At 46.8% G+C, this 71,569-nt stretch overlaps 2 protein-coding genes across 3 annotated transcripts; both read left to right on the plus strand.

Annotated features, from left to right (window-relative positions):
- Positions 1-19,946: 19,946 nt before the first annotated feature.
- Positions 19,947-29,749, plus strand: LOC144139729 (uncharacterized). Its single transcript, XM_077672012.1, has 7 exons — positions 19,947-20,031; positions 21,977-22,023; positions 22,107-22,145; positions 22,232-22,267; positions 22,899-22,995; positions 24,767-24,912; positions 29,741-29,749. The coding sequence occupies exons 1-7, from the start codon at positions 19,986-19,988 to the stop codon at positions 29,747-29,749; spliced, it is 420 nt and encodes a 139-aa protein (XP_077528138.1). The 5' UTR covers positions 19,947-19,985.
- On the plus strand, positions 27,322-49,265 carry LOC144138403 (uncharacterized). 2 transcript variants are annotated; one of them, XM_077670669.1, is made up of 12 exons: positions 27,322-27,365; positions 28,615-28,650; positions 29,946-30,144; positions 33,168-35,509; positions 38,315-38,353; positions 38,489-38,521; positions 39,735-39,834; positions 43,313-43,425; positions 44,273-44,320; positions 46,012-46,047; positions 47,101-47,269; positions 49,133-49,265. In XM_077670669.1, exons 3-12 carry the CDS (start codon positions 29,991-29,993, stop codon positions 49,138-49,140), a joined length of 3,042 nt encoding a protein of 1,013 aa, XP_077526795.1. In that variant the 5' UTR covers positions 27,322-27,365; positions 28,615-28,650; positions 29,946-29,990; the 3' UTR covers positions 49,141-49,265. The 2 variants fall into 2 exon arrangements, 1 of the variants encoding a protein (XP_077526795.1); XR_013315875.1 differs by lacking the exons at positions 44,273-44,320; positions 46,012-46,047; positions 47,101-47,269; positions 49,133-49,265 and having other exon boundaries at positions 38,315-38,363.
- Positions 49,266-71,569: the final 22,304 nt, after the last annotated feature.

The following is a 71,569-nucleotide window of genomic DNA, read 5'->3' on the forward strand; positions in this document are numbered from 1 at the left end:
CAATTTTTCATATTTGCTGAAAAAAAAAACGCCGAAAGATAAGCTGTTTTTTTTTCACGCATGCTCAAAATTTCATAAAAACTTGCATCTCTAGCATACACTACTCTGAAAAGAGGCGGCGGCAGTGTTGAGGATTATAAAGTTTCGGTGTAACCATATTCCGTCAGTAGACCTATGCTTTACTGTCCAACACACAATCTGGGAAAGCCAGCTTGCAAAAACAAAGCTTACACCCATCTCCCTAAAGTCGGCTTCACCTTGATACACCAATGAGTTGCTGGGAACACATTTTTCTGTGGCCAATATAAGGCATATCAAAATATGAAGGCCCGAAGACATCTATTTTTTATCATTTTTTTCACACATATTTTTTCACAATTTTTCACAATTTTCGCAATTTTTTTTCACGAGCCGCTAAGTTACACTGAGGGGCGCATGAAACGAAGCCGCCACCTACCTACGAGCAGTGTAGATCACCTGCAAGAATAAATCGAAATGCCCACCAGATGGTGAACCGGGTCCCAAAGTTTTCTTTCCACACGGGCGCGAGTGCTTGGGGGATTGGTGATATACAGCTTGGATGTACAATCTAAACCTATATTTCGCACAGTGAAATGCAGTTTGCCCACAACTATTTTTTAGTGGTGTCCAAACAACGAACTAACTTTCTATCCTCTATTTTTGTTGCAGTGCCTCGGTACGGATCTGGACATGTGCGTGGAAGGGGAGGTAATAGCTTGTTGAGTTGTGTCGGCCTAATGACAAGGGAAGTGACCAAAAACTGCAGCCAAATAGGGACATTCTTAATTCAATCACTTACCCAGCAACACACCGAAGCTGCATGCTCTTACTCTTAATCTACACAAGCGTAGATCTCCTCTTCATTTTTTGTGAACCGCTTGGGAGCGCTGGAATACCTGCGGAAGCATCTTCGTAAAATTACTAGTTTTAAAAGGGTGATTACTGATTATGAATTGTAATGACTGGGAAGAAGCTTGGTACCATTAGATTTCGTCATAGAGCGTCGAAGTTGACATAATCTGTTCGAAGAGTAAATGATCAACGTGACTGGTCGCTCTTCAGTTAGAGGAACCGTTGTTGGATGTGGAGACCGCCAAAGGTGGTGTTGCTGCATTTATACATTAAATGACTGAGGCTTTAGCTCAGCGACCGAAAGGAATTAACGGCGCTAATTCTGTACAACTGCTTTTTTACATGTGCTTCAAACAAGACTGTTCTGCCGGGGCTAGTACATCTGCTAGTGGTAAGTATCATTGGTTATATTACCCCTATAGTTGCAGCGATTTGGGACGGTATGATAACTTGCAAATTACTCATCACAAGCGGATTTTCTTTATTTATTGGTAATTTTTGAAGGATCAAATGCCGTGTTGGTTTGGTTGGCCCGAAGCAACAAGGCATTACTCCCCCCCCCCCTTCCTCACCATTGAAATAGAACCGTGAAAGTGAGCTAAAACCTGTGACTTGGTTTCATTTGCATCAGAGACGCCTGAATCTCAGAACAGAACAAAGACAGCGTTTGACGACTTACTCATCCACCCCATTTTTCCACATATGCAGTGATATGGTTACCCTATCGGGGAGTAACACTGTCAACGACTGCCTTTGGCGCGGAAATTTATAGAAATTTTAGAAAAGCTTAAAAGTTTACGCAAATATTTTGTACATAAAAAACGACCTTTGGTGCGGAAGCACTGCACGAGACATGTGGGGGAGCCTGAAGCTTGCCTTGGGGTTGACAGGAACGACAATCATGCCCCATTTTTTCTACAGATCCCCATGAATTTGTCCCTGAAAGCATAGACTTTATTTATGCGCACCGTGAGAAAAAATTTGGAACTTGTCGAAATTCACAGTTTTCCGGGCCTCCTACTGGACTTGGATATTTTTTTCTGGAATTCGCCATCTTGACCAGACGTGTTTTCTGATTGGTTGTAACGTTTTTTGCCTGCTTCCGGTCGATCAGTGTGGTAAGCTCAATACCAGACGTGTCTTTCAATAGAGTAGCCAATTAGAAACAGCTTCTTGTTCTAATGGCGAATTCGGAGAAAATTTCACAAGTCGAGAACAAACAGTATACCCTGCCTTCATTTTGAAGACGGGCGCAATCGGCACAATCATACAGCATCCCAACCCAGCTATGTTGACGGCAGTCACTTGCTACATAAGTGCCACCGTGTCCCCGTGATTTATAGGCATGGATGGTTATGGGTGTGAGGTAAGTACAGCCATATATAAAAATCTGGCTCTCTTGTCTTGACGAGCCACACTTCAACAAACCTAGTTTCGTGTGCGGCTGGGGAAAGCTGTTCCTTCTTGACATGACTGGCGGACAAGTTAAAAAGTCGCCCGTGGCTGCCAAAACTACAGTTATGTCTGAAAAACAGAATTTAAATTTGTTTTATTAGGGTAAAAGTAGTGTTTATCAAAGACTTCCCGGTTCAGAATTTTTTTTAAGTTTCGTGCAACGCGACCAAGAAAATTTGTTGCCCCGGTGGTGGGTTTGTTTCTTCGAGCCACAAGAAACCGTGTTGCAAAACAGATCAAGCGAAAATGTAGCTGTCTGCTGCAATCGCTGCTCCAATGGCGGAACGCGACTGCAGCGACAGATTTCTCTCTTGGATCCCGAGGCTTTGTCCCTATACAAAAAATTGTGGTTTATTCCTCTGTCATAGGAATAGGTAAAACACGAAAGTGAAATGGGCAGCGAAATCTGCAGCTGAGCATGATTTGATGGTCGGCTGTCTTGTGGGTGTGCTTGGTGAGCGACGTAATGCTGGCGTGTCGCTTCGGCAAAGGTGTACTGGCGTCATTTCCATGACGGATATGACGTCAGTGAAATCTTGGTGTATACAGCATAAAACACTTTCGTGTAAAAAAATAAAACCCGAAAGCGAACAACCCTGAGTAGAACGTACTCTTTAGTACTTAAGGTTGCTTCCCCGCAAGAACACCCTGTGTGCGGGGTGCACCCTTTACAGGGCGCTTGCTTCGTTGTACTGGCGTCATTTCCATGGGATATGACGCCAGTGAAATCTTGGTGTACCCCGGAATAAAACACTTTCGTGTTCAAACATCGCCTTTTTAAGTTTGTTCTTTGCAAACATTTTAACATCCCCTCTGCTGTGCACCTCTATTTTACACTCCTGCATCCTCTATTTGTGTCTCCTTGTACCCATATTGTTTCACGTATTTTCATGCAATTGGATGCGATGCTCGGCAATCGCGAATCACTTTTTGCTCCTCTTACACGCAGTGCTTTGTGAACGGCGTGCTCACTCGATGGAGTCTTCGGGAGGGATTGGAAATCATAGAGACCATTTTCGTCTCCTTGCTCAACAAGGTGACGGGGAACAGTAAGTTGATTCTTCCGTGTAGGAACTCTCATTAGAGTCACCCGTTGCAGCGTTCAGACTGGCTTTAGCTGCACCCCTGAGATACTCGCAAGAAAAGTTCACCCAGGTGTTCATCGTATCGTATACGGATACCCGAAATTTGCTCGCGCAAACGTTTGTTGTTTTCGCGATGCGTTTAGGGAATCAACCTCCGCATCCGCTGTGCCCGTTTACAAACTTGGAGTCGGCAGGTGAACCTTCAGCGCAAGGGGGCTTGAAGAAAATGAGTTTTCATAACAGGTAGTGTTACGGTACAAGTCGGAAAGTCCCTATTTTACTCCTCAGAGAATGCAATCGACAAAGCACGCACGAGATTAGCTTAGCGGAATCGTAGGCCGGCCAGATTGTCCAACGATTCAGGTTGCGAACAATGGCGAACGATTCAACTAAGCTGCTAGGAGATGCGGTATTCGGGAACTTTAGCTTCGAGGTAATGTTTAATGTAGCAGTTGGGATTCCCAGTGTACTTGTGTTTTCTACTAAGCGTGCGTAGCCATGTTGGTGCATTGGTGCGAAGGGTGGTCTCGGTTCCCTAAGACGTCGTCTTGAAGGGACACTAAAACGAGTTTTAAATATTGTCTAATTACGTTTCCAGACTTAATTCTAGCGTACGTAGGCCACGGTCTGAGTTCTCGCGGTCGATTTGAGGGCGTGTTTTTAGACAGTAAAGGTGCCCTTGGAAAGTGCACCTCCTCGCTACCCCCCCCCCCCCCCCTCGATTTGCTGATGTGGGCTTTGACGACCCACTGCCGAGTGTACAGTGCTAAAGTTAGCGGATTGATAGCGCATTTGCCCGTGCAACCTATGAGTGAACCAAGAAAGCGTCGCTACAAACCGTACAACTGTTGAAAAGTAAAGTTTAGAAGGCTTAGACTACATGCAAACACATTGCAAATCACTGTTACGTCATTAGGCAGTTGGCGCTGCTGCCGGAGCGGCGCACGATGCTTTTTCTTCTGTTGTCAGCTGTATATTAAGAGAGCCTGCGTACTTTTAATAAGCAGTTAAAGTAAACACTCACTACGGAGTCATCGGGACACGACTTTGGCTTAGTTATAACAGCGCCGCCTTCATAAAACTGCCTGTGAGATCACTCGCGTTGCAATGGGACAGCAGAGACGACTAAGGCATGTTCGCCGACGCTCGCCACAGCGCGGATGATCGGCAAAATTAGGCGTCCCAGGGGCCCTAAACATAAACGTGTATAGCAAAAGAAGGGAAAGAAGGAGGAACACTAAAGGGGCTGTTTTTCCATTTTCGTCTTACACAGCAGGCAACTTAATACAGACGTTCTTGCTTATTAAAGCGAAGCTTCATTGCCCTCACTGATGCCGTTATAGGCCAATACGCCCTACAGGAAAGCCAACTTTCCCTGAACGGGATGATGGATGATCGTGGTGGCTGTTTTGCCATTTTCAGCTCACACTGCACACTCGTAACAAAAAATGCTACTAGAAAGGTAGTGACGGGCTGTGCTTACTAACTCCTCACAAACCTTAGCACCTTCAGAACGGTACGCAGGTCCTGCCACTATGTATGGAATAATGAGGCTATCGTTACTAGTCTAGACCGTGATCCTTGTAACGGCTGCGTGTTGGATACTAACATTCACTGATAGTAACAGAATTCTATGAATTATTGAGCATAATAACTACAGCAGTTTTCCCACTCCAAATCACAGTTAAAAAGCTTTTGCCAATCCATGTGCTTACTTGTAAATGCTCACATTAAAATGCTTAATTCTAATATTATTGCTGAAATATTTGATTTTTGCGAGAAGCCCACTGACTCTATCAGTGGACTTTCCGCTGCTGGCTGTAAAAGCAAAAAAAAACCTCATGGATTTCTAAAGTATTTAAGTTATACTCGCTCTCCTTGTGCATCCCGTTGGTTGTCTTGCTGAATTTACTTGTTGTGTAAGTGTGATATGTGCGTGTTGAATGTGTCTTTTTGGAACTGCGCGCCCAGCCGATCCACGTTGCCACGTGTAGTTTTTTACTAGGTTATGCATGACCAGTTAGTGAAAGCACTAAGTACCTAGTGTGTACTGTCTGTGACAAGTAACTGGTTAGTGTTCTGCCAGAAAGTGCCACGACCTTTTTAGATGCGACGGCATCTCATTCACTCGCCTTGTCCCTCCATACGGCGTTGTCGTTGTCCGTTCACACCCCTCCCCCATTCTCCTCACCGCGCGAGCAGCGCTCTCCGCCGCTCACCCCCTCTCCTCTCCGATAGCGAACACTCTTTCGCGAGGGGCATTGGATTGGATTCGGTTGGATTGGCTTGGCTTGGCTTGGCTTGGATTGGATTGAATTTGGATTTGGATTGAATTGGATTGGATTGGATTGGATTGTGTTGCGTCATAGCCGCGCCACGTTGCGTCATAGCCGCGGCAGGGTGTTCACGGCACGTTTCACGCGATGGGAGAATCAACCTAACGGAAACAACAACGGAACCCCCTATGCGTCGCATCTGCACACGGGTTCCCGCAAGGGGAGGTGGGAGTAATTTTTTAAAGAGTGCTGCCAACGGTCTACAGACGGTGTTGCTTATTAAAGCGAAGCTTTAGTGTCCCCACTGATGCTGTTGTTATCCAGTACGTACTGCAGGAAAGCAAACGTTGGGACTATGATGATGAATGATTGTGGGTGAAGTGGAAAAAAGGCGTTCCCCGTAGCCGGAATCGAACCTGAGTCCCTCGGGTTACGAGTCCGGCGTCTATCCGTTTGCTCCATTTCGAAATGGTCGAAGCGAACGCCAAGCAGCAGGTACCAATCCTCGCCGTACATTCGAAACCCCATGGTTGGGCCTACGTAGTGCATCCCCGAGAGTCGCCGTGGGTATTCTAGAAAAGTGGTACACACCTGCAGTAGAACATACTCCCAGTGTCGGATTGGCCAATCAAAGAATCCACCACAAGAAAGCTTCGTGTCCAACAATTGTCGTCGTTAGACGGAAGGGTGCATGATTTTTAGCAACACTTCTTTAAAACGCATTACTTGTCCTCTTTGCATTCCAGTTGGTACCGCAAAAAGCTTCGAATAAAGCGATTATGTTACAAGGAGAGAGAGGAGGGAGGGAGGGAGGGAAGGAGGGAGGGAGGGAGGGAGGGAGGGAGAGAGAGAGAGAGGAGGGACTGAGATAGATAGATAGATAGATAGAGAGAGAGAGAGAGAGAGAGAGAGAGAGAGAGAGAGAGAGAGAGAGAGAGAGAGAGAGAGAGAGAGAGAGAGAGAGAGAGAGAGAGAGAGACTATTTTTTATTCGTCGAGCAGAGGCTCATGTATGCGCCTTGCCTCGTGGAAGGCATCCCTAGTCCCGGATGCCTTGACTTCGACTGGCTGTCCCTGCTCAGGTCACCAGTTTCAGCTGGGTATCCGGGTCTGGGCTGGCCGGGGAAGCCATCCCCTGCTCGAAGGTGCGGTTGCGGAGCGAGGGCAAATCTGAAATGCGTTGGCATGCCCATGCTACGTGGTACATGGTGCCAACCTGGGGACCGCAAGCTCAGAGGGAAGGTTGTTGGGTGTGGAAGATGAGGGCTTAGTTTATTGTACAGCGTGGGTTAAAGCCCACGATGCAGACACTAACGAGGTTTCGAGAAATCGCTCGTGTCCTTTTAAATGGCCAGATGCGGCGCCGCGGGTGTTCCTTCGTACGCAATCATGACACTTGCCTCCCCTGTGCAGGGTTGTTCGACCTGTCCAAGTTGGGATTGGATTTGCCTGCACTCGGCCGCAAAAGAGAAGTCTGCAACGGCACCATCAGGCTCGGCTTCCCGAACTCGTTTGGCCGGGTAAGGCTGGCACTGCTTGTGCGTCTTGGAACTACTGTCAACGTGGATACCGCAATGATTAATTTTGAAGCTTGGGTACTCCCGGCGTGGAATACCACAGATTTGTTAATTCTGGCGCTGCGGGTTTAATTTTTGAAATAACGCGTCATTTTTTTATCACTCACTGTGGCTACATATTTTCCCGAACTTTCTGAGAATTGTCATCGTAAAAGAACTGTGGTTGAAGAAGAAGAGCAGTGCGTGAAAAAAAAAAACAGTATAAATTGAATTGTTGTGATGAAGAGATCTGCAAACCTTTTCTCTGAGTGAAACGGGTTCGCGTTCGTCTACAGTAAGGATAAGTTGATATCGTCTCATCTGCCTGGAAACGCATAGAAGTGTTAACACACAATTAGGTACAGAGTTGTCACCGCTGAATCTCGGTTCGGAGGCATCAGCGTCGGATTTCTTAAAGTTTAAAGAGCGAGAAAGCTGTCATTATTGTCACGTCTTTAATCTTCCAGACCAATGCGGCTGTCTTGTACGAATCACGAATGGTGTTTTTGGAGTAAGCACAACCTCGTAAGGCTTAGATGGGCATTTTTGACAGCTTCTGTTATCGCTAAAGTGAAGAAAAGAACCCGACACTGAGATCATTTTTTTGGCAGGTTGTGTTCTTAAAGCAAGATACCCAGCGACGTAGTAAGCTTAAACCTCCTCATTGACTGATGATTGTGGGCTTTAGCGCGTCCACGCTTGACAGGTGATGAGGCGCGCCGTAGTGGTGGGCTCCGGATTAATTTTGACCACCTGGGGATCTTTAACGTGCGCCGAAATCTCGATCACACGGGCATTTCTGCTTTTCGCGTCCATCAGAAAAGCGGCCGCCGCGGCCGGGAATTGAAACCGCGTCCTTGTGCTCAGTAGCACAACGCCTTAGCCACTGAGACACCGTGGCGGGTACACCTCCGTATTAAAGCAGTTCAATGGTTTGTTTCGAAATAAATTACGCTATTTACCCAACTTACATCTCTTTTGCGCTTGTTAAAAGGACACCTTTTTTGTTTTTTAGGTTCCAGTTACATTTGACTGGAAATGGGACGCACAGGAGTAGGTAATGGGAACGACCAGCTACAAAAGGAGTGGGAGTAGAGAAGCCTTGTGGTGAAATTGTAAAGTGTCCCATTGTTCAAAAAGCCGGCTTTGTTGTTGTTGGTGTTGCTGTTGGAGTTATTGTTGCCCTGTACAAGAATTACCGTCGCAGTAAAGGGTAAAAGCGCATTTAAGTTTGTATGAGAGCCAAGTACCTTACTGCCACGCGTTTCCAGCGGTAGAGCAAAGTGAGCTTAGCGTTGCTGACCTCACAACGCGTCACAGGTGAACGTGACGTCACGTGAGTAGCCCAGGTGCTTGCCAGCCATGTAGAACTATGATTCCAAGGAAGATGTGGCGTATAAAGTGGGGCCAGCCTACCTGTCGATGTAATTCGCGCCAAAAGACAAAGAACGAAAGTGAAGAAAGAGACGCAAACAAGAGGCATGCAAGTAGAGAAGTCTTTTATAACTATCGGCAGGGTAAGCCAGACTGCTTTTGCCTTCAAAGCACGTAAGCACACTTATGTGCTCCGAGGAATGTTTACATTATCAAAGGTCAAAACAGTGCAAGTACCGGAAATTATATTTCCTTTTAATGTAACTGGGATAGAATATACGTCGGCATTCCCAAAATGTGCCTAGGACGTCGCTTATAGTGCAATGAAACGTGCTGTTTGAACGAAAACAGCCGTATGTCAGAAGCTACCACCCAACTTTACTACCACTAACCTTTACCACTAAACTTTACCACTACCACTAACTTTAACACCACTACCAAAGTAGCTACCACTAACTACCACCCAAACTTTCTTTGCCGGCGTGAAAACCGTTAGGACACCTTGCAGTAACATGATTGCATGGTTACGTAGAGCAGCACAAGGAATTCACACGTGGACGTGAGTTAACTCAAAACTGCAGCAGTCTTATGCTATGTTCAGACTACCGACCTAACAGCGATATCGTTGGCTATGGACGTAAAAAACGGCGTTTCACGCAGTTGGGTTGGCTGAGATGACAAATGACGTTATTATTTAAAAATATTACGACAGTTGCGACGACAGTCTGAACCCCGCCTTAGTGATACGGAACCCTTTGGACGGGCTGAAATACCGTTGCTAACGAAGAGTGTAGCGGATGGGTCGTACCTAAACATGGTTACGCTTAACTTGGCGCATGCGCATATGGATAGAGCAAAAGGTGCCGAGACGCCAGTGATCGACATTCCATCATTATAAGAAAAAAATAGTGTATCCTCTCACTTCGTGCAAATGTCTTCGGCAGACGACAATCCTGTGCCACCCTTGCCGCGTGAATGCCTCTCTTCTTTACTCCGTCCACCTTTCACGTTCTTCCCCTCCGCTATAGCTCCGCCCACGATAAGCACAGTGGTGGTTTTCTCAACTAAATCCAATTTTCCCGCGTTCGTGCTGCTCGCGCGCCACCTATGGGAACCTTTCTACTGTCGTTGCTGTTGGACTTGACACCCCGAGGTACAGGATCGGGCACGAGCTTTTTGTATTTTGGGGTCGAAATGTTGTTTTCAACGCGTATTTTTTAGGCCATGTCTAGAGTGCCGTCCGACGGTATTATAAGCACTCCACTATATCGACGTCCACCGGCGTTTTGTGGTAAAATTGCCGCGTCTGGCAGTACATCGCTCTAGATAACGTAAAGCTAGGCAACCTAACCTAAACATAACATAAGATAACCTAACGCACACAAAGAAATCATTTAAAACACCAAAACTAACCTAAGGCATAAAAATTACACTTCAATTAAATGAAAAAAAAAACACGGTAAATGCCGGTCTCGAATCACCGACTTTGGGATCAAGAAGCTAAGACGGATCCTCTCCACTACAACGACAGACTCTCTGGCTGGTGCTAGCCCAGCGTTAAATATTCGAATGTCGTCGGACGGCACACTAGCCATGCCTGCAACGATCAGCTAGAGTGCCGTCGGACGGCACTCTAGACACTGCGTATTTTTTATTAGCTATCCCTAATATCACGCGCACATTAATTCGCAAATAAAATAACACTGCCGAGTACTAGTTATGTATTGATTGTCTGCTTCAAATATACCTACCGTTTTCTTTTTTGCTCAACAATGTTGACAGGTATGAAATTTGGTAGCGGATTTGGTTGTCTGGAAAAGTTTTGCCCATATCAACTTTTCATTTCAGGAATCTGTATCCTTGGCCGCGTGGCTGAATGTAGGGACAGAAAGACACAGACAGACAAAAATTTTCGGGTTTAAGCAGCCCAAGAACGACTATAGTCCTTCAAAAGCGGACGAGGCTTTTTCAAGGCCTTGTAGCGCACTGTCTTGTCCGTTGTGTCATGGACTTGGCGCAACGTGACTGCCACGCACAAATAACATAACGCGACCTGCAGTCGAGACATCATATATTACATCACAGATTGATAGAAACCTATAGTTTAGGAATACAAACAAATGTACAGCAAAGTACGCCGATGTGTTCAATGGATAGCGGGCATTTCATGGGAGGTTCCACATTTTTGCCGAGTTGCCCTGTGAATGGGACTGGCCATAAAACTAACTTACCCGTGAAGTTTGTATTTGCCTAGAAATCTAGCACAGCTTCAGCGTAAATGACGTTTACAGGCATGCTTCTTTTCCATTTCTGCCATCTTTAAAGACACCGTTATTTGCAAATACACGGGCCGTACGTAGGACTGTTTCCTGTTAGGTATCTTGCTTGCATTGCGGCAGCTCACTTGCTTAAACAAAACCCCCAACCTAAGATTCCTGCAAACTAACAACCGCTGGAAACTCTTTATCTGTGCAGTGCTTCGACAACACCGGAGAGCTGTGCGAAAAGGGAAAGCTAATACAGGTAAGCTTCTAAGAACGAGCGAGGTGTAACCATTTTTAATACCCTGTTAATTCATATTGGCAGCGATGGAGCTTGGCTCTTGGGGCAACGCGTGCAGAACAATCTGTATGATTTGCCCGCTTTCCCTTTACGGCGCTACAGAAGTCGTCGAAAGACATTAGAGTACCTGCCGCTCCTGCCGCGGAACGCTTCCTCGCCTACCCTCTTACCTGTTACACTGAGTTTTAACTCCGCTCTCCCCTTTTTTCATTTACATCTTTTCTGTCCCTTACGTGGCTCCGGAGAGACGGGACTAAACGAAAGGGCAGAAAACTCTATGGAGAGATGAATTATTAAGGACACACGGAGTCAAAGAAAGGAGTCTGGCAGCGCAGGGCAGTGGTGGTCGGAGATCTGTGGGAAGGTCTTCGTCCTGCGGAAGACTTGGATAGGCTGATAATAAGGATGATTTGGCTCTGTTTATTAAAATTCTCTCAAGTGACATCATGAGCAAAGGGTGATTTTTATTTTGCCTGGGATATTATTGCGACTGAAAATCCGAACCATGCTACCCCCAGGACACCTCCTTCGACAGTATTTTTCTACAGTTGGTCGAGTGCAAGAGAAGGCTAAAGAGTGCAAGAGAAGAGTAGGCTAAAAGTAGTGACTAGGGAGGCCAAAGATGAGATTGAGAAGAACCGAGGGCTTGACGCTAATTTACATGAAACACCTGTCTTGTGTGATTTACTTTTGCAAGAATGCAACTTTCTGTATATTTACCTGCACATGCCGTGTTGTAGCTGGTCGTTTAACTTATCTATGCTAGTTTATACACAACCTTCCTGTTTTGGTGTACATAAATACATCAGCATTGAAGAAATTTTAAATAATTTGAACAAAAATAAATGTAGAACATTACTATCTTTTCAGGAGTCCCTCGTGTCTTCCGTCGTGGATTTAATACTGGTAAGAAGAATGTTCGTCTCTCACTTAAGCCAACTCCTTCAAAAAGGCTTGCTTTGTGGACTGTGCCGAGGCAAATTTCATGGCCTCCATTTTGGTAACTGTACAACAGCAGAATTCAAGGGCATGCATCTCTCGCGATTTTCTTTAGGTCTAGGGCAACAGGGATAACAGCACTGATGCCAGTGTTTTTTACTGTTATCACAAGGTTCATCCCGACTTCGCGCTGAAAGAACGTTTTTCACCTTGCATGTTGCATGTAGTTTCTCACAGTATACTTACTCAAGAAGACTGGATTTATTGTTTGGTTCCCGGCAATGGGTCCTGGCGACCACACTGTACTGATTAGAGTTAAACCGTAAGCTACACCTCAACGGCTTTTCAATCTTCGCACCGTAACATAGGATACAAATGTTTGGATGTAAGTTTGCCATTCCTGTGCCTGCCCACCAATTCGTCCTTGATGCCTCGCGGGAAGGAGCAAGATACTTTTCGGCGCTATTCTTCCGGGGAATCTCCTTCGTTTGTCTCCCTTTTTAATAGAATAGGGACGCGACGTCCAACACCTTGAAATGTGAGCTTGGACACAGCGGTAATTTGCGGTCTCCTGACTGGTACCTGGTGGACTTTACCCGCGCGTGTGCAGTGCATCCTGGACTACGCGTTGAGTTCGAGCCCAGCGGAAGTCCTTCACGACCTGGTTTGCGACGCCTTTCGGGCTATGTTCGCCACGCTGCCGGGTATCATCGCGTCCACCGTGGCCGGTATCTTGAACGTGATGCCATGTGAGTATTGTATAAGGGCAGCTGAGCTCGCTAAGGCATTGGGAGTTTGGTGAGTTGGTTGGTGTTTACCTTCAGAAGGAAGGCTTGTGCAAACAATTTCTAGGGACACTTCAGCCTGCTTTCGTGCTGGGAAGGCGAAAACCTTCAGGTAATACTTACCAACGAATTCATTACGGCTTCATTGAATTTGCGTCTTTACTGCTACAACATGTGTGCGTCTCTCCGCTTTCGGTTCTTCGTCTTACGGCACGAATTGCTTCACCGGGCAGACTGTCAGTTGCCACAGCTTCCCTAGAATCACACTTCTGCGTGACTGGTGTGGACATTTTCTAATCACGGGCCATCCCGCTCAGGTGTCGCGCGACAGTTAAGGTTAAATCAAGAAGCATCTAAAGCAGTTTTGCGAGGGGCGTCTTCGTTTATCATCCTATCTTATTTTGTTCAGATTTGACCATGATGACGTTACTATTCTATGACTTTTCTATTTGCAATTTAAAGTTTTGTGAAGCGGGCACATTAGCCCTGAAAGTTCCTTATCCCTGGCCAGTCCTCCAGTCGTTATACACCACGCAAAAACGAACCGATGAACATGTTCAGTGGGGAGACGGGACTAGTCAAATTCATTTAGACGGACTAGTAGGGTGTAATTGCGCGGTAAAAAAGTTATCGTTTTCCTATCACCATCGTCATGTTCCTTATCCTTTTTGCGTCGTTTTCTTCCCCTAGATAATCGAGAGACGTGAGCAGTCTTCCTGATCGGCCCTACAGATACTTTGTTAGGGTAAATGTGCTTATGTAGTTATCATGCCATATTACTCATTTAGTCCTGAGTACATGTGTCTAACACGTCTTTTTTAATCAAAGGCCACAGCACATAAACTAGGTCTACCTTTTGTCAGCTGTATCCAAGCATCGGCTGTCGTGCAGAGGTTGCGTGTAATACTAACTTTCCGAAATCCCTGGGTCGGAATCCAGGATTACCAAAGCTTTTAGATGCGAAGCAGCTTATGGTCGCGCCTGTTCCCTCCGCCATTGTGCGGCGTCCACACCCCTACTGTGAATGCGCATCTCCCTCCCCTCCTCTCCTCTCCTTGTCTCATCTCCTCTCTTCTCCGGCATTGCTCCTTTCCTCTCCGACGCTCCTGTCCTCTCCGGCATTCCTCCTCTCCTCTCCGAAGCTCCTCTACTCTCCGGGATGGCGCAACGAATGGCAACACCTGTGCCTGAGCGCGCGATAATGCGAAGCAGCTTAGGGTTAGAGGCGCGACGGTAGCCGCTGCATACTCCGCTGGGGGCGCCACTGTAGCTCCGCGGTATAAATGACGCGATGAGTACTGCCAGTTGGGCTTGTTGGTACAGATTCATGATTGCAAAAAGCGCTACTTGAAAACGACGACGAAGGAAGAAACACAACACGAATCGCTTCGTGTTGTGTTTCTTTCTTCGTCGTCGTTTTCAAGTAGCGCTTTTGCAATCATGACGTGATGAGTGCCATGGGCAACGACGCCGGTACCACCACCTAACTGAAAGCTAATGGGAACTTGAGTCGACCCCATGGCTGCTTCGCATACTAATCAGGGTTCCCCTAGGGGAAGATGGTGAAATTTTTTTCTCGTTATTCGCCTCTCACTCTCGGCCATTTTAGGACCACTTTTCAGTTTCGCCGATGCAGGTCACCGGTTAGTCGCGTAATGGCTTATTTAAAGGGACTCTGCAACACTTCAAAACAACACTTTCACGCTTTTCTCCGCGTTTCGAAGCATTGTGGAAGCTATTGTTACAGCCAGTACGGAGCGGCACTGCGTGATTTGCTCGTCGCAGCAGATTCGCCGTCCGTTTCTGCTTTGCGTCTGTGGCAATTTTTCGAATGTGGCTACCGAATGGGGTTATTGCTGCACTGAAAGTAGCCGGCCAACAGCCGCTACAACGCTCTAATGACGCAATTCGGGCGCTCGAATAACGTCAAAACCGGAGAAGAGAGAAAAATCTTTCGAGCAAGTTGCCAAGTTATCTAATGGGCACAGAGCGGCAACTCATCCCTGAGGTGGTTTGTGACCCTCTCTTACAAGTACTGGATGTGTTCGTTGAGTACGTTCTTAAAGCCTTTAAGATTTATAAGAAAAGTTGAGATAAGTATTGCCGGGTCTCTTCGAGGCTTTCTCCTCAAAGCCTGTACGCTTCAGCGCAAGATGACCCTGAGCGAAAGCTCCCCGTGGGCGAAGTAGGAAAATTCGTGTCGGCAATCGACACGATGCAACTGTTTCGATTGAGCACCGATGTCATCAGTGCTAACTGCTGCACGTTCAACACAAATATAAATGATAGTTAGTGTTTTACATACTTAATTAGTAAGTTGTAAATACTGACTTGTACTCATACTTCGTGTACTTATCGCTCTTTTCTGTTTTCCTTCGCAGGCAACTGATAAGGTGATGAACCCGTCGTTCAAGGCGAAGATGCGACCTTCCGTTGGCAGCTTTTCACAGGATGTGGCCTCAGTGGCAATGTGGACGATACTGGATGACATCTACGACCAATTTCTGTTTTCGATCACTGCAATGAGATGGGGTATACACCATCGGGACAATCCTTTTTTTCTGTCAGCGCTGGATTAGACGAGCATCTAAGTGTGACAGCATGGTGACGAGCACTGTGCTTGTTCCGAGGAGGCGACAAACTTTACAGAAGCGACAAGAGACGGAGTGAGAAAAAAAACTGTTTTTGTTAAAGAACACGGTACTGCTTCGATATTCCTGACAATCAGCGCACGTGGTGTCTCCTTTTTCGCCCCTCTCCTTTGCGTGGTTTTTGGAAAGTGGTCAAATGTGCAAAGCAAACTATCCCACCTTAAAGCTTGTAACCAGGCTTGGTTTGCCTTGATGGCGTGGATATTGGTTCATCAAAAAAATATAGGTGAAAGTTTTGAAGTGTAAGGGTGTGGTGTACGAATGGCGTATCCTGTTGTGTGCGTTTGTGTCTGTACAGTTATGAACAGAGTGTGATTTCAATTGCTGTTTATGGTTAAGAAATTATACAATTTCAAGTAGGGGCATTTTTGTGTGTGGGCGTGCATGTGGAACATCGTTTTTCTCTTTTTGTGTGCTTCCAGCTTTTGTTTCCTTCAAAGAAAATGAAACTGAAATTATTATGCACCTTCAAATTTTGACTTGCTACTTAACCAAGCATCTATTTTGGATGAATATATCTTGTTCAACATGGATTGCTTTTTGAGTGCAATTTCCTGGACGGTGTAGTCATTGAGCCTAATTTCGAACTAAGGTTTTCGCAACTCATGAAGACATGTTTGCTGCGGTGTATAAAGATGAAGCGTTGCCGGGCATACCTTGGAGACGTCAAATTTCAATAAACAGTTTGTTTGTCGTTGTGGTCAAAGAACTGTGCATATCACATTAGCTATCTTCACAACTCCATTTACCAGCATTCACGTGAAAGGCATTTTAGTATTACGTTTGACCTTCCGATGGCTCAACAAGATTTCTGGACTCGAGGTCTCAATCCCTCAAGGTGTAAGCCGCGTGCAATCGAGATGGTCCACAGCAAGAGGGCTCTGGAACACAGAGGCATAATCTAAAATTGACGCATCACGCTCTTTGTTGACCATCATGCCAACGCAGAACTTCGACGCATCCCATTCCTTTCCGGACTAATTTATTCGTTAATTCTTGAGTTCTGGGAACTCGTCTTGCCCAACTATTATTAAAGGCAATACCTTGGTGTTCTATATTGCTTTTAGTAGTAACCACATGAAGCGACTTCCGTGAGCGGCACGACAGGCACAACTCTTTGGGTACAGTGGCCTGGTGTTTTGTGGCGACAGCGACAACTACCAGAATGGTACAGCCACAGAGGTACTAAATGGCAAAAGATTCTCTCTTGCGGGCGCGGTGAAGCACAACAGCAAGCGAATGGCCGCGCAACCGGTTCTGGACGGCGCTGCCATAGCGAATTTCATACGTCCGATCCAGGTCGCAGATGAGAAAAGAGGCGGCCCACCTCCTTCCCTCCTTGTCTGCTCACTTCATGCATGAGATGAGGTGACTTGCTGCAGCCTTCTTTGCAGACAAGGTACACCACATGGCGATGTCCAAGAATCCCTCCCATCCCAAACTGTTATGTGCCATAAAAACGACACCTGCGGGGCCAAGACGGGCGACGAAGGACGGACGGTAGGTTCGTGTTGGTTGCCGCGGGTGGTTGGACGGATGTCGTTGAGTTACTGCAACAAATTTGTATATTACAGCAAAGCTGTAAATGGCTAGGATCCAGCAGATCGTCTCCGGTCCCAGAGCGATGTAGACAGGAATCGCTAGCGAGCGTAGCGCCATGTATTTTTCAGCAAATTTTCAGCAAAAAAAACACTAGGTGTATTTGAAGAAAAACATCAATAAATAAGTGGTATTTGCAATGTTATTTTAAAGGGACCGTGCAACATTTTCGATAAGCGCTTTCACTCTTTCCTTCGCCTCTGGAATCACTAAGAAAGCTATGGTTATTTATCACCAGCACGGAACGGCACTGCGTGATTTGCTCGTCGCATCAGATACGCCTTCCATTTCAGTTTTGATTTTGTGGCCTTTTTAAAACTTGCTACCGAAAAGCGTTCATTGCTGCAACTGAAGAAAAACCGGCCAACAGCCGCTACATGGCCTTAGTCACGTAATTCGAGCCGTCGAAGAACGTCAAGACCGGGAAAAATGGAAAAATGTTTTGAGCGAGTTTACAAGTTATCTGGTGGGCATAGAGCAGGAGTTTTTGGCTGAGGTACTTTGCGACCCCCTAATCTAAGTACTGGGTGTGTTGGGTGACTGCGTTCTGCAAGCATTTAAGATTACAAAAAAAGTTGAAAAAAGTGTTGCAGGGTCCCTTAAAAAGAACAATCTTGTTGCTTTAATGTTGCGATATAAAAAAAAAACGCCTGGACGGCAACGTTCTGTCCGAAAACATCATCGAAAGCGCTCGGCTATCGCGGCAACATTCCAAGAAGCACAACAGTAACAAAAGGTTCCAATAGACGGCGCGTGAGACATGGCACGCGGGAAAATTTAGTGACTTGAGCAAACCTCCTTGATGTTTATCGCGGGAGGAGTGATAAGTTAGAAGAAGAGCTTGAGAGGTGCGCGGGAAAGAGACGGGAGGCATTTACGTGGCAGGGGTGCCAGTGGACTATCGTCCTTCGACGACATTTGCAGCGAAGTCAGCCGATAAGCCCGTTCTACATGGTGCGAATTTTGATGCGAATTCGCCGCTGCGGCATCGCAAGTGCGGCAAAAGAAGTTTCGTAGCTTCGGAAGCAACAAAAATAGATCGCTTTGGCGCACGAGCGGCGCCCAACCTGCGAATTCTTAGTGAAATTCCCCTCATGTAGAACAGGCGGCCATTTTTTTTACTCTAGGAGCAACTCCACAGAGGCATTTGCAATTCTCAGGACTGGACCAACAATATTCCGCGGTCCGGCAAGATATATATATAATATGGGCTTCTCCATACTCCGGCAGTGGCCGGAAACGAATGAGAGCACGACGCCACTCGATGATTTTCTGAGCAAGCTGGTGACGACCACAGCGCTCATTTTCTTCGCAGTTCGGGCAGGGATCGGCTCGTGTCCTACGGGGACATCATTAATCACTACGGTCTAGAGTGGACCCGAATCTTCCAGCTCATCCTACACACAGTGAATGGCAATCCGTGGCCTGGCGACTTCTGCAAACAAACTCGCACTCAAACCCGGTTGTGTAGAGTCACTGTTACCACAGGCAGTATCCTGACAAGTGCCACCGTTCTAAGGGCAGGGGAGATATAGCACACGTGGTGTGGACCTGTTCACAGGGAACAACGTTAGGCCGTGACATCGTTAGTGTAGAGCAAGGGTAGACAGTTATGCGGAGCTCCGACCTAGCGGATCAAGTCTGGGCCATCCAACTGCCGAATACGCTGCTAGAGCCCAAGGGCTCTTGGCTGACGCCAAGAATTACTGGCTGTCACACAATAAAGTTATTCCTCTCTGTTTTGCTGTAGTCTTGGGGCGTTATGTGCTTGTACGTCACTTTTTAGAACACCAGGCACCGAAATGACGTCACTTTGGTTTAACATGTATTTAAACGATATGGAAGCCTCAAAAATATAAATGTTTACGGATTTTGTGTTTATTGTGGCCTTTCTGCTACTATTTGTATAGGGTAAGCGCATGATCACAACTCTTTATGTGGCACTCTAGACTGACTAGTATGATGTCATATGTCACCTTAGAGACTGACTAGCATAACGCCCCAGTTGACGTTACAAAATCGACCAGAGGAATTGCGCGAGAAAAATTGTTCTTTAGGCTGTTCTAGCAGCCACGATTGCTCATATAGGGCTTGAAAGTGAACACATATGTGCATATCACGGATGAAAATTGTGAGTTAATACTATAGTTTAGTGCATGCCACACTTGCTATGAAATTTGGGGGTTGTACTGACGACATAATAAACACGACCAGGCTTGAGCGTGCTTTTTGGCAATCATCCAGCCGATCGGGGCTTCTTTTGGACAATGAACTTTCTGGGAGTAGGACCTCTATAGTTGATTTAAAGTTATGTATTAAAAAGCCAGGACAAGAATTTTGCGTGCAGGTTTATTTGCTTACTGTTCCGTTTGTACAAGGCACTTCTCTCTGTTTGTGGAGAAAGCGTGTCAGTTGTTTTCTGGGCAGCAACCCCGAACAAACACAGCGCACGCCACAACACAAAACAACGTTTGACAACAGGCACAAGGACCGGTGTTCAATGTCACAAGGTGGAAATTCACGCCAACTGACACAATGCTTGTCTCCGCCAACGAGACGTGTCCCGTTGTGACGTAGTCCGTCCAAGGACTCAGCGCTAAGCTCTGCTTTTCCAACCCTCTCACAATGACGCCGGTGACGTCGTGAGTCAGATTCTTCAGGCACTTCCGAGGTGACGGTGGCGCTTTAGTTATTCAGCCAACTTAGGTTACTCCGTGCGAAAACACGCCTTCGCAGACATGGGTCCTCGAATCGCCTTCATGAGCCTGGCACTCACTTTGACAGTGTGGATTATTAGATCACATGGTAAGTAACCGAGGATCCACTTTGTAATGAGCCTGGCACTCAGTTTGACAGTGTGGATTATTAGATCACAGGGTAAGTAACCGCGGATCTTTGTATTTGTTAGCTAACAGCTTTCGCGTAAAGCTACTTTCTGATGTTGACACTCCCACATGCCATCGACCCACAACGTACAGAAGAAGAAATGTCAATGCTTACAGGAAACTTGCATCTCTTTGAAGAAGATTTTCTTCTTAAAGAATTTTCTGGGGACCGTCTGGACTACAAGGTTGAATGCGCCAGGATTGTAGACCTGCCAAGACTCCTGGAGTTCAGCTTTCATAGAAAGACATGAGTGAAGTTTACATCCGTTTGTGTTGCCAACATGGCAAGACGAATACTGGAAAATTCCCCGAGTCGCCCAAGTCGCTACCTTACTGCTGGAAAATTGCCGCCTTGAATTTTGTAGGCAACTCTTAACAGCTTGGCCACTTGCATCGCCTCTTCTTCTCGTAAGAACATGATTGGACCACTTTTTTGTTTTATCATTTTAGAAGGGACTAGACGGCGTTCCTTCATGACGAGAGTGCTCATGACACCAGAAGTTCCTCACTTGGATAATCATATTTCAAAAAGAGGATTGATTGCTATACAGTTCATGGTAAAGCTCGGCTGGGTGTCAGGGTACATCTGAGGCACTTGACTGCGTCATCCAGCAGACATGTGCGTTGGCATTGACGTTGAAACAACGAAAACAGTAAACATCCGTCCACATGCGTCGTCAAGTTATTTGGGCGCAGACCCGTGTTAGCGACTAACGTCTTGTGACGCCAATGAGGCGCAGTGTCGTTTGCGTAAAATTAAACGAAGACCTCAAGGATGTCCACAGAATCCTGCGACTTCCTTAATGGGCAAGCTTTAAGACGTAATATGAATTCGTACACTTTAGTCTGCAGTCATCTTGAATGCAACAATAATAAGAGGTTCCAGGTCGTCCGATACTCTTTTGCGCCATCATGGCTAAGAGTGCCCCTTTACACTCTGTGTCTGGACTGTAATTCTTATTCTTGCGATGCCCACCGTGGCTGATAAGCAGCTTTGGCACTATGCTGCGGGGCATAAGATCATTAGTTCGACTCCCAGTCCCCACTGCTGTATTTAACATGAGGGGAGCATAAAAGGGACACGATCCATGCGGTTCGGCACAATTAAAGAACTGCAGCGTCGCACAACTGCAGTAAAAGCTCGTAAATGCGCACTTCAGTAACCCTAATTTATGAATAATTCGAATTGTTCAATTTGGCCCGCCCAAGTTTCATCGAATACTATGTATAACTGAGCCCGTTAATACGAATACAAGTGGGTTCCACCACAGATAATTCATAATACACCCTAATACGAATTCCTACTACACCCCCCGCGTTGGCGACTGGGAGCCTGGTACACAGAAAAAGTAAAATTGCATCCCCCTCCCGCACTTGAGGCTACGTCGCGTCCGGAACGGACAGACTTCCCTAGAGTGAAGGTAAAATTGGGTAAACCCTAACCAGTGCCGAGGCCCGACAGCAGCTCCGGTTGTCCCTTTCCGTTCTACGTTCGCTCCGAGACAGCCAATCTCGGAGTCTGGAAACCAACCTATCGCCAATGTATACGTTCTGTATCTTTGTCTTGACAGTCCACATCTCGGACATAGCTTTCCCTTTTCAGAGTCGGAATCACCGGTCGTCAATATTCTTTATGGTACGTTTGTTTCCGTGGACATCGTTGGGGTGGTGGAGTCGGACCAAGACATAGTATGCTCGCGGGAAATACCACACCAGAATGCTACACCGCTTTCTAAACACGTGCCTTGCTATTTCCCAATCGTAGTGTACTGCTATTTTTCTTCACTTTCTTTAGTTAGAACCTTCGTTATTTCGAAGTGAGGCAGCCCTCCCTTGCGGTTCGAAGTAACGAGATGTCACTGTATAACTTCCATTTTAACCTATTGTTTCCGCTCAGCAGACGAATACTAACCTTCTATTTTTATTGTGGTATGCAGCCCAATGCGACAGCGTAATTTTTCCCAGTGTCGGAAATATTCCCCAGGTGAGTGTCGTGAAACATTTCTGCTCCTCCTCTTTTGAAAAAACGGCGATGGAATTTTTACTTTATTTCGTTTTCTTGAACAGTGCCTTGAGGGAACGCTGGACAGCTGTGCCACAAATTCTGTAGGTGCCGGACATTATCTTACTAAATTTGTGCGGAGCAGTTTTATTAAGTGAAAGCTGACTTTTTGAAAATGTTGTGTACGCAGGACTATCTGCTGGATGGCTTAGTCAGTTTCTTCAAGGTAAGTCAATATCAGAACTTTCGTCACATCGAAATGCGGGTGCATGCTTTGTCGTGTTCAAACACGACGGATAGATAAAAAGGAAAACGGATGGAAGGGAAGTAACTGACTATATACTTTTTCTCACTGCCCTATCACGTTGCCGAGCGGGGTTAGCGTTCTTCAACGACTGAGATTAGCGGTCGTTGATGAACGCTAGCACCAGTGAACATTGTATAATTAAATTGTAGCATCGCTGCCTTTTGTTCCGTCTGATCACGCAGTTTGAATGCTAGTATAGAGTCACTTCAAAAATTAGTTTTTCTTACCTCCCACATATACCTACGTCGTGTAGCGCGAACCTTACGCGTTTTCGATATTTGTGACTTCTTTTCAACACCCTTCAGGCCAGGAATGAGGCTGGCGGCTTATCCAAGGCCAGTTCTTTTAAACAAAACAAGAATGTGTATTCTCCTCATACCTCCTCTAACGAACCCATGCGTAAGCGTAGTTTCAAGGACACGCAATTGCATTAAGGAACAGTTTTATCGTAAGCATTCGTAGTAGCGTAGCAGACACATGAGGGTACAGCCTTCGCCACCTTTTATGTGCAAAAAGAGCAACCTAAGCGCTCATGTAATGGATCTTGCAGTGCGTGTTTGACGAGTTGCCCCGAATAGCGGATCCCGTCGCAGCACTTTACAACCTCGTGGACTTCTATGGCGTGGTGCTTACTACCCTCGAGCTGCGTAAGTGACATGTTTATTTCATTTCGCTCGAATTGAGTTCGTTTATTTTGCACTCCTGAGAATATAATATTTGTTGGTGGCTATGTATAGGCTACACTTCCTTAAACACTCGTGATTTCGCGTTTTCTGCTGGCGTTCCTCAAGTGGAGAGCGCGAGTGCTTTCGGGATTACTTCTCACGAGTGACATTTTGAAATTCGACTTGATTTTTTGTTCGAACGGTGCAGTTTTTCGGGGCAGGGGAAACACTGCTGCCAATATCAGGCACAATGCACCCTTTTTTATGCTTTTATCAAGAGAATGCATGCTCATACGTTCAATACGATCATAATTTTTTGCCTTGAATAGGGCAATTAGGCCCCGAAACTGCTGAACTCTTGTTTATTTGCATTGAGCAGTAAGTAACATGTCGAAACAGCTAGGGTACCACAGCTGCTACAGGGGTCATAGCGTCCTCAATTACACCAAAGAAGTTAATGTACCTTTAGGCTTTATATTCTTTTAATATGGCGCTGCTATTAGCAGTAGGCTCAAATTAAAACTTGTTTGTTACAGGTGACAGCTGCTATTTTATTGTTGTAGCGGTCATAGCTGCTACTCATCCTTCACGAGAATTATACCGCCTTTTAGTCACCTCTAAGTCTGCAGTTTACCTGGTGTAAATTTTTTGTGGTACCTTCTATTTCTTTATATAAGTCTGTGCACATGCTTCTCTTATATACTGATGTATGCCGTGTGTTTACCTTACTACCTTGTGTGTATCTGATATGGGTTACTTTGTATTGTGTATGATGTTAAGTTATATTAAATTTGTCGACCAGGTGTAATGGCGCTTTCTTTTCGTTCTGATGGCAATCAGTACATCCTTATTTTGTTATCTCGGTCGTGTTAGCTGTTTCTCGGGATTTTGTAAATAACCATAACGCGGCACTAATCTAATGGCATGATCAAGAGCGTTCGGCTGGTTGTATGCCCACCGTATGCATGCAAACCAAGTTCCATGGCTTGTCGGCTGACGAAGTCAGTGGTGCACAAGAAACGCTCGTGCTTCGATATTTTAAAGCACCCACCCATATCCTTTCTTCCGTTATAACTGCAGCAGCCGTTGTTACACCCTGTTCTTATTCAATTTTACATAATCAGGATCTCAAGATATTTCTTATTGCGAGCAAAGAAGAGCAAGTTTTCGTGTCCTAAACGACCTCCGGCTTTTTGTTGTCACCAAGCGTTTATGCTTGACGACAATTTTCGTGTGGGTGGTTTTAGCGCTGAAAAGGGGAACACGAAAGGCGGCACCACAGCACCCGGTCTTCTCTTTTCAAAATAATATTTGGGGGTTTAACGCGTTGAAGCTACACTTGGGCTGGGAGGTGCGTTGTAGCAGAGGGCTCCGAAATCATTTTGGCCTCCTGGGGATCCTTAATGTGCGCCGAGATGTCGACAAACGGGCGCTTTCGGTTTTGTCGCTGCTATCTCCAAAGCAGCCAGTAAGGCCGGGAATCGTACCCGCGTCCTTGGGTTCAACCAGCACAACGCCTTACGCACTGATTTATCATGGCGGGTTCCTGAATACTTTCACTCCCTGGTCTTGTTGGCACTAAAATCACGTCATCAAGTGTCCCCCCCCCCCTCCCCCACGGCCAGCAACTAGTTCTTGAACCTTCATGTGTTCAACCATACCAGTCCCGCGCCGTTCAGATGAACAGTGCGCTTTCCGTTCATGCAGTCAGCGCAATGAACTCAACAATACTTATTTCACGTCGTTCGCCCAGCGGTCAACGTAAGTTCGGTGTCGAGGCTCCTCTGCTACCGCCTAAACTTCTCCCTGGAAGCCTGCCTACAACCGGTGCCCCAAAAAGGTTCCCCCTGCGGCCCACCCGTCTCCCTCTTCTTCCCTTCGTCGTTCGGCATGCGCCAGGCAAGCACATCATTTTCTCTTATGACGCTTCAGTTGTCCTTGATTGATTGATTGATTGATTGAATGAATGTTTATTGAAATGAGCAAATAATTGTTGCTATCGGCCCCGTCGTGTGGAAAGCATCCTTATTGTGGGATACCGCGTCCATGTTGATTTGAGGTTGAGCATGCTGGCAGAGCGATGGGCATTCCGTCCCGAGAATAAAACGGGCAAGTCGTGTGCTGGTAAGCATTTGCAAAAGTTCTATCGTCTTTAGCACAATGTGATGTTCCTTGCTGACGTAATCGGTCTTGTTGATAGGCCGGTGGCATAGAAGTTGATGCGCCGAGAATAAGAGAGGGAAATTTAGAATGAAGGAAGGAAGGAGGTGTGTTCACGAAGAAGGGGAGGCAAAGAAACTAATCATAAAAGCAAGTGCAGAAGATAGGTAAAGTTGCTTATTGAGGGTTAATTTGTTCTTCAGAGGAATTGGTCGTAACTAAGAATGTGATGTGGTAGTACCCTCTTCTTGAAAAAAAGAAAAAAAAAACGTACTGGACAAAGACAGCAGAAGCCTAACTCGTCTGCGGTTTATTCTGCTCTTGGTCTTGGCCAGGCGTCACGCAAGATTGTCTCAAGCGCAGTAAAGTTCACGAGTTGACTTCTTCACGTCCTATCTTCATCAGAGTTACCTTGTGCACGGGATCCCGTAGCGTACAGTGCTATCAGATCACTACAACGGCGAAGCTATAAACAATAGCCCTTGCATAATACAGATGGATGGGAGGAAAGTTTTAACTGGGCGCATCGATTGATAGATTAACTTAGTCGTCTACCGTTACAACGGAATGCCATTCTTCTGCGCAGAAGTTATTACCACGAGCTCTAATGTATTACTGCACAGACAACTTCTAGAAGTGTGAAACGCAGTTTCTTCCAAAGAACAAGAAAAACGTTTTGATTTATCAGCAAAACCTCGCTCATCTTACATTTGTTTCAATGACATGTTATCTGTCCCTTTGCGGCTGTGACTGCTGCTATCGTGGATTCGCACAACTCATACAAAGGAGTGATAGACGCTTTATCTTTCCTAATTAAACAGCAGCCCTTATAAAAAGCTGCCCACAAACGCCTACGGGCAAGAATTAGTGCACTCGAAAGCGGAATAGTAGAAGAACGGCTACAAGCAGATGTTGCTCGTGCGACGACGTTATGCGGGCGAACCGAAGCTTAGTTAAAAATGTTGAAAACAGCGAGAATAAGCGGGACGCGGAGAAACACCCACACACGGCACTAACAACCAAACTTTTATTGCTTGCAGGCAGCTTAAGTATACATCTGCAAAGCAATGGAAAAGGGAAAAAGAAAGCAGGCGTAAAACACAAAATGAACAAAGGCTCTTGTCAAATAAAGCGTTCAGAGTTAAAAACTTGTTAAACACAGTTAAAAACTTCTGTCTTATTTACCCTTTTAATAAACCTTTGGTCGGTGACCGGAAATTTTCAACTATGAACCTTTTACCCGACCAGACGAGATTTCGTCAAACCTCAGATTTTGAAGCGTTCACATTCACCGATAAATTTAAGCTCAGTTATTCATTCGAAAGGTACACGATTTTATTTCCATACAATAACACAGACGGTTTGCTTACACCCTAGTCACCCCTCTGACTGATGCAAAAAGCTTCATAGATTTCCCGTGCGCATTTGTCGGCATATCTTTGAATGATTTGACACTGGTCAAATTCCGGTTCGTACTTACACCGGCGACAGCGTGCAGCTAACCACCGACATTTCCTGTGAGAGAATTTTCATGCGCCTTGCGCCTTACATTTATACATCTTCCAGACTGCCCGACATAGCTTCGTTTGCATGTCAGGGGGATTGCGTAAATGACACGCTGACAGACACCCGCGTGTGTGGGGTACTCTGCGTCACGTTTATTCGCGCTTTTTTTTTACGTTTTTAACATTCACCACACAGCCCATTTTCTTCCCGTTCTACGAAGCTTAGTCTCGACTACATCGTCCGCCTCATAACAAAAATGTAGCTCCGTCATGTACAACCCTAGTTTGAACTTTGACAAATCTTTGCAAGGCATTGGATCGTGATAGGAGGGCACTCTAGCGACAGACAGCCTTAGGGAAAGAATTCCAGTGAAATACTTCTAAGCGTAACTTCCCGTTTTGGAGCGGAGCTGTATGAAACTTTAAATGTAATAAACTTTAAGCTTTAAAGTTTAAATCTTTAATAACTCTAAACGCAAAGGTTTGAATTTTAAACTCTTTACCTACAACTTCAATAGATTTTGGCATGCTGCAAGTCTTGTCTGATGATAGAATACTGCGAGCGAACATATCTATTGTTTTTGGAGCAAAAGCCGGCAGAGACGCAACGTTACGTCATTTCTTTGCATGTGGCTGTAGTGCGTCAACCGTACTCGCCTGGTGTGCTTCGAAAGCGACGCCTTACAGGTAAGGAGCTCTTTCATAACTCCCTGAATTAATATTGTTGCTTTAGACCACATCACGAAACACGTAAGCGGCCGGGACTCTTAAGCTTCAAAATGCATCTTTGCTAATGGCTTTAACACCGCGTAGTGTTTCAAGCTCGCCACAATACTTTTTAATGCCTAATCAGTAAACCTAGAGTAATCATTTACTGTCATGAGAAGGTTGTCTATTTTCTTAAAATACGACGGCGCCGACATTGTTGTTTCTTGTGCAACTGAGCACGTACCTTCACGTTCATACATTTTACATATTTCGTAGTTAATTAATCTGCACTATAGTCACTAAAGACAGAATCTCTAGGTGCCATGCATGGTCCGTATTCACAGAGAAGTTTTGATACAGACTGTAAGAACATCTCATCAAAAAAGTAGTACTGAGGGGGCAAGGGACGAGGTCTGTGAGACGACCTTTATTGTCCGGCTCAGACCGAACGTTCAGAGAGAGAGAGAGAGAGAGAGAGAGAGAGAGAGAGAGAGAGAGAGAGAGAGAGAGAGAGAGAGAGAGAGCGAGAGTCCAACGATGATGATGATTATGATTATACACAGATGGTAATGGCGATGGGGCGGGGATACAAGAGGTTGGGAAGAGTGCTTTTCAGTGCTCATACTGGCCGTGCTGCGTATTTTGAAACGCTTCGCTGCACAGAGCACTCACGTGAAATGTCTGTTGGCTCGATGGAGAACGGTAATTCAACGTGGTCATTGACTGCTCCCGAAGCCTAAAACATACCAAATCACAATTATTAACAAAAACGACACGTAGATTCGAGTTTAGAAAAAAAATCAACCTTAGAAAAAAATAGAGAGATAGACTAAGAAAAAAACTAAGAAATAGACCTGCTGGGACTAGAACCGAAGTCGTCAGCGCCAATACTCAGTGCTCTACGTCAAGGCCACACAGCCAGAACGGTTGGTTCGTTTTAGCAGGCGCTCGAAAGAACAGCGCGCGCAGTGACATCTCACACGTCACGTGGGTGCTCTGTGCAGCGAAGCTTTTGGAAAGACGCACCGTTGCTAGTGACGACATCGCTTGCATTGCGTACCACATTAATAGAACGCCACCAATGCTCACAGCATTTGCAAAGCTGTCAGAAAGGTTGTGAATTGCGTCGCAGAACACAAGGTTAGGGTAGAAACCCAATTCTAGGTAAATAAAACGAACTGCCTGTTTCCCCATGCTCCAAGGTTTATTTTTCACTCGTTCTTTTCAGACGGAAACACTAAAGCAAGTCTTCAATGCACTTACGGTAAGAAAACCTGTTTTGTCATTCGGAATAAATTTCGCTTACGCTATTAATAATAGCACTACTTCCCGCGGTTCCCTCGTTATGAATTGATGTGATTTGTTGAGGTTCAAGGCCTTGCACTTTGTTTGCCGATTTTCACGAACCACAAATGAATCCAGGAACTACTACCATTGATGAACGCGCCAGTTAGAATAACAAAGCCTTGAGGAGTATTCTTAACACAACTTGGCCATTCAATGTTTGCATTGATCTTGTATTGAATATTACCACAACGTGGGGTTCCAGTGTTCAGCAAGTGACCATCACTCTTTTTCATATCAAACGGGAATGCCAGATTTCTGCGTTATGGTACGAAGATGCACTTTTGTTGTTCTTGCTGGTTCCACGTTCGTAGCTATGTGAGGCTGTTATAGGCATATTAAGAGGTTCGCAGGTTAAGCATTGTGCAATGCTGTAAGAATAAGGATGCATAACCCCACTTTTCATTGTTCGAATTGCAGGTTTATAGTAAGCCATGTTTTATGCTGATGATAAAAAAGACATTGGTGAAGCATCCGCCATTTTGCAAACGGTTGACAAAAAGGCGTAGCGGTGGCGCAAGGTAAACAAAATTGCGGATTTGGGAATAGAAGTGTTGCTTGTTTCAAGTAAGCTCGAATTGAAAAGGGAATTTTCTATGGGTGTGATCCGTTCTCCAAGTGCACCCTAAGTCGCTTCTTTTTAAGCCTAAGTTACTTGCTTTGAAATACTTTCGTATGTGTCTTATGCTATTGACAACCTGGCTTATAAAGTGGCCTACATTTTTGTTTCAAATTGTGAAAATATGAGGTGGTCAACTTCTATCTAGCGTAGCCTTATGAAGTTATACCGTAAACGTATTATTTAGAGGGAAATTGTGAGTGGTCGTCTTTTCTGAAGCGCATGTTTTGAGTGTGCTGAACCGGAAAATGCCAACGTATTAAATGCAAGGGAAGTGACCACCCTCACAACACCGTCGTTCTCGAAACTAACGCTTTTAAAACAGCCGCAACGTAGGAGACAACTGGTTCAGAACGAGCAGACCAAATGCTCCTTCGATTTGTCGTTTCAGACCGCCTAGAACTGTTTCAGTGCAGATGCGTATTTTTTTGCGTATAGAACTTTAATACCGAGAGCAGTCCTGGACTGCCCGCGCGTTGCTCGAAATTATTTTGGGCGGCAAAATAAAAGACCACAGCCTATCAGGAACGCCCTGCTGCGCGGCAGCTCTTGGCTGTTACGACACGTGATGACCGGTGGTCCACTCTCCAACCCAGTGCGCCCTGGTGGGAACTCCGGACTCCCTGCGGCGACCGTTGGCCATGTCTCTAGCCTGCCCGCTTGTGGAGTTGCTTCGGGTGGCGCTGGGGCGCTTCGCCGACGTCGAGATGCGGCCGCTGTTCGCCAGTCAGGTCCGTGGTTCAGTGGAACAACTGGCAACACTTCTATGGCACCTGGCTGGATGTCATCTTTCTGGTAAGCCGTGCTATTGGATATTGACGAAAAACTTAAATCAGCTTAATAAGAAATTAGAAGAAGGATGACCGAGGAAACGAATAGGGATAGGATACGGCCATCTTATATTAGAGAAAAAAGTTGTGTGGGAGACGTCTTAAATGAAATGTACTTGGACGGGGCTGGTAACACGAAAAATTGGGAACTTGTGGATCACCAGTGTAAAAGAGCGGCTATCGAGAGACTAGACTAAGTAGTGGGGACCCTAACGGGGTGGGTGAAATTAGATTATTTGGAGGCTAGGAATGAATTAAAGCATGGCAAAACAAGAAAAGTTGGAGAAAAAAGAAGCAGATGAAAAGAAAAGTTTTTATTACATTTTTGCACGAGGGAATTCGTAGTCTTCACATTCTAGAGGGCCTCTGGTGACTTCTTCAAGCCGTTGGCTCATGTGCGCCGCCAGTGGCCTTTGCTCTTCGCTGGTGCTTTTTCCGGCCAGCCATACTTTGTGGCGTGCGTTTGTAGTGTTGTGTATAACTGTGCAGTTCCACAGGACGTGGTCGTATTCTAATACGACGTTACATGGGGAGCAAGTTGGCGGGGGAGCGTCAAGAAGGAACATGTAGATTTCTTCGTCCTGTCGTGGACACAAACAAGAAAATGATGACGATATTGTTCAGGAAAGCTGTTGAGGGGGAGGGGGAAATGCTGCAACGAGTTCAAAAAAATTCACTTTTTATTAGACGACAGCCGGTTATGTTCATATATATGGGGGGGGGGGGGGTATTATGATGATACAAATTTATTTGGTGCCAGAAGGGCTGCTGGAGTAGTATATAATTACTCGTCGGGTTCTTTCGCCCGATGTTCATGATTGCCGTAAACCACAGTTATATAAATGTAATCGAAGGTGGAATAATATCTTTGCTAAAAAGAAATATTTTGATTTGAGCAGCGGCCCCCTAGAGATCGTAAATGTGGCCTCTGATATGTCATAAAGAGGTTCTGAGTTCCTTAAAAAGACACTAAAGCAAATGAGCAAGTTGGCCTATATATCGAAATGATACAGTGTCGTGAATAGAAACATACCACTGACGGCAACAGCTGTTTCTTTGTGCTAAAAATGGCAGAAAATGCCAAATGTGTGCAAACACGTGTGGCCGCCCCATACAGTCCAGAAATACGATTTGGGCTTCAGAAACAGTGAATGAGGAGAAGAGACTGGTGGAGCGTGCGAAAGTGGTCTTCTGCAACAGGTGGTAGGGCGTGTACATGTGAAATAGATGTGTGCGGCAATTTCTGCTGAGCGCATGATTGTCGCGATTGCGATAGCAAATGCCAGCCAATTTTGGACCAGAGCGTTGTGATAGGGGAGCATGGCAACCAAATCATGCGAGAAATCTTAGAGGCCACGGAAATTAACAGGTTAGGTGACCAATGCGTAAGCACCCCTTCTATTGCCCTCACAGACAAAGAGTGTAGATTCTTGGCGCAGTAAATCCCCCTCTGTTAATCTTTGTTCAGTTTCCAAACTGCTCTTGCTATTTTAAAAATGGATTGTGCGTTGTGTTGATTGTACATCTTGCCCCGTAAGTAGATTAACGTGTAAAGAAATGTCAAGTCAGTATGATGCGACGCTCACGCCCTCTCAAATGTTCACGTGTTAATTTAGTGTTTCCTTCTTTTTTCCTTTTGTTGTTTTTTGCCAATGTGTGTATAAAAACCATTGGCATAAGCAATAAAACTCAGTTGTTAGTCAGCGCTGTGTTTGTGCCCTCTTCTCTTTGTCTCGCGTTGTTAGCGCTGTTACTAAAAGCACATGCGTTTTAAAACATTGGTATGATGTTCAGAAGTGTTCTGAAAAGCGGTGAAATGTTCGATGTGGTCGAACAAGTAGCGCCGGGAGATTTATGGTGATGAACGCGATAGTTATTGCCTCCTATTACGGCCGGTGTATATTGATATACGATAACTAGCTGGGATATAAGACGTAACTAAAGCAATCGGCTACGCAACCTGTCCAGCCGCCACCGAACGCGCCTGAAATAACCCGGTATATTTAATGCTACAGTATTACTTTACTCAGTAGAGAAAAAAAACAGCGTCTTCACCGCGAAACAGCAGGAGCTATATGCGACGGCGCAAAGAAATAAAATTAAAGTAATTAAGTTAGAAAAAAAGTTGGAAATATTTGTGTCTGGATGAGTATCGAACCTTGCGCTTCCGGTATGCGACACGAGCACGCGTCGTCAACGCAAGTACACGGCTTCGTGGCTCTAGCTGAATTACGGCGGAGGTAATAAGTGCGCTTGACCCTTAGACTTAGAAACTCTTACTAGAGACGTGTGCTGAGGCCTACGTGAGTAATTTATGCGTGATATTTACAGAAACATCAATTGAATTCGAGAATAAAAGTACATTCCTCCTAAATGCAGTGTTTGCTTGTTGATGCGAACGCGGATACGTGCCGGCCTGACCTCAGTGGCCCTATCAATGGTATCTGCTGGAAATTGCGGTCTGACTGCCTTTTCGAGCTGTTTAACTCAACTTCTATTCTCCTTTTCGAGCTGTTTTACGTGAACCAGTTATGAACCAACGTCTCTAAACACCCGTCTGCTGTAGTGAAATGTGCACCTGCTCCCTCGAGAAATCTCACTGAGCTTTCTGCCGAATATATTCTGGGGTTAAGTTGTGCAGGAAGGCTGAAAAAGAATGCACCTATTTACGGTTTTTTTTTCTCTGGCGAACGAATTCCAGCTCTTATTTGCATTCCTTGGGGTTTTGACAGGTCACTCTTCTGGCTAAGGGGGGTTACTCGTCCCTACGCCCCTAATAATCCGAGGAAAAACACACGTCCCGGTCTAAAAATATTTTAAACTCGACAAAAGCTATGTACTCTTAAAGGTTTAATGCCTATATACATGGGCTTTCAGTGTGTTCCTGGTTGTGTATGCGTATGTGGATGTTTATGTTTATGTGTATATGTATGTGGATGTGTGTGATCTGAAAGCTTAACCTGGAACGTTTTCCTTATTCTGTCTTAGGAACTACCACGCAGATATCACCAAGCACCGAGGGTGATGTCTCTAGTACTTTGAACATCTCAAGTTCCTCGACGCCAGGAGACTTAATTTCAACGAGCGTCAGCCGCACAACCACGCTCACATCGCCGAGGTTGACTTTTGAATCTGGAGGTACTACAGATCGGGATGTGGCTACAAATGTTTCCCTCATCGTTACGACTTCAGCCATCCCAGTGTCGTCAATGCGGGATCCCACCATAGCCACAGTTACGCAGATTCCTACGGTATTGAGCAGTACGCCGTCGTCTACGACAGTGAGCACGAGCTTCCCGATTTCAGTGCCCACAAGCTTGCAGACAGCATCTCTGACAACGTCAAGGTCCCAAGGTACGCGCAGCAGTTCAGTAAGCAGTTCAGCGACATCTGAGCGCACGACTGGTAGAGATACGCCTTTTACAAGTACGGGTGTTGAGAGTGCTCCCACGGGGTTGACTCCGCCCATTTCCGGGACCACCACTAACCTGGTTACCCTGGCGTCGACTCCAGTGTTCACCACTGGTTTGTATACCAGCGAAATACCACCTGGTGCGTTATCTAGTTCGACTGTGAACGTAACCGGACCACCTACTTTGATGACCCCCAGTGAACGTGTACCCACCTCGAACGTTCCAAGCACGCCGAATACCGGAAACGCGTCTCTAGTTACAACTACGCCTCCTGCAGATTCAGCATTGCCGTCAGCGCCATTGTCAACATCACCCCCTTCGCTACCTCCAACGACACCACTGATTTCATCATCAGCGTCATCAACCCCATCACAAACGTCATCAGTGACATCATCTGCGACAACATCAGCGACGTCGTCGTATTTCCCATCAACTTCATTGCAAGTGTCTACTGTGAGCACAGTTACAACTACTCTGTCTACCTCTGGAACAACGTTGTCGTCCCCACTACCGTCAACAACACCCTCCTCACTTCCTACAACGTCATTAGTCACTTCACCAACAACATCATCAAACCCGCCACAAACGCCATCAGTGACGTCATCCCCGACAACACCTGAAACACCATCATATTTACCATCAACCTTATTACAAGTGTCAACTGTGAGTGATATTACAACTACGGCTTCTTCTGGCCCGACGTTATCGTCGCCACTACCATCAATATCACTTCCCTCGCTTCCCCCAACGTCTTCACCGACGTCATCAGGAACGTCAGTCTCATCACAAACGTCGTCAGTTCGATCCCTCCCAACTGAACCAGAAACATCGTCGCCATATTTGTCATCAACATCTTTACGAGTGTCTACTACATCATCAATGAGTTCAAGTTCTACCACGAATGGAGAAATTGATGTGTCAGTGGATGGTGCCATATCCACAGCGTCTGCAACTATCTCTGCGCCGACAGGCAGCAGTACTGTTAGTAGACCACCAGGCGATGAACAAAGTAGCACGGTAACTAGCAGAACATCAACACAATCGTCTGACCTGTCTACATCTGCACGGACTAACTCTGCTTCATCATCAAGCACAGGAAGCGCCGATACGGGAGCACAAAATGGCGGCGATGATTCAAACGTGGCAAGTGCACAACCAACTTCACCAGCGCAGACGATGTTGACAAATGCGACAAGTGCGACAGATAGCACGAATTCCACAAGAGTAGTGACACCCGTGGTTACGGTGAGCAGTGTTAGCAGTACACGGGTTCCGATTACGCCTTCATCTCAGCCTGAGATTCAAACAGGGACACCTGACAGCATCGCTACGGCCATACTTACAAGCAGCAGCCTATCATCAACAGCCTCAAACTTTCTGTCAACGCCATCTTCTTCGGCCGTCACTACACCAACGGTGGTCACTCGTTCGACGTTCGATTCATCTGCCGAGGGCGCTGTAACATCTTCCCTGCAAAGCAGCACGGGAAACAGCGTTGTTACTGGCACAACTTCCAGCCCTTCTGGCATACAAAGAACAACGGCCGCGACCTCGGCAACGACCCCGAATAATGGGAGCTCTAACGCCATCACCGCCAGCCCCAGTCCCCAGCCCCCGACATCTTCGACTGGCAGTTCTGAACCACCTGGAACCATTCGAACCTTAAGTGTGTCGGCAAGCCCTCCATCTGTTCCGGGGTCTTTCCCGACTGGCACCGGCATGTCGGTGACTGGAACAATGTCGACTCCCACTACTGCCAGGGAGCCTTTAACTAGTGTTTTCTCAAAGCAAACTTCCACTACGTCTCCAGCTCCGCGGACCACGATCTCTACAACTTCATCTTCGGTCAGACCAACGACAACCACGTCTGATCCGTGCGTTGACATCACGCTTCCGAATCTCTTCGGCCTTGATGAGGTAAGGGCGGTGAAACAACGATGAATGTCCCCTTTACGTTAGCTATGAGTTGTTTCCATGAATACCAAGAGAGAGAGAGAGAGAGAGAGAGAGAGAGAGAGAGAGAGAGAGAGAGAGAGAGAAATAGAGAGGACAGAAATGAGGTCACAGTGCCGGGAATCGCATGTTAAAATCATGTTCTAACTGATGAAACCGCTTACTTTGATACTAGATGAGCCTACCACGGGCTAGCTGTTTCATGCACGTTCTTATCGCTTATATTTTGACGTCACCAACTCGTTTTCCGGCAATGTACTTTGGTTAAAAGTTAGATCTGCATCACAAAGTGGAAGTTTTTGGTCAATGGGGTGAAGATTATTTTCACGAAGGGCCGCATTCATTCAGACCTGTGGAGAAATATATAGTGTAGGGTAGCTATGCCAGAGCCAAATGCATCCATCATTGCCCTTTTGATAAAAAGTACTTGTTTCGTTGCATTTATAGTTATATAAAATTACGGCACGGGTACAGTTACAGTATGGGTACAGCTAGACCTCCAAACTGTTAACGACAACAAAAAGTCATTGCTGTCCATGTTGCTATCTCAAAAAGATGAAGTGGCGAAATCCGATGGGGGCCCGAAACATACCGAACTGCTGTAGGATATCATTATAGACGTGAGATCCAAATATAAACGAACAAGTACGGAGGAATTTGGCGTGAGTTGTTGGAAAGAGGCTACAGACATTCATAGGGGCAGCGCAAAACTGAACGACCAGTGCCGCTATACTTATTTTATTTATTTACAAATACCGATGGCCAGAGGACAGAGCAAGAAGTACACGAAATTACGGTTATCATAATGCAACATTTTTATACAACAGCAACGAAAGAAGAAAAAAAAAACGGAAAGCGGAACATTCAAATTCAACGACGGGAAAGGTTGGGGAGAGAAACAAGGAACAGTTGTAGTAGTTAAAAAACAATTTCAATTTTCTGCGTGAATGAGCTCAGTAGAGTGTAAACTGCTAGCAGGCAAACTGTTACACTCCTCTATGGTATGAGGAAAAAAAATTAGCAAGTTAGTACAAGAAAAATACGGGGTTAGAGAGAGTGCGTGTGAATGCCGTGTCTGACGTGTTACTGTCGTGAGGTAATTTGAGGTTCAGAACAAGCTTGCGGTTTAGAAGCAGATAAAAAAATTTTAGGCCGGAAATCTGCCTCGTTACTGCAAAATTGGATACCATTAGGCAGCATAATGTTAGTTTTTATTTATTTATTTATTTATTTACAGATACTGCAGGCCCTTCTCGGGCCCATGCAGGAGTGAAGACAAAGAAATACATCGGCAGAAATTCAACATACAACTCGACAATACATAGTGACAGAACTGCCGGGATTATAGAGAAAATAAATGAAATGAACTGCCCTTGTGGTATTTTGTTCAAGGACCCCAGACAGCGCGTATTTATTCTAATTTCGGGAGTATCACGGATCGATAAGCTAAGTGCTTAGTTTTTGTGGGAGCATCCTTAAGCTTGTGCCTTAGCATGCATAATCTGAGGAAAGCTGCGGAGGAAACGTCAGGTTATGTTTCTGTGATGTTTTTTGGAACCGACCACTCCTAGCTGCACGAACACTCTCAGCGAGCGGCGGGTTAACAGGGTGATTCATCAGCCCGACGCCTCCGAATTTCTTTTGCATGGTGACACCATGTACGTGCCGGTGTCGCAGCAGCCAGTTTAGCGCACGCTTTCCAAGCAAGCGGTGCATTGAACGCGAGTTTCGTCATCCAAATACCACCGAAGTGTTTCGAAAACCTCGCTTTGGCGTGTTAGGAGCGCATTCGCACGCAGCGATTAAGCTCGATTGGCTCCATGCGTGGCCAACAGCGCGGCTCTCTTCGGCGATTACAAAGCCCTCTTCCCATGGAACGGGAAATGGAGCAGTAACGGCCTCGACAGCCACGTTTCGTTCTTATGAATTAACTGAGCCATTAAACGCGGGTCGGACTCGATGCCCAGAGATGCGGCTTCCAGTAGTCAGCGGCTGATTTTCGGCCCTCGCTTGCTCCCGTGCATGAGCATATATCCTTGTGGAAGAAGTTCGTGAGCGTTGTAAGCTTAGCCTCGGTGCCTTTGGAGACCACCGCTTAATAGTGTTGCTAACAGCTTGGGGGTCCTTGTAAAAATAGTGCGGTTGATTCCTATGTCATAGGAATAGGTAAAACACGAAAGTGAAACGTGCAACGAAATCTGCAGCTGAGCATGATTTGCGGGTCGGCGGCTGTCTTGTGGGTGTGCTTGGCGAGTGACGTCCTGCTGGCGGGTCGCTTCGACAAATGTGTACTGGCGTCATTTCCGTGACGGATATGACGTCAGTGAAATCTTGGTGTATCCCAGCCTAAAACAATTTCGTGTTAAAATATAAAACCCGAAAACGAACAACCGGAAGTATAACATACTCTTTAGTACTAAAGGTTGCTTCCCCGCAAGAAGACCCTGTGTACACGGGTGCACCCTTTACAGGCCGCTTGCTTCGTTGTACTGGCGTCATTTTCGTGACGAATGTGACATCACTCAAATCTTTGTGTATTCAGGGATAAAACACTTTCGCGTGAATATAAGTGGAATACAAATACCCCACGGTTACACGCATGAGGCGGGTTGAGCTTCTTAAAATAAATGATACGAAGTAAAAAAATACTGCGAGAAAGGGACGGTAGATTTATCATTTTAAGAACAACGATGGCGTTCAGCCGATATTGTGTTTCTGTCTCAAACTCTGAATTGCGACGTTTCTTTCTCTGCTTGCTTCATTCTCTAGTGTCTCGGAAGCAGCCTTGATGTGTGCGATGCAGACAACGTGAGTTGCGGTATGCTTTTTCTTCATCCCTGATAACCCCATTGTACTGTACCTGTGTTAACGTAGTCTCAAAATTGTAGTAAAGATTGGCTTCTCTCGGTGAGTAATACTTTATCTCTGTATATTTCTGTGCAGGGTGCGTACGAGACGGCTTCGAGATTAGTTCGGGTAAGTTTTGCAGCGTTATTGTGTTCTGTCGAGAAAGCTTCTTATACATGGTAACCCTGCAATGCCCAAAGGAACGTTCCATAACAGCGCAATGATATATTTATTATAAATGAGTACATATAATGAGCCACATGCCCTTATTTAGCGCTATTTTAAAGGGACCCTGCAACACTTTCGATAAACGATTTCATTCTTTCCTTCGCGTCTGGAAGCACTGCGAAAGCTACAGTTATCGCCAGCCCGGAGCGCCACTACGTGACTTGCTCGTCGGCCCAGATATGCCGTCCATTTCTGCTTTTTTGTGGCTTTATTTTTAAGTTACCATCTAAAAGCGTTCATTTCTGTAACTGAAGAAAAATCGGCCAAGAGCCGCTACATGGCCTTAATGACGTAATTGGAGCCGTCGAAGAACGTCAAAACCGGGAAAGGGAGAAAAACCTTCTGAGCGAGTATCTAAGTTAACTGATGAGCATAGAGCAGTAATTTTTGGCTGAGGTACTTTGTGACCCCCTAATCTAAGTATAGAGCCTGCTCGACGTTCCACACAGCAGGACTTGCGTAGAAGCAGAAGCAGGGTCTGTTGGGTGACTACAATCTGCAAGCATTTAAGATTTCAAAAAAAGTTGAAAAAAGGGCTGCAGGGTCTCTGTAACTTTGTGAAGTATTGGCATAGTTGCTCCAGCAGCGCTAGAAGCTGCAATTTATTTTTTAAGTGCACGTGCCATCAGCAAACACAGAGTTCAGAAATATGTAACGCAAACACACTTTTATCTTTAATAATGTCACCCCAGAGACTATTCAACTGGTGTTCAGACGATTATTTCGATGTAACCTCCGCTTCTGCCCTCTGTCGTTCTTCGAGCCTTTGCGGATTCAAGAGAAACGCACTGGAAGCATTTTTGTTCTGTAGAAAATGAATACATCGGCAGCTGTCAAGTTTCAAGCTTGTAACTTTTCGTCTGCGGGAAGCGTTTCGTCTTTTCGTCTGATTAGGCGCGGCGTATGTGATAAGTTCAAAATAAAATATCAGATGTTGCAGCAGTGATTTGAAAGAAAACGACAGGATTACATTAGCGTTCACACAACATTTAAGTGAGAAATTACCCTCTAACTTCAATTTGTGCACCATCACTGAGTACTATACATCCACCAGAATCTGTGTAGCCCTAATACAAAGGGCGCTTATCGACGGGTGATGCGACTCTTTTTTCAGTGCACAATCCGGGTGTTTAGTCAGTCGCTCAGCCTCGAGTGCACAATTGCCGAAGTTAAAGGACTCATCATCGCAGCCTTCAGCAGGTTCAACTCGCCAGGTAAGGGGGGGCAGGATTATTTTTAAAACATTTCCCTCACAGATATCTTTGCCAACGGAAGAGACTTTCGCCAGGCTTATCACGAGAGCGCGCGTACGGTACGGTACAGTGTTGTTGGTTTGCGCCAAGGGGACCTTGTTGCTAAGCCTGATGTCACAGGTTGACTGCCACCCCGATTTAGGGTACCAGTAAAATTATAAAGAGCAAAAGAAAAATAAATTTACCTCCTCAGTTAGCTAAAGGGATGAAAAGTGCAAGTTTAAGCAGTCGCGGAGTACTCCCCGCGGTCAGTTACCTTTAGTCTCTTGTAGCAAAACAGGTTTATATGATATGACTAGTACAACGTTATTTCTAGGAATCGTAGTTTGCTTTCAGGTATCTTTAAGCTAAAGGAATGAGGACACACAGGCTAGCAGAGAGCAGTAGTCGGAGCTAGACGAATGAAACCGCCAAACCATGTGAAGTATCACCGGCGAGGTGGCGTGGGCAGCGGTGACCGGAATGTTACCTTCTGTCTCGCTCTTATGCTGTTTAACGTACACTGGGTGAATTTGGCTCGTTTAGTGAGACCAATAACACCCCCCGAAAGCAGTTATTACTAGTCCCGCTTGTTACGGGCGCACACTGTGATGTTTGAAGTCTATTTTTTTTAAATGGAATGGTCCCCACGCGAGCTGAAATAGGCAAAAAACGCGGCGCCAAGAAAACTGACCGGGATTGCCAGGATATGCTTCGTTAAAAAAAATTACTTTCACTTGTTGCTTCGTGGGTGAGAAAGAATCGAGGATTAACTCTTGTTTCCGGTAAATAGGTAAAGTAGGATTCAATCTGATGGTTATATGTAGATAAACGCGCGAGCACGTGCGCCCTAATTCTGCTCCTTACCAGCTGAATGACGCGTGGTTGTCTTGCATGCGTACAGAGGTTATCTTTCCGCGGCTCGAAAGGGACAGCAGAGTGTCATCGTACCGCCTCCTTATTCCTCATTGCATCTCATTAGGAAAGAGCGATTGCACCGACACTCCTAGTTCCCATTTTCACATTACTGATGATTATGAATACTAGCCACTCTCTATGACGAAGAACGAGGTATTGATGCCATGATCGGCATCTTTCGCTTATCACCAATTATGATCAATTGAATATGAATTATGGCGCACGGACAAATTTTTTGTTTCATATAAGAGAGATAGATGTCACATGCATGGTATAGAAATCCCATCGGACGGCATGTTTCCCTAACGTTACGCCCGCAAGCATGTTTAGCAATGGCATCAAAGAAGAAATACCAAGCAGAAAAGCGCTTTCCGATAGAAAAAAAAAATGACGCGAAAACAACTCGTTCATTGATAGCTGACCCATAAAGCCGACTAAGCACAATACAACCTGGGCTATCATTTATCTGCCTTTATAGAGAACGTAAGAAGAGTGATTTTTAAGGCGAAAACCTTAAATCTTTATGTTTCAGGCACGTGCTTTGGGAGGTACTGATAATAGGTGGCCCAGAAAAGTTGAATTTGCTCGAGCCGGTGAGCGCGAGGCCGGGATCTGGTGCCAGTAAAAGGAAACAGTGGTGCGGGAGTGCCGGAGGAAGGCTCTGAGAGAGGGTTGAGCGGCGCGCGCCAGGAAATTGCGATGGGTAGCGAGCAGAGCGAGCTTCGGAAGGTACTGTCCTAATCAGGAGGCTGGACAACTGGTGGAGGGCGCGTCCACAAAGTTCGACGGAAAGTTCAACAGCAGGTCAACTTTCAACAGAAGGTCCAACAAGGCTTTCGCCTTCCCTTTCTTGCAAAGTTGTAAGCGTCCCCCGAAATTATTGAGGCGGGGCTGTTTAACGCTAGCCCCTGTACACATCTCCCGGGTTTGTCCACAGGTAGGGTACCCGAGCCGGGAAACGCGGGGAACAAAACGAGTCCGTGAACAGAAAACCGAAAAAAGGCTGATACACGGCCTGTGAATGAGGGAAAGAGTGTTGCGTCGGACGCGACACAGCCAATCCCACTTGCAATCACGCGAAGACATCCGTCAGAGAAGACTCAGGACGTGCATGTAGCACGTAAAAAAATGTGTATAGCTGTATACGAGCACGCGAGTCAATTTTGTATGGAATTATGTACGTTAATGTATACTTTCATAGTGTGTGACCCGATGAAACCTACACAGTCTAGATGAGCAATCTGCCACCAAACGAATGATTCTACGATCTTTTTTTCTTCTTTTTCTGAGAGCATAGGCGTTAAACGTAAAGCACGCCACGATGCCTTTGTTGGTTGCTCACGGCTTTTAGATGCAGAGCATCTCATTCATTCGCCTTCTCCCTCCGGCGTCGTCGTCGGCATTGTCCGCCCCTCCCCCATTCTCCTCGCCGCGCCAGCTGCGCTCTCCGCCGCTCACCCCCTTTCCTCTCCGATAGTACAGTGTACTCCGATAGCGAACACTCTCTCGCGAGGGGCATTGGATTGGATTCGATTGAATTGGATTGGATTGGATTTGGATTGGATAGGACTAAAGTGGATTATGTTGGATTGTGTTGTGGCATAGCCGCGGCACGTTGCGTCATAGCCGCGGCAGACGCACTGGGGCCGGCGCATGTGCAGTACTCTCTCTTCCGCGGTTTCCTCTCCTTCGGGCGCGCTGCGCATATAACCGGTGTGCCGTTCTCCGGCGAAGCAACATCCACGCTTGGCTCAAACACCTGGAGTCCACGCCGCGTTACAAGTACACCAACGTCGTCATCGACTGGGACCGGCTTACGCAGCCCCTCAACGTTATGCGCGCTATAAAACGCGGTCCCTTCGCCGCTGCGCCTATGCGTCGCATCTACACAGGGGTTCCCGCGAGGGGAGGTGGGAGTTTTTTCATAGTTCCTCACCCCGGCTTCGGGCGATCAACGGAGCGAACATCCGGACCAAGGGAGTTGCGCAGAGCAATAATTGGCAGAGTCGTTTTCAGTCACACCTAAAAGCTCGTAGTGCAGGCTCTCTGTTTTATAGCTGACGTCTCGGCTTGCAGACTTTGCAGGGGTACCTTGTATGCCGGCGGGCGTAAAATGGGACGGTACGTGCTTTTATTGTTAACATCGCACTCCACTCAGTCCCTCCTGAATTCCTTCCCGGTGGAGGGAAAGTACCCCCGAGTCACCCACCCTCTTTGTTCTTTCTCCCTCCGCGAGCTTGCTTAAGCTGCAGGGTCGGATGCCACATTTCGGATTCGCCGATCAGCACACGCCAGTCGTATGGACACCCACCGCCTATTTCCCTCATCTATTTCTTCTATTTTCCCCATTTCTCTTTTTCCCCATTCACCATTTCCCCTATTTTCTTCCGTTTATCCTATTTTCTACATTTTCCCCCCGTTGAGGTGTGTTCGCCAGACGTGTGTCGGGGATAAAACCGACATAACTGCGTGGTTGATCGGGTGGTTACCCTGATTATTTCTATTTCTTTGGATTGCTAACGCCGTTGCGGCTGACTTGCAGGGGACGACAGCCTCGAAGGCGTACTGGAGCCGTTCACATGTCGAAGAATGAACTTGGGAGGCGAATCTTGCAGAGGAAACGTGAGGTTGAAATTTCCCAGCACGTTCGCGCAGGTAAGTCAGTCCGGATATACTAAGGGGCTGACGGCTTTAAAGAGGCTAATAACTGCTAGAGACTTCGTCTGAATATGCGTAATTTTCAAAGTCTACTTTCGCACGAAAGCCCGAAACATTATAGGATGCAAGAAAATAGGAAAAATCCCGGGCCACTTCCACTAACGTGAAACCTGGGGAGGGGCGAAGCATGCAGTGTATAAGTGTATTCTTAGCGCCTTGGCGTTTTTGCCAACGGAGATGAAAGTGTTGGGATGTAGAGGTATATACAACTTTGCTGAGAAACTCTCTTGTCTTTGAAGCATGAAGCTCTCTAGCGCAAGGCGCAAACGAATGTCCCGGTGTTTTTTAGTACGTGTTACGAAGCGCTCTAGCGCGAGGCGTAAACGAGTCCCTCGCTGTTTTAGTACCGTGACTACATGAGACGATGATTACGACGATGGCTGGAGGCGCAACAGCCTTAGCCCCTAAAGGGCTTCACCCCCGCTTTAAGACTCCTGCTGCCCCATCGTAACCATGAATGCTACCGCATTCATTAAAAAAAAAGAGCTTTTAAAGTGGTAACATTTGTTTTGCTTGATTCACGTTCCGAATCTCCTATTGGGGTAGCAATGTAAGTTAAATACTATTTTAACACCTTGCAAAGCCAAGTTACCGAATGAAGGAGGAAGGAACCGCGCAGCATATACAGGAAGGCTAATCAGGAAAGCTTCCGGTTGGCTGCTTTACCACAAGGCACTGTAAGTTTGCGCAAAGCAGCACTACAGACCTATGCGTTAATTAGTTGGTAGGAAACGCTACGTGAAAACAGTCCTACCACTAGTTCTGTTTCCGTCTCCTTTTGCAGTGTGCCAACGTGAGTTCCCGGACTTGTGACCCGGAGGAACCTGTTTCAGTAAGTGTTTTTGCGTTCGCAACTGTGGGCAGTAAAGACACCGTCTTCTTAAAGCGAAGCTTTCAGCCACTCACTGATGTCGTGTTTAGTCCACCTCAAAACGGACTGCAGGAAAGCCAACTTTCTTTGACGATGATGATGATCGTGGGTGAAGTGAAGCCAAATTAAAACGCTTCCCGTGATCGGAATCGAACCTGGGTACCTCGCATTATGAAGCCGACTGCCATCCCATTGCACCATTCCGGCAGGATCGAAGCAATTTGGATTGGAATATTTGAGTGTTTGATTTCTATTTCTTGGCAAAACCAAGGGGAGGCTGAGACTAAAGGCGAACGTGGCCTGACAGAGGCCTCACCAACCCGGTTTACAGCGTACGTAATAACACGCCTATTCATAAATTTAAGCATAATAGCACAATCGTAATAGAGAAATAGCACAAGGCAAAGTCATTACTACATTTCCTATGTATTATACAAAGCATAGGTCTAAAATTTTTTTGGAGAGGTCTGCGTGGACGCGCGAAATTACGCAGAAAAATGCACCCCTCCGTCTCACGAAGACGATGGTTGAACGCTAGGGAAAGCAATGAATTGCCCGTATCAGGAGAGCACAATCGCACTGCAGTAAACCATGACGATAAGAAACAGGTATTCGCATAAAGAGGGCACAGTTTTACGGCATTGGCGTTCCCACATAGTTGTCGTCTCCGCAGAGGGGTAGTTCATATTTTACTGTTGCTTACCCACTCTGTATTTTGCGCTACACATCGAGAATAGAATTTAGGAATAAAGAATAACCTAACAGCCGCTGCAGGAAGTTACACTTAATAAATAGGCCATTTTTTAGAACTGGGACATGCACTCACAGTCCTTGTGCTTGAAAGCAGTGTTCGTATTGTATTGTATTGTATTGTATTGTATTGTATTGTATTGTATTGTATTGTATTGTATTGTACTGTATTGTATTGTATTGTATTGTATTGTATTGTATTGTATTGTATTGTATTCCATTGTACTGTATTCAACTGCATTGTATTCAATTGTATTGTATTGTATTGTTTTGTAGCTATGATAGGGGGAGTGGAACTTACCGAACAATTCTGTACTTGTTTGGGTCGTTCTACGCTTCAGCAAATATGATTTGCTTTTGTTTTTTCGCATCTCGATGCCAGACAACTGAAAAGGCATTAAGGAACCTTCAGTGTAATGAATTGATTCATTTCACATTCTGTCGCCGGAGTTTGGGAAGATCGTATTTTCAGGCGCTTAGATTTTGCCAAAGTCACCGCTAACCATAGAAACAGACATTATGCTGTAACATTTAGGTTTGAACAAACAATAATAATGATTTTAGCTAAATTAAACAACTGAATATGCGGCATTTGTGCGAAATGTGTATTTCTGGGCATATTAAATCCATCTTATTTTTATTAACTCTGTCCAGGAGGCGGCAGCAGGGAGGAATAAAAAAAATTAGCGCTTTGCACATGGTATGGGCTTAGTTCTAAGGTATATGAAGCGGGGTTTTAACAGCGCAGTTGTAGAACGCTATTTGTATTTATGAACTCCTTGAAAGCCTCACCCGTGCTCTAATACTGGAATACAGACACACTTAAAGCTCCTACATTGAGCGCACATCTTTTAAAAAAAGCGTATAACCTCAATTTATACACTGCCATTATGGTTTTCCAGGAGTTCCTTATTGCTTCCTTCATCGATCAAGTACAGGTGAGTAGCGGGCGTACTGTAACGGGATGTGATGTAGCTGTCATTGTGTTCATTACTTCGACGAGAGTTGGAATGATTTCGTCTTGTTACAGTAGGTGGTGCCTTGTGCTTGTATTCCCGTATCTATATATGTCAGAACGTTAACACCACGTTGGCGGATTTGAAAGAGGATACAAAAAACATAAATATTGACCAAGCAGGAAAGCACATGAACTTTGTCGTCCTTATGATAAAATGACTCAGCCTGCATGCGATGACACGGTTACATTCGCTGGTTTTAAGCAACGTATTATTGTTAAGCTGTTCTCTTAAATTTGAGCATTGGGCATTTTGACATCGCCGTGCAAAAAATCCCCACTTTGCCGTTCTTGGCGTTCTTCACTGTTGGCGTTCTGTGATATGATTACTTGAAATAATGACAAGATACACGCACTGCGAGGGCCTCGGAAATATGAGCATTTATGCCATACATAGAGTATGATGCTTCGCAGCCCGTGGAGCGCTTCCGACACGTCGCAGACGCTCGAGTCACGGCCCGGGGGTTAAAAGGAAGGTCCCCTTCATACAGGTTGTCGGAGCGGCGCTGGCTACCCCAGCTATAGCCAGGATACACTTACGTGCACATAATACGCACACATACAAAGAAAACAGAGTGAAATTCTCCCGCGGCTATAACTAGCCTAATTTGGAGAGAAGGCTGTGGGGTACAGATCCCACCCGGAGGGATTTTTTTTCTGCATTCTCTTCCTTGACTCCCATATTTAAATTAAAAATTTCACGCAAAAGAAGATACACAACTTCTCCTATGTCTTTTTTGGTGTTATGAACTGTTCGCTTTCCTTTCTACGCAGGACTTTATATGTGGTTACATAAATGTAATCATCATTCGGACAGGCAGGTAGGCCCGTGAGACCTTAGCAGTTACATACATATAATCATCCATCGGGCAGGCATGTAGGCCAGCCAGACCTGCAGTCAACAACATGCACATGCGTTTCCTGTCGTCAAAAACGCAAAATGCCGTGTAGCCTGTTGATCACGCACTGTGCGCAGTGCATCCTGTCCACGGTGGTGAGCGACTCTCCCCTGAGCCTCCTGAAGGAGATCCTGTGCGAAGTGTCCTCCCTGCTGGCCGAGAAGGTCCGCCGACTGCCGTACTTCAGTCTCCTGAGGACAGTGCTAAAGCCTGTGCTGCGGCTCCTGAGGAGGATAATCGGATGTGGTGAGTGAGTGCGTACTTGGAAGAAAAAGAAGGAAACGTCAATTTTGCAGCTGTGGGTAAGGGAATTGTTGCTAATGAACCCGAGGGTCCCGCTGTAGCTTTTAACCATGGGGCACTCGTCGGAGTAATATTATAATTGTACCAATTGCAGGAACAACTAAACCGAAACTGAAACAGACTCTGCAGCACTTCCGATAAACCCTTTCACTTCCTCCTCCACGCCTCGAAGCATTGTGAGAGCTATACAGGGCGTTGCGACGATAATTGGAAAAATTTAAAATTTTTTCCTGAGCGAACCGTCGCTCTGTTCGCCCTCAAACTTGCCACGAAGATCGCAATTTGTGGTCTATTTTGTTTGATACCGGGAGCAACGATGGTACTTACTTGTGTATTCTGAAAATAAATAAAAACTATTTTTGCCTATGGGAAAATGGCGGCTGATTTGGACGTGCGAGTCAGCGCAAGTTGATGTTGGAACGACGGAACCACCTGCAGAGTGAAACGCATGTTTGGGATTCACGTACGGAGCCAAATGGTGCAGCGGGCGATCAGAAAATGCACCTAGAAATGTGCTGACAGACGATCAGAAAACACGGTTTTTAGGCTCGCACGTCAAAATCGGCGCCATTTTCCCATAGGCGAAAATCGTTTTTATTTATTTTCAGGATAAACAGCTGTAAGTACCGTCGTTGTTCGCGGTGTCAAACAAAATAGACCACAAAATGCGACCTTCGTGTGAAGTTTGAGCGCGAACAGAGCGGCGGTTCGCTCAGGAAAATTGTTTAAAGTGTTCCAATTACCGTCGCAACACACTGTAGTTACCGCCAGCACGGAGCGGCACTGCGCGATTTGGTCGTCGCAGCGGATCCGCCTTGCATTTCTGCTTTGCTTTTGTGGCTGTTTCTTTCAGTGGCTATGAAATGTGTTCACAGCTGCAACTTGATAGCAGCCGGAGAATAGCCGCTACACTGCTGTGATGACGTCATTCGAGCGCTCGAAGAGCGCCAAGACCGGGGAAGAGAAAATAGTTGTCAAATGTAGCGCAGAAGGAACACACGGACTTTTCGTCCCGTGTGTTTCTTCTGCGCTACATTTGACCACCATGAAATACCAACTAGCCCAGACTTCAGCTTTACGAAGAGAAAATGTCATTGAGCAAGTTCGTAAGTTATCTGGTGAGCATAGAGCAGTAATTTTTGGCTGAGGTACTTTGTGGCTTCCTATTCTAAGTGCTGAATGTGTCTGTTGACTACGGTATAAAAGCGTTTAGGATTTAGAAAAAAAGTTTCAAAAAGTGTTACAGCTAAACCTAACCTCACAGAGAGTGCCGGAAATAGCTGCGCCCTAGCGGAACAAAACTACCTGCTCCACGAGTCCGGTAGGTTTGTGTCCCTAAGCAAAGTGAGGACAAGGGGCCTAATGTCCCCCCTAGTGATCCAATGCTCGTTTGGGGAAGGAACGCTTTCCAGAGCGGCACGTTGGCCGCTCCTCCTATAAAGTTGTTTCAACAATGCTTACCGCTCCACCATATGTTGCGGGCACGCTAGGAAAAGAAGTAAAGGCCTGATTTTGTGAAACATCATCGTCAACAGCAGCATTGTCTACAAAGCCATGCAAGGCTTGTACTAAGGGAGTGAGGAAATCACCGGTTTTTATTTCAGAAAGTGTACTTAAATACGGAAATTTTATTATCTTGCTCAATATTCTGTTCTCGCTAATGACATGGGACGTTTTTTTTTTTTTTTTTTTGGGGGGGGGGGGGGGGGCTGTCATGTCATGTACATACTACTTTCCGGGATTTGTTTGAGCAACTTTACTTTGAGCAACTTTATTGTTTGAGCAACAAATTTTATTATTTTGCAGAGAGCTGAGGAAGTTCTGGGATCATCTAGCAACATTTCTTCTCACCATTTCTTCCGTACTGGCACACCGGGGCAACGCAGCTGCCAACAATAAACATCGTTGCATTTTCTTGTATCATCAAGAAACCGTTAAAATTCCGACACAGTGCCATGACTTCTTTGCGTTCAATTTGCATTTGATGGTGGCTGCGACTTCAATTCGTTTTTTTTTGTGGGAGCTGTAGTTAGTACAGTAGAAACATATTTCTGTCCTTGCCTTGTGTTGGCGATAAAAATGCGTGACAAGCCTTATTTCTATCCCGCTGAACGGCATCAGTACTCGAGAAATTTTCAAACAATTATTCAGATAACAAGACTGGCCCAACGGCTTAAAAATCTGAAAAAAAGGAGTCCCCTCACTCCATACGGCTCGCAATGGTTATTCGGAGTTTTAGTTCTGTAGAGACAAGGAGTGTGTGCAATTCTGGGTACAAACGTACTCCATACATCTCCGATTTAATTACGGTAATCAATGTGGCAGTTAATGTGGCACTTGAGAACACAAAGTTTTTTATGCCTAAATCCGATTTTTGACAACACAAACATCAATCTTCATGCTTGCGAAACATATAAAGCGCATGTCATGAAACCACACCTGAACAAAATAAGTAAAATTTGAATATACATTGTGTCCAAGCTATTATGCACCAATGTTTTAAGAAAGAGCAATAGCGTTTCTTGAAGAAAACCTAGTGCATAATGTTTGCAGTACTGCGGAGAAGCGGACATGAAATTTTAGTTAATGCGACTTAATTTCAATTAATCATCCAACTCGAGAAGTACTCTGCTAATCATTAAAGTGTCAATGAGGCACATGTAGGTACCCACGACATTCATCTTCAGCGACGAACTAATTGCGTGCTGATTTACTCTGATTAATAAAGAGCCCCCCGCTAAATAGGAAAAAATACCACGTGACAGCGCTCCCGCCCGCCTCATAAATAAGCGCCCTCAAATATGCTGATTGAAAGAAAACGCTTCTCCTGTCACCCGCCCGAAGAGGCAGTGCATCAACTTGATAATGGCATGCAAGGAAGGAGCAGCAACAGCAAGTTTCGCGGGGCACGTGTGCCAGATAAGGCACAAACTCTGGCAGATAAGGCACAAGGCGGGCGATTTTGTACATTCGTGGGCTGCTTCTTTTTTTTCTTGCACGAACACTGAAGCCGCTTTGAAGTTAACAAAGCAGGGAGTCGTATTTACAAAGGCTGATGCCCGATTATTTTGTTGTAAACTCCCGGTGTCTCTGCGAGCTTTCGTCAGGGAGACGGGCTTTTTAAAGAGGTTGTGATCCCTTTCCTTTCTCCTCTCACACATGTAGCCACATGTAGCCAGATGTCGCCACCACATGTAGCCAACGTGGCCTACATAAACATTACATAATAACTATTGAAACGACGACTTCGTAGTGCTTACAAGAGTTATCAATAGTTCCATAGAAAATCCAATGAAACGTCGGACGCCATTGTCTGAGAGAGAGAGAATAAACTTCAATTACTCCAGAAAATGCTTGAGAGAGGCGGGACAAGAAATCATAGGGGAGTTGAGGTTACGGGGTGACATTTTAGAATGATCATTTTTGCGTTCTCTTGGAGGGCGGAATAATAAGAGAAGTAGTTGCGCATTGCCATTGCGCTAACATTTTTCTGATATGAGGGGTGTGTATTTGATCCTGCACATGGCTGTTTTGAGTTCGGTGGAAAAATATCCGATTTCTTGGCTGAACTATGCTTCAGCTGAACATTGATGCATACGCTTACAAAATTATTATCTTATGAATCACCTGAATGTTTTCTCACAACACCCATGTACGGAAACTTCGTTATCCATGCAACAACAGCGCACACGCAAGCACGCAAGCACGCACGCACACACGCACGCACGCACTCCCGCACGCAGGGATGCATACACACAAAAACGTTTGAAAAGTTGCGGGAAAACCAGATAAGTGGTTTTCGGAGTCAGTACGGTTAGGAGCCATCGTTCAGTGTCGCCACCACGACATATTAAACGAAAGGTTCTCCCAACCACAGTTATCCAGAGTTTCGCCAGGTGCCGCTGCTAGAATATGTCCTCCGTCCCCTGACCACCGCGGGGTTTAGCAATTTTCCCGATTCACACTGTTCCGTTGAGATTTTCCAATGAGCACAAACGGGCAGTTATTACCAACTAAATTTGAAAAGTGTTAGTCTATTGCTGGTTGATAAGGCTTGATGACATGATAACAGCCAACCAGAGAACACCACAATGGTGAATAGAAATCTTCTTTTCTCACCTTTAGACGGCGAGAACGGTATTTTTTCACAAAACACGACAATTTTTCGAAATCCTTTGAAGGTATTCGCTGCATAACAAGCTTTATGTTATTTTGAGCATGACTTCAGCACCTCGTATTAGAATCATTGCATGTGAATAGGAAAATTTCTTCCTAATGGGAGGATTGACTGCAACGTAGTTATTTTACGAAATAGTGCTTAGGAAACGTCATTGTTACTTTTAAAAGCAATGGTGGTGGTTGCACACAATGCGTTTTGACTAAGTTGTAAATTATTTTATATGCAACATTAGCGAGAATAAAGCATACCAAAAATTTTCTGACAAGCATACTTCTGCGTCATAATATATTTAGATGGTGAGCAGCCGCGTAGCTCCAGTGTAGCCACACTGCACTGGACAAGTGAATGCTCTCCCACCAGGCGACCCGCCCATGGGTTATTACGTGCCTGCGTGGCTAACAATTGCTGCTCACTAATTACAGAAGAAACATGTACGTTTACTTTCCATGTTGACCACAATGTGTCCGGCAATGAATTCTCGTATTTTTGTTGTAAGTAAGCCTATCCCTCCTGACTTAACTCTACTTGACATTCTTGGCAAAATGTCCTCCCTAAGCAACCATTTATGCGTGCATTAAACACGATGTCCAAGAGGGGATAAGTCAGCCCTTTGCGCTTTGAGCCCGCTTTGTAACAGCTCTGAGTCCGGAGCTGTTACGACAGGAATTAAATGTTCGTGTGGCTCCCGAAATATAACACTATCTTCAGTTTACCCATACGGAATAGTTAAGCCACTAGGCCTTGTCGTAGATTTCTGTCGGAGACGTAGACAGCAAATCCAGAATGTTTTCTCCTATGTGAGTGATTGAAGGTTGTTGCAAAGAGAAGCTGAGGAGAATTACAGACACTACCTAATTAATTTGCAAGCCACCGATAAAAGTTAAGAACGTGTAACGTATGCTCCAAACGATTTACGCGCCTTCTTGTACGATAACATTACCTCCAAAAGTTCAATTCCGCTCTCCCAATCCTCCTTGCCAATGTTATGGCATCATCACCTGTGAAAACACCGTGGCTTGCCAGCAAGCGATATTTTTAATGCACTGCAAGCTAGTTCAACCTGTAAATATATCCATGAGGTAATAAAAAAATCTCATACGACCACCATATTATGATACGACCTAAGACATTTTGTGACGCACAGGTATGCAATTAAAACAATTCTCTATGGGAGACAGTTTGTGCCATCGTTTGTTGGTTTAAAAAGAGACGTAGAGAAAATTACGGGGGACGCTTAGAACTTCGTAATCATTTGAAGGCGAAAGCCTAGCTGGGCGCTTTGTAGATCTGCTGTTGAACCTTCTGGCGAACGTTCCGCTGATCTGCTGACCCAGTCTATACCGCCGTGGCGTACTTTCTCGGTGTTTCCCGCCTGCGACTAGGGCCAGGTACGTCGTCGCCGATAACGATGTGGAGTGAAGCTGTGAGCCGCGGTAGGCACGTATACTACGCAAGTCAAGAATGTTCTACGGTCCGTCGTTCATTATCACAACTCTTCTCTTGCTGGCACCGCATGGAACTGACCTCGCCAGTGGGCTCGCTCGTTGGGAGGAGGTCGTGCTGCGGAGGCTTCGGGTTGGGGTGGCGTTAAACCTAGCAGTTAACCACGCTTGGCCTGCCCGATATCACGCCCCGTTTGCGGACACTTGCCCCTTCTGTGTGCTCCCTGACTCAGAAGCTGACGTAGAACATTTGCTGTGGACTTGCCCAGGCCTTAGAGACGCCCGAACGCAACACCTCCGATGCACAGGGTTCCATCCTAGAAGACCCCCTAGAAGAGACCGGGCCCCAGCACCGGTCTCTTCTTGGACTTTTGCGCGTTACGGGTGCAGTGCTGTACATATGAAAACATTTTGTTATGTCGTAGGGCAATCTTTCGAAAAAAAAAAACAGCTGCTGTTTTTCGTTATCCACGCGCGCTGCTATTTCCTGTGGTATGGTGTGCCATTACAACGATTTTGTGTACCTGACGCATTCTATAAAACCTTCAAAACCTTCCCGTGGGCCAATGGTGTGGCGATGTGTGACATTGGCCCTGGGAAAATGACCCTTCTGGTATAATTAAAGGTACCCGCCGGCATCTTATATTTTGGGGAATCTGCCTGAGTGGATATATATGGGCGTGCACTATTGAAAGTTGTGTGAGTTCGTTATACATCTCACAAGAAAGCGCGGAGAAGACGACCACGTAGGATGTCAGGTGTCGGCTAAGTAAGGAAGGCTAGGATCATCTATAACAAAAATAATAGAATTCGCATCCGGTAAAATGGGTGCGAACGGAGAAGGAAGTTTATATCTGCCTGCTGATGATAGTGAGGAGCGATTGTTCGCCACGCAGGCATCTAACAAACATGGGCGGTTAGGCTAGTGGGGTAACATTTACTGGTCAAGTATGGTGTGGTTACACTGCAGTTACACGGTAGCACACCATCGAAATGCATTTTCACGCCAAAGTAGATTTGCGCGCAAATTTCGAGCTTATTTTAATAACGCTCAGTGCTGACTCCAACCACGAGCGAGAAATCCGGCGCAGAATAGGTACGGGCTGGGGTGCGCTCAGAAAGCACGTCCAAATAATGAAAAGCAAGCTTCCTCTATCACTCAAAAGGAGAATGTACAACCAATATGCGTCCTGCCTGTGATGACATATGAAGCGGAAACCAGGCTCCTTATTAAACAAGTTGAAAGTCAACTTAGATCGGCTCAACGGGCCATGGAGGGAATAAGGTAGGAGTACCATTAATGGAGAGGGAACGTGCTTCCTGGATCATGGAGCAAATTGGAGTAAATATATCATAGTTCAAATAAAGAAAAAGAAATAGAATTGGGCTGGCCATGTAGTAAGAAGAAATGACAACCGGTGGACCACCAGGGTAAGAGTGGATACCGATAGGCGGGTCCAGAACACGTTACGGGTAACTAGTTACGTTTCTCAGTGAATTGTAACTGTACCTAGTTACTTTTAAGTTAGAAAAACTTGTAAGTTATTTTTTACAGGGTAACTTTTACAGGAAATACCGTTGCAGCTACTTACTTGTTATAAAAACTATCCAATAGCAACAGTCGTTCAATCCTGACGTCCAGCTCGCACTTTTTACTTTTGCTGACTTTTTTCTTTCCACCAATTGCCTTTCCACAACACGGTTTCCCTCGCAGTTTCGGAGATGAGGTCGTTGTAGGAAACGGGTTCTATAAACGTTGGCTAAGAGGATGGCTTACCTTTCGTGCAAACGACCGGGGCCGGAGGTCAGTCTAAGAGGTGATCTCTAAAACTATTCCTTCATTTTGTGAAAAAGAAACAAAAAAAAAAGTAATGGACACTGTACCCCCGAAAAAAGGGAAGCTCTCGGATGCCAAATTTGAGAAACAATTTATCCTAAGTTACCATGAGGGTTGCAAATAAATTTTCCCACAAGTGCATCGGCAAAATATTCGCTGCGACAAAATGAGGCGTACACAAGGATTGTTGATGTTGGACTTTAGTGCGCCCCCTTTTAGGTTACTTTCGTCTATGGTTTTACCACGTGCAATTTTCGCTACCTGCATGCCTTCGTACGTTATACTACACAAACTCTATCATTTGTTTGGGATCTCATACTTAGTTTTATACAGTAACGGAAAAGTAATGACGTTACTCTTTGATATCAACTATAATTGTATCAAGTTATTTTTAAAAATTCTGTTACTGTAACTGTAACAGAGTTACTTTTTCGCTTTGGTAAATGTAGCTGTAATAGTCACTTTTTACTGGTAGCGCGCCTCTGACTTGCCTTCGTCCTGCAGTGGATCTGGGAAGGCTGTTGATGATGATGATTAATATTGTATATAAAGGTATAAGGTAGAACCCTTGGTGTCCGCAGAACTTAAGTTAGGCGCTCACTTTTCCTTAAAAGAACTTTAACAACTTCAATAACTTGTGACTATGTCCAAACGTATTTGGTGCAACTACCTTCATTACTTTTAAAAATACCGATATTTGTCCCTAAGCACTCTTTTGTAAAATACTCTATTGAAGTCAATACCACTGTATAGAATAATATTGCGTATCGACATGTAACGTATTTAATACGAGGCGCGGAAGTCGAGCTCAAGCTAAAGTCAGGCCGTAAAACAGCAAATTCCTTCGAGATGTTTGGAAAAACGCAGTATCTAGAATGCCGTCCAACGTCGCTCTAGCTCATCGTTACAGGCATGGCTAGAGTGACGTCTGAGGACATTCCAATGTATAGGACTAGGTTAGAACCGTCTCAAGCGTCTTCCGTTCTGGTTTAGGGGTTCTGTCACAGGTTCTTGATGCCAAAGACGATGGTTCGAGGCCCGCTGTTGCCTCGATTATTCTATTGTCACTTCTAAATTGAATTAAAATTTTCATGGCTTTGGTTAGTTTTTCGTGTTTTAAATGATTGCTTTGGGTTGGTTGGTTCATTTTATGTTCGTTTGGGTTAGGTTACCTTACTTTACGTTTGGAAGAGCGATGTCGACGCGGCAAATTCTTTTCACTCAAAGCCCGTGGACGTCGATATAGGTCAATGCTTATAGTAGCGTCAGGCGACACTGTGAACACAGTTTTGAAAAAAAAAAATCCTGTTGCGACAAAAAGCCGGTTTTGCCTCAGCGCTTTGTGTTGTCCGTGTATTGCCATCCTGCATCGTCGTCTTTTGCACGCTTCTTTTTAAGTGTGCGTGGGCTGAAGCAACAACGGCAAATATATCCGGGGTTCCTATTACCAGATCCGCAGAAATCTAGAAGTAGTGACGAAGTTCTTTTCCTCCTCCTGGTATTCAAGCGGACCCCAAATCTTGAATGAAACCCCTGCATATATACCTTGCTATAACCGCGCCTCATCCGCTTTGGTGCAACGACTATTACACGTAAATTGACAAAGGCGGGTAATCATTTGTTCACTTACATGCACAAATAATTGAAAGCACATAAATGAAGCAGCCCAGGACGCGGCCACAATGGTTTGAAACCACACGACAACGCTTTAAAGCATGCTCACTAACCAACGCTCCGATATTTGTACAATGCATCAAGCGTTAATTTCCACGTGCCTCGTAATCTGGGCGCAAATGCCGTCGCGCGCAATGCTTTGTTCTGGTTTATTGTCTTCTCTGACTCCCCCTATACCATTCCACATACACGACAGTTCGTCGATACTCTTTCACTGTACGCGTAAAGAAGCAAAGGAACACGTTGTCAGCAAAGGCACGTTTGAGTAACACCTTCTACGTGAGCAAGCCTACAGCATCTCTGTGGAGTCGGCATGGCAGTATCAAAAAGCCATTAGCCGACAAAAAAAAGCCCTTTAAAGGGAGGCAGCGCCAACCAAAAACGTGACTAAAAACCAGGTTGACGATGCATTATTGAGGCATTGGACGTGCCAATACGGGCAGCGCTCGTGCAAATCTGTAGGACAATGGCTGTGGCGGGTGGTGGGACCCCGCAGTGCCCGAGGCCGGCCTGACAAAGCCAGATGTCAGGCCGTGAAAGGAACGCCGCGGGGTTTGGTCGCACCCGATCGGGCAGCGTAGACGCGAGGCCTACAAGCGGTCGACGAACCCGCTTCTAGAAGCACCTTCTGCTGTGGCTTATCAAGAGCTCAATGGAGGACGGAACAACAACGAGAGCAACAACAACAAAATGATTTAAGCCGCGCAAGCTTTTGTCGAGTTGGCACGTAATTATGAACAATAGTGCGAGCACAAAGACGTGAAAGAAGGGACATTGGGCTTCTTATTGTGCTGATTATCGCGCTTGTTCCCGCGTTGTTTTCAGAGTGTAAGCGGCAGATTGAATGCAACGTGCTTTAAAAGTGAGAAACTCCCTATGAAAACAAAAGTGAGTCATTAGCAGGACTGTAGCATAAACGATCAATATTTGCTTTCACACTCACACAGGGTGTGTGGGCCCATGGTGTGGCTTTGAGCGCGTGGACTTGGACAGACCTGGTTACCTATACCATCAACTTGTGAATGTACCACGTGCGAGGCTGGGACAGAGCGTAGTGGTGCTGTTTAAGCATGATGGGAAAGCCCACCATTGGTTTGGCTGGAGACGGGGTTGGACGTCCGTACTGGATATCAATCGACGGGTCTGCCGAAGAACGCAGTGAAGGTTGAGATATAAACGAAGGGAAAGACGCAGGAGAAATTTCTCCCTATACGGATACGTTTACCAGGTCTCGCTACAATTTGTAACCAATGTTGCCGTAAGCCAAGTAGAGAAGATGATCATTTAACATCTACGCAAGTTACGATGCAGCCGAACAAAATTTAGAAGAGATGATAAATTTGCAAAGACGATGCGTGTGTTTTAGGTTGTGGTGACGTCCAGTTTTTAATAAAGTTATCGGTGTGCTGTGGTTGAGGCGACAGTTATGGTGTTTAAACAATCTTAAGTGGCCCCAATAACAATGGGAGGTTAAGGTGAAGTGCGAAAACTCATCTGTGTTTGAGGTGAAGTCATATTAGGGACATTGTTTGTCCAATGTGTCTGCGTGCGGCCAACATTAGAATCGGTTTTTTGTGAGCCTGTCGTGCGTCTCGGGTTGGTCTAGCAGCACTGCCTCGGAACATTGCAGCAAGAAACGCCTAAAAATCTTGGAGCTAGGATGTTACGTCATTCAAAAGGCTGGTGAAGAGCTTTCCAGAAAAAAAAAATTCTGGGGCATTACTCTATGGTTTTCTTGACTCTGAATTCGAAAAAACATGTTCATATAATTTTTAAGTACACCCAAACCATATTTTTTCTTCTAAACAAATGATCCCTGCCAGGTGGCGTGGTAAGAGCCCTGGCTACCCTTCGCGATTTGCCGGCGACAGATGACGTCATATTCGGAAGTGCCAGCGCTGCGGTGACCGCTCTTCCTGAAGAGGTCATTCTGTTCCTGTTCAGATACCGGCCGGAAAGTCCTCTGGTGAATGGAAGACTCACACAATCTTTCCTTAGAATAGGAGTAGAGCCTGGGGGAAGCACAAACGCAACAAGTTCGCTCGCTGCGAGCTTTCGAAAGGGGTTCTCTCCCAACGGCTCATGGCCGCCGACTTCTGCTTCTCGGATGGAGTGAAGTTGTGCAGATATTTTCACGTTTTCACTACCAGCGCTAGTCACAATTCCTAGCACAATTTTTTGACACACAATCATCCTCTTCCTCGCATCTGTAACTTTGTTTTTACATTCGAGCAGGCGGTAACAAGCTGTGTGCAGCGGATTGCAAAGCGCACTGGCAGCAGCCGCCGCCGGTCGTAGCGTCGCGTGGAGGTGCTGGTGCCGGGTCACTGGGCTGCCGGGTCACTGCGCTGCCGGTCTGCGGAACGTGGCATTGCTCCACATACGCAGTTTTAGAATTGGGGAACCGAAAGTTGGTGGCCCCCCAAAAGACAGGGGAACCCAAACGCAGCACGCTGGTCCGCGACGAGCTTTAGAAGAACGTCTTACCCAACACCTCCAGCCGGCTTGGGTTGCACGGGTCGCCTCGGATGTTGGGAACTTAAAGGGGCCATGAAGACAAAACACAAGTTTGGTTCATTCAAAAGATTGCCTCGTTAGAATCACAATGACACCACTTTTAACGTAACTTTTGCTCAAATAAGCTATATAATTAGGAAAAAAGGGAATGACCAAGCGACCCACTAGCTCATTTTTCGCAACACAACCTTGATGTCATACCAGCCAGCTCTGAGATTGGAGGAGTAGAGGCGGAGCTTATAAGCTTGCCGAACGAGCTATGTGCGCTTAAAATTAGGCCACATTCAATGGTGGGACAAAAAGTGGAAGTCACGAAAGCACACGTAAACGTAGAAGTACCGATGCGTACTGCTGTTGGTACTGCGCGCACTATGCTTGGTTTAGCTGCACAGAAATGCCGGGCTTTTGGGTTGTCTCAGACGACATTGGCCGATTGATGCAAACAACGGTGTCTTACGTGACCATATTTGTCGAGCGAGCACTATATTTCCCCAAACGATTATTTTCTCCATGAACAAAGACAAGCCAGGTTTAAATACGGTCAAAAACAAACCAAAGGCAGAAAACGGCTTGCTGCGGTATGGTGGCGCCATCTAGGTTCACTAACGGTAAACAAGGGTTCGCAATAGGCTGCAGAGCGGTCGGTTCCTGTGATGTCATTGCAGACCAGGAAAACAGACGATTTTGTGGGAACATCAAAATTTTAACCTAAATTGATTAATTTCTCGGTGAATAAAAAACATCGTTTGCATCCCGAAAAACGCAGGAGGCACTATGAAACACAAAATCTTTCGAATAAAACAAACTTGTATTTTATCTTTATGGCCCTTTAAGGCTTAGCACCGAGTCAGATATTTGGTTGCTGCTATCTCTACAATTGGGAATCACTATCCTTAGCGCAGTTTTTTACCACACCATCATTCCATTTCTGGAATGTGGAACTTTCACGTTGATAATAACGTTGACAACCATTCACGTTGATAATTTTCATGTTGATAATCAGTCTAGCGATCGGTGCTGTATTCATTATTGCGCGCAAGTAGCGCCATCCGTCGGCCTCCTGCCGCATCTCGTGCTCGGGCAGGCGCATGTGCTGCCGTCAACGAGCCTCCGCGGCCGGTCGGCGTTTCGCATCGCAGTACAAATTAGGTCCCCTCTTTCAAAATCACCTTGGATGACAATTTCTAGCACGATATTTCACCACACTGTCATCCACTTTCTTGCACGTTTACCTTGCTTTTCGCGAGTGTCTTGATTCTGGACAGCAGCGAAGAGGGGTTGCTGCCGCGGCATGCGCGGTTCGAGCCGCTTCGTGGTCCATACGGGCATGCACGACCGGCGAGTATGAGGAGCGGTTCCGCGTGCAGAAACGATTCATCCTTTTCAGCTTGCTTGTTGATTTCTTCTTAAAATTCACCTACTTAGCTAAGCTGTCGTCATAGGCAACAATATTGATCGGGAAAACGAGCAAGAAGTTCGGGAAACCACGACCGTTGCGGTCTTACAAATTTTCTTATCCCCTTATAATAATGGATCAAGAACTTGGGACACCTCCATATTTGTTATAGCCCGTCGCTTCGCGTATGAAGTATAAAGCACCCGGCGACACGGGCGTCCCCAACTATTCGTGAAGGCAATGTGGTAGCCACGGGCGCTCGGGTAGGAAATCTCTGGTATCTAGGAGTCTCTTTAGGGAATCTCTAAAAACACAGTTGCATTATGGTTAAAATCAGCGCAGAATAAACTTCAGACAATAAAGATTCATAAAGTACAAATTACACGCCTGCTTAAGTCGGAACTTCGCCAGAAAACTGGGACACAGCGAGGCTGCGGCGCCCGTCGCTGTCCGTCTTCCGAAAATGACGCTACTTCTTGTCGCTGCCTCTCGGTTTATCGCGCTCCCGCCGATGCGGGAGAGACCAGTGGGCGGTGCGTAGGGTCAACTTTAACGACAAAGACCGCGGTCCCCAGACTAAAAATGCCGAAAAAAAGTTTGCAGGCATAAACTGACCAATGTAATATTTGTAAAGAGTAGAATTTTACCCGGTTTTAAAAGCGCTTCAGTAGTCCTTTAATGGCTTTACCCCGCCCTTACCCCATGCGATACAATATGGCTGAGGAGAAGGACAAAAAAGCATTTGTATGCAAAACAAATTATCCCGTGGAAAACATAGCTATACCAGAAAAAACTGCGTAAGTGAACTATGTGTCGGCAACGATTAATGAAGGCCGTCAGGAAGTCCTATATATTGAAGGAGAAAAAATCTATCAATGCTCCCTCACCCCCTCGCCCTCGTAATAGTTGCTTCGTGTTCGTGTCGTTCGCTTTGTGTTCCTTTTGTTAGGTTGAACAAAAGGAGCTTGTCCAAATGCTGCACATTTCGAAGGTGTTTATCCTTTGTTCCTGCTCAAATATAAAACAAAATAAATGCAGCCATTAAACCATTGCGTGACCAGGGCGTCGACAAGACTTTAAAAGACTTGCAAATGATGTGTTGGTGTATTGCAGTTTATCAAAGCCCTAACAACATCTCTAGTCGTTAGTCGAAGCTCTGGGCTCTTGAACAGCTGCAGCGCAAAATTTTCACTGAATTACGCCAAAGCACTACAGAGTTACGTTCGCCTGGTCAGAAAAGGGAGAAACTACACGTGAAGGAAAAGAAGGAACCACCATTATAATTTATAGGGTAGGTAGTTCAAAAGCTGACATCGAGCCGACGGCTCAAGAGGGTGCGAAATAAGGCGACAGAGCAGGCCAGCAATCTTAAGGCAGAGAGAAGAAAAAGAACATAAACAAACACAACAGCGCGAACGAAGCAGGACCGAGAAATAGAAACACGTAGAACACAGACAGCGCCCGTTTGTGTTCCACGTGTTTCTATTCCTCGGTTCTGTTTCGTTCGCGCTGTCGGGTTTTTTCATGAACGTGAACCAACTAACTCACACCAGAGTCCCGCTAAGACATAAATAACTTCTTGCAGAACGTGGGCAATTTTCCCTAGATGTTGCATTGTGCGTCGCTATTCTTCTTTTATGCCAACCCGGAATTTTTCACTCACTTCTTAGCCCGTTACGCGTTTATGGACTGTTGTCCCTTAGCCCTTGTTGTTATTTTCTTTCTGTATGGTTACGTCATTTCTTTGTCGTACATCCGGGCCATTCCAATGCAACGAGCCCCTCGTAATTACCGCCATTCTCACGGCCGCCGCGAGCAGATTTTGGTTTAGTGCTCGTCGTACGTGGGAGTTCTTTGTTGCCGTTTTTATCGCTTTTAAGGAATTTCGCTCGCAGTTTCAGCGAGAGGAAGGCAGTGCACAATTGGCTGCCGGGAGCCAAAATTGTCCCCACTCTAGCTTAGCAGACGTACCCTTGGCATTGCATTGCTGTATAGGTTGCGCAGAAAGCAGCGTATGTTTTATTTTGCGGTAAGGGAAGGTATGAATGGTGTTTTCTTTGTGGGCCACAATAAGGGAAGATAACAATGTGAATATTATTCAATTTTGGCAAAAAAAAAGGGGGAAGAACAGGGAAAAAGTTTGAGAAACAAGGGACACATTCGCAATGAAACTTGGGAATGCAGCAGGCTGCGTGGTAGGATCGGGTCTAGGTGTTTTCGGTAAAGGACGGTTCGGTACAGGGCGTTTCGGTACGGTCTTTTCGGTGCACTGGCATTTCGGGACACGGGTGTTTCGGTACAGGACATTTCGGTACATGGCGGTTCGGTAAAGGTAGTTTCGGTACGAAAACGAATTCGAGCGAGCGTTTGAGGCAGCAAAATTCGCGTGTGTTTTTAGCATGGGAGTTGCAAGCTCGAAAATAGAACCTGTTTATTATAACGGTTGTTGCTCGTACTTCCGCGTTATTTTAGGCCAGTAAAAATTTATGTGACCATTCCAAGAAATGCCCATCTGTTTGCATAACAGTAGCCAGAAAAAGTATAGCTCGTTCATTACTTCGTTATTGTTGTGTGCCATTATTGTGTGCAGGTACGAACACACCACGAGATGTCGAAAGAGGAAAACGAAACAAAACGTGCAGCGCTAGACAGTATAGCCGCTCCCTAGCAGAAAACTGAGGGGAGCCCTTTTTTTTTATTTTGCCCGAGGCGCCTGCCAAGAATGGCGGACCAGCAGCCCGCGCATGCGCAGATTGCTACTGGAAAAAGGGCCATTATACTCTGCGGCAAAACGCCAAGAATTACAGATGAGCAGTCCTTGCGAAGATGAATAACTGTATGTATGCTGCAGAAAACATTGCAGAGCGCTTTCGACGTCATTACACAGCACTTCCAACTTTTGATTCACAAACACAATGAACCCGCCGGAATCCGTGCTAACTACGAATAAGTCGGGACGGAAGCGTGCGGCGAGATACAATAGGTGCATCCCGTAATTCATTGCTAATAACACCTCAAGTACTTGCATTATCAGAAGAAAGAAACGCACACAAATGCAGAATGCCAAAAAATTGCAACCTCTTCGTCATTACTTTATGAAATCACAAGTTCCTTTAGGTGGCACTCATTTGAAAAACAAGGTACTGTCCCCGATTTGTTATATAAAATACTGGTGATAATAAGTCGGTAAAAACAAAATGATGAACAATTAGGTTTCATAAATGCTACAGATATCCCAGCTAATATTCAACACATAAACCGGCGTTTTTTCGGGCAAGGCTGTGCAACCATCCCTTTTCCTAAAATAACGCACAAATGCGAACAAGAACATAACGCGCGCAGCCTGAAGCGCTCGCCATAATTCGTCTTTGTACCAAAACACCCGTGTCCCGAAACGCCCTGTACCGGAACGCCCTGTACCGGAAAGACCGGAGCCGGGTAGGATCATCGCAGACAACGACCTCTCGCCTGGGGCTAGAGTTTCCTGGATTTCAGTTTGTTATGGTTTCTGTAACAGCGATATGGCTTTTAAACCTATGCAATTAACCGATTTCCTGTTGGAAAATTATGTCGACATTTTGTCGAAACCGATTAGAGGGTGACTCGGAAGCATTGTATGCATGCCCCACCGCTAATAAGCGATTAAAAATTACATACGCTTTGGCCGTGCGAACACGCGCAGATCGTGCTAAGGCATCCTTCATTACTTCTAGTAAAGCGTTGCCCAATACACTACCGTAAATATGTGCTACCTTGTGGGTGCGAACACTTTGGTTGGTTTCAGAGTGCCCGCATATGATTCAAAGATTTCTCAATATAGAAACATCATCAGCATGAATACAGAAAGCACCGACGACAAGGACAAAAAAATTTACCACCCCTTCCCTAATGAGAGCTGAGAGGACCACGAAAATAAAAAACGCGTCAATCTTAATTGAAAGTGTGTCCAATCGATCGTCAAACCGTCCAAGACCGATATCGCAAGCGAAGAACGAACTCATGCGACGATTTTTTTGCGGACTAAGTAAACACATGTATACGAACGATTTAGACTTCCAAAGCGTGGTTTATGCATTAAAGGTGTACTAGTTTTGTACTCTTTCTTCACGATCGATGCGTGTATTGCTTATCCAGAACTCCCTTCTCGCGATCTTCCAGTGACCGTTTTGGCCTGGTTTCACGCACGCGCCCTGTGTCCAGAGATCTTAGCAGAGCTATTCGGTCGACTAACCGGTCTATGGAGAAATGCATTAGTTTTTTTCTTACTGGATGCCATCGTTCCCACTAAGAAAGCTTTCGCCTTAATAAGTCGCTTAACGCGTGATTTTAAAAAAAAGTACTATCATTTCACTGCTAAGCGTGTATATACTTTAAGCACCTTTCGGGTACGAGCCGCACTTAACTTTTGTTCTGTTTTCTCGCGATTAGAAACAAAACGCATTCGAACCTATTTACACGCTTTCCAGTCTTCTGCAGGGTACATATGAGACGCTACATGAGAGACATGTACAGTGAGGCATGTACTGTACACGTACAGTCGGTAAAACGCTTGTCTATAACAGCGATTTAAGCTTCAACCAGCTACATCTGAAAACTGCCGAAACATACGCGTTCCAAACATGTCGGAGGAAAAAGCGAAGGTCTAAGACTTCAGAATTCCGCAGTAGGTTTATTCAAATCCCGCTCCGGCGGGGCTGGAGAGGGCTGAGAGTACGAAAGCTGTGTTATAGACAAGCCTTTTACCGGCTGTACATGTTCAGGCTACATGTGAGACTTAGGTGTGAGGTTCATGGCCAATTTTGGACATGGCCCTTATCCAACTACTTGACACCTCGAGCGTGTTGCACGTCATTTACAAAAGGCTGACATCTTCATCCTCTGGATTAAACGGAGAAGTTATAATTTTTTTTAGGCGTGAGATATTCGTAATCAAAAGAAACGGACACAGGTCTTCGTAATCCAGCAAGTCGTTATAAACGTCACGTAGCGGTTTTATTTACACGGACTTGATTGGTCAAGTGTCTCGTTTGATTATGGGGGTTTAACGCGCAACACTACACAGGCGATGAGACGCGCCATAGTGGAGGTCTCCGGATTAATTTGGACCTCCTGAGGATCTTTAACGTGCGCCTAAATCTCCAACATACGGTCGTTTTCGCTTTTCGCCTCCATCAGAAAAGCGGCCGCCGCGGCCGGGAATCGATCCGGTGTCCTTGAACTCAGCAGAAAAACGTCTTAGCATCTGAGCTACCGCTGCGGGTTGTTCAAGTATGCCAAATTTTTATTGAGACAGGTAACTGGACGGACAATTTCGCCAAATAAACGTCCGTGGAAGCAATGGGAGGAATCAAAAAGGCTACACTTATATGCGTACACTCTATAAAAAAAGAGTGGTAGTACCTCCCAGAACGGTAAAACAGGAGTGTATATTGCTCCCTAAGAGGTAGAAAGTTTCTCCTTCTAAAAGCGACGAGCGCGTTTCTCCCCTTGGGAGAGGAGTCAGATTTCCCCCTTTCATGAGCTAATGGAGAAGCGTTCCTCCTCCTAAAGCAGCATGGTGGCGCTACCGGAGCGAGGCTTGTTATGCCAGAAAGGCCTATAGAGCAGGTCGGTTTGAGGATCCAGGAAGTAAATGTAGGTAGGTTAGTCTGGTTGTGTGCGCCTGATATGCGCTAAAAACTGGCAAAGCTTGAACTAAGGCGCGCGAGGCTTGAACCACAGCGAAACTGCAGGATTTCTTTTTTACATGAGCACTGAAGGACACATCACCAAGCATTTGAACAAGTTTGAAATTGTTTATTTACATGTTCCGTCGTCGCTTCGCACTGTGTTAGTAGTAGTCATCGTCATTTGCATCGATATAATCGTGTTACTCATGCCAAGCATTACATGCACGGTAGCGCTTGACGACAGCTCGGTGGCAGCGGCGGCGCGTACGTGCGTTTCTTGAGTCGCGTCGAGGTTTCGTCTAGGAGGTGTGGCGCCAGGTGTGGCGTTGTTGGTTGCTAGGCAGCACGAGGCGCTCCTCGTGGATTTTCTCGTTTTTTTTAAGCCAATGCGCGAGCTGGGGACGATCGGCGGTCGCCGAGAGGCACACGCTCACGTGTGCCCGGCATTCGCTTGGTATTTTGCGGAGACCTTCGTAGCCCGCGCTATGTGGGTCTTCTGTCTCTCCGGGTCAGAGCAGCTCAACGCTGCCTCCCAGAGCTCCGCTGAATTGATTTGAGGGATAATGCGGCTGCAAACTGCCAGAAAGGGTGGCGCTGCGGAGGATGGAGGCCATCGCAGCGGAAGGAAGAGGCCATCCCCGAGCAGTTAACGGGCTTGCGGGGCACCGAGCCGGCACCGACTCCATCGCCGACGTCGTGGCTGCCCTCAAACACGTCAGGGCCTCCAAGCAGGTGGCGGCCCTGGTGCTGCTGGACGTGAAGGGCGCCTTTGACAACCTGCAGCGTCACGCCATTTCCCTGGACATGGAGGAGGCTGGCATTGCGGGCAAGCTGCGGGGCTTCGTCGAGGCATTTCTGACGGGCCGCATGGCGCAGATGCAGGGGGGGGGGGGGTGGGGCGGACTGTCGGCCCCCAGGCAGGTGGACGTGGGCACCCGCAGGGCTCTGTCATCAGCCCCTTACACATCAACCTGGTGATGGCGGCCCCGCCAGGCTGCCTGCCCAGAGGAGGGGGCCACCGAGTGTACATTTAGGTGTACTCCGACGACATCGCCCTGTGGGTGCTGGGGCCCAAAGGTCAGGGCAGACCCATAGTGCGGCAACTGCAGGCGGCCAAGGATGCAGTCCGGACCAAGCTGGCGGGTGTCGGCCTGCTGGTACATGCAGGCCGGTACATCTGGTACATCCGGACGCCGCCGCCCATGGATAGACCCGGCGTCTGACCATCGATGGTGAGGAGCTCCAGTGGAAGGCCAGGGTGCGGTACCTGGGGCGCACCCTGGATCAACGGCTCAACTTACGGCAGGCAGCCAAGGAGCTCCGAGCCAGGGTGCAGCTGGCCACCACGGCAGTGCACAAGATGGTGGCACGGGACTGTGGCTACTCACAGCAGACGGCCCTCCTGCTGTACAGCGCCTCCGCTGTGAGTCTCCTCATGTACGCGCTGCCACTGGTGCGCCTGCGGTAACCAACCTGGCGGCAGCTGGAAAGGGGGCCTCCGCAAGGGGGTCCGCGCTTGCCTTGGCCTGCCCACCAGAGCTCGCCGTGCGAGAAGACGCTGGCCAGGCCGGGGGCGTGGACCCTTGAGATGACGGCTGACCAGCGGGCGCTTGGAGAAATTTACCGGCTGCGGCGCGCCGAGGGGGGCGACCCATTGCTGCAGCGACTGAGGGGCCATTATTACAGCTCACGCATGGGGCGCATGCTCCCGCTCTACGAAGAGGTGGCGGCCCCCGTGGACGCGGTGCCTGGTGGCCCGGCTGCTCCTTTGGCAGCTGGCGTGCGGCTGGACATCCCGGGTCTGCGCAGCAAGCGCCGGACGCCGCACGGCGGACAACTGCAGCTGGCTCGGGGTGTCGTCTGGGGGACCTAGACAACCACTCCCTAGTGTACACGGACGGCTCGGTGCGGCAGCAGCAGGGGTCGGCCGCAGCGGCCACCATGCTGGGAGATGCCAGCCGACAGGCGCGGCGACTCTATGGCTGGGATGGTGGGTGTCGGGCTGGGCCTGGACCTACTGCTGGAGACGGAGCCCTCGCCCGAACGCTGCGCCCTGCTTTGCGACTCCCGGGTCGCCCTGGTGCGTCTCCGGGACGGTGACTCGCAATCCGTGTTGCTGCGGGGTATCCGGGAGAAGGCCGGGCAGCTGGAGGGCCGGGCAGTCGGCTGTGCCTGCAGTGGGTCCCCACCCACATCGGGCTGGATGGCAACGAGCGGGCGGATGAGATGGCCGCCGGGGCACACCCGCCGCCTCCCTCGGACACGGTGGCCCAGGCGGCAGCGGATGACGCCCTCCTGCCCATACAGCGACACCTCCGGACCAGACCCGCATCCGGACCCGCAGCTGCGTGTAGGAGGGGGCCCGCCGCCTGTGCGGGCCTTACGCTTGCCTCGTCGGCTGCGCTCGGCCGTCCTGCGCCTCCGCGTGGGGGACGTGTGGACGGCAGAGCGGAAACAACACCGACTGGGGCGGGTGGCCAGCCCCGCCTGCACTCACTCCCGACCGCCCGTGCAGTCCCCAAGTTTGTCCCCCGTACGAGTGCCCCAAGTTTGCGGCGGGGCGGGCGGTGCTGCTGGCCGTGCTTCAAGGAGTGCGGCCACTCGATGAACTCCTTTGGCCCCCGGACAGTGCTAAGGAGTGGGACCAAGTGCTCGAGGTCCTAGGTGCATACCTGGGTGCGTCGGGGCTGCACTGGGCACTCAACTACAACACCATCTAAAGGAGTTGTAAAGGAGTGCTGCTGCTGATGCAGCTTTTCTGTGTGTTTGTGCGGGCGTATGTGTGTGGGTTCGTGCGTGCGTGCGTATTTGTGTGTTCCTTTTACATGTATGTCACACCATTGTCTTCCGTACATTCACGTATAGTCTATATCTGTAGTGTTTCTCTCTGTATTGCCAGTTTTCAGAATTGTTTAACTCCTTTTCTTTTTCCCCCCCTTTGGGTGATATATTTATCCTTGTTAAGTTGCCCTATGTGTTGTATATATGTTAATGTCAGCCCTCTACCCTACCCCTATTCCTTTGTACTCTTTCCTCCCTATCCCACCTCCCCTACACCAGCAGGCGTTCCGGTGACCGCCCCTAGGCGAGACAATTTGCGCATGGTGGTCGATCTTCCTTTTCCAATGAGCAATAAATACATACTGTGAGACCCAGTGACTACACTCCCAGTACTTTGGGTTGTGTTACCGGCGCTTCTTCGTAATCACCCACTATCATCAGTGCTAGCCCCGATGGGCTCGGCATCATCATCACTTGTAAATAGTCATCATCACCGCTTGATCTTTTTCCTTGGCCCAAGCGTTGGAATAAACGGCCACGCAAACCCTCGTCTCTCAAGTGGTGGAGCGTGCGTCTTGATCCCTCGTCCTCCATCTCTGAGTGCACCCCTGGAGCTCCGTTCGGGTCGTCGCTTGCTGCGAGACGCCATGCCTATGACAGCGGAACGTGCCACCGGAACCGGCAGCGGTACCGGCAGTGAAACCGGCAGCGGAACCGGTGGGGCGGGGTCAGCCGCCGTCCCACCGTACTTCGTCACCAGCCGCCAGCGGGATCCACCGATGTTCGCTGGCCTTCGTAATGAGGACGTTGACGAGTGGCTTGATACCTTCGAACGCGTCAGCGCCTTTAACAGGTGGGACGACCGCGCGAAGCTTGAAAACGTCTCGTGGTCCCTGGACGAAGTGGCCAAAACGTGGTTCCGGAACAATGTGCACCGCATTGATGACTGGAACGATTTCACCACGCAGCTGCGCCAGATTTTTGGCTCTTCCTCGGCCTGCTCAGACATCGCGAAAAAGAAGCTGGAGGGACGATTCCAACATCCTTGTGAGACGTACACGGCGTACATTGAAGATGTTGTGGCCCTGTGCCGAAAGGTCAACAAAGACATGACGGAAGCTGATCGCGTGCGCCACATCTTGAAAGGGATCGGCCAGTTCGCCTTTAATGCCCTGGCCCTTCAGAATCCGACTACCGTTTCGGATGTGAGGACAACGTGCCAACGCCTGGACGACCTTCAGTCGCTCCGTCTCCAGCAGGGTACCATGGCCCAGAACAGCGGCGATGAGGACCTCCGAGCTATAATACGCGAACTCATCCGGGAAGAACTTGACGGCCGCACCTCTGTGCACGTCTCTTCTACCAGTCCCTACTCGTCTACACCTAACCTGCGAGAGATCATTAGAGAGGAGCTTGCCGCGGGTACTCACGGAAGACTTCCCGCAGATCTTACCCCTCCTCCAGTCACGCCATCCTATTCCGAAGTGGCTGGCAGGCCGCCTCTGTCCGTGGCAGGTGTCCCCGCCCAACCAGTTCCTGGCTATGTGGCAGCGGTCAACCCGGTCCCTGGGCCGCTGCCTTACTATCCAGCATGGCGACCGCAGCGCCCTCAGCCCTCTTTCAACCGGCCGGTGTGTTTCTACTGCGGAATTCGCGGGCACATTTCGCGGTTCTGTAGGAGGCGTTTAATTGATGAGCGACGTGGCTACGACACGTACGAACGTGCCCGACCAAACCTTCGTTACGACTACCGCCAGAGGGGTTACCCATCTCCGCCACGGCGGTCCTCTCCTCCTGCCACTTCCGAGTCCCCAACCAATTCTCGTGCGTCGCGACGTCGTTCCCCATCACCATTTCGACGATCTGTGTCTCCGCTTCGCCCTGTCGTGCATGACCCCACCACCTCTCGGAAAACTAAGTCATGCAGTTTTTGGAGGGGAAACTGCATCTATCGGTACATTAGCAACTCCTCCAGAACACCCATCGAACTTGTTGTTAGTATCAGTTGAAGGTAACGATATCGGAGCTTTGGTGGACACTGGAACAAGTATTTCTATTATTCGAGCTGACTTTTGTAAGAGACTACGAAAGGTAGAAACCCCATACAGTGGCCATTTATTACGTGGTGCGAACGACACGTCCATCCAACCTTCTGCCTTCTGCACGGTACGCGTTTCTATCGACGGGCTGTGTCATAACATTCAGTGTGCGGTGATCTCGGAGTGCCCCTATAAGCTTATTCTTGGTTGGGACTTTCTTTCGTCGACTTCCGCTGTTATTTGTTGCCGTACTCCTGCTATTAGCATCACAGACGTTCATCACTCAGCTGTCCCGGAAACAAGTACGCCTCGTCTGGTGCTACGTACCGATCACGTTGTGCCCGCCCGCCAAGAGCACATTCTTTCAGTTTCTGCTGACAAAATCGTTGACGGCGATGTGCTGGCCATTCCGTGCGGCCGCTTCCTTTCACGAGGTCTTGCAGTAGCCGCTTGTCTGGTACGATTTTCCCGAGGGCTCGCCTTTATCCCTGTGCGTAATACGACCTCCGAAGCGGTTCTGCTCCCGCAAGGCTGTGCGATTGCTTCTGTTTCTGCCGACGACGTGTCCATCCTTCCGTCTGGTACTCTTTTCACAGGCAGTGGGCCTTCCACGACCGTTTCCTCTACGTCGTCTCTTGCGGTCACCATCGGTCCGGACCTTGCCCCATCACAGAAATCCTCAGTACTGGAACTTTTACACAAGCACCG

Source organism: Haemaphysalis longicornis, unplaced genomic scaffold (assembly GCF_048455015.1).
Source record: "Haemaphysalis longicornis isolate Haplotype H1 unplaced genomic scaffold, Haemaphysalis longicornis Haplotype H1 scaffold_5, whole genome shotgun sequence".
Classification (NCBI taxonomy): Eukaryota; Metazoa; Arthropoda; class Arachnida; order Ixodida; family Ixodidae; genus Haemaphysalis; species Haemaphysalis longicornis.

Excerpts from the sequence above, each read along its gene's own strand:
- LOC144139729 (XM_077672012.1), top strand. The coding sequence starts at position 19,986 with ATGAGCCTGGCACTCAGTTTGACAGTGTGGATTATTAGATCACAGG. Across the intron at positions 22,024-22,106 it reads GTGTCGGAAATATTCCCCAG|TGCCTTGAGGGAACGCTGGA; the intron begins GTGAGTGTCGTG and ends TTTCTTGAACAG. Across the intron at positions 22,268-22,898 it reads GCTTAGTCAGTTTCTTCAAG|TGCGTGTTTGACGAGTTGCC; the intron begins GTAAGTCAATAT and ends TGGATCTTGCAG.
- LOC144138403 (XM_077670669.1), top strand. The coding sequence starts at position 29,991 with ATGTCTCTAGCCTGCCCGCTTGTGGAGTTGCTTCGGGTGGCGCTGGGG. Across the intron at positions 35,510-38,314 it reads ATCTCTTCGGCCTTGATGAG|TGTCTCGGAAGCAGCCTTGA; the intron begins GTAAGGGCGGTG and ends TTCATTCTCTAG. Across the intron at positions 38,522-39,734 it reads CGGCTTCGAGATTAGTTCGG|TGCACAATCCGGGTGTTTAG; the intron begins GTAAGTTTTGCA and ends CTCTTTTTTCAG.